We start from the raw sequence: 72089 nt of genomic DNA, 5'->3' as shown, positions 1-72089 counted from the left end.
CAGTCCGGGGGAAGAGTTTTTCCCTTCTTGGACCCTTCGGCCTCCCTTGTTGGGGAGGCCTTCCTTTTCTTCCCTCCCCCCGCTGGGGGAGAGGCTTTCTTCTTCTCCTCCTCGCCTTGGTGGGAGGAGTCGGCCTCGGATTCATCATCTGATAGCACCTAAAAACGGGAACTCTTCCGAGTCCCCGTGGCCTTCTTCTTGGCCTTCTTCTCCGGCACCACGTGGGGTGCCGGAGCCAGCAGCCCCGTTAGGTGGGCGTCCGCTGGGTCCTCTGGCAATGGGGCCGGACAGATAGTCCATTCGGCCTTCGCCAGCCAGTCCTGTCAAAGGTAAAGGGAGTTTAGATCCCGCATAGAGTCAAACTATGGAAAACAAGTGGCAAAATCACTTACCTCGTCAGCTGGACGCTGCGAGCGGAATCCGCGATCTTCGGTAGCGGATGCGGGAGCCTCGGCGCCCTTGAACAGCACCTTCCAGACATCTTCGTACGTAGTGTCGAAGAGCCCGCTGAGGGTCTGGTGCTGCGCCGGATCAAACTCCCACATGTTGAAACCCCGTCATTGGCACGGGAGAATCTGGCGGATGAGCATGACCTGGACTACGTTGACAAGCTTGAGCTTCTTGTCCACCAGCTTCTGGATACAGGCTTGGAGTCCGGTCAGCTCCTCTGAATCCCCCCAGATCCGGCCACTCTCTTTCCAGGAGGTGAGCCGTGTAGGGATGCCGGATCTGAATTCGGGGGCCGCCGCCCAATCGGCGTCACGCGGCTCGGTGATGTAGAACTACCCCGATTGCCACCCCTTGATGGTTTCCACGAAAGTGCCCTCCAGCCACGTAACGTGGGACATCCTGCCCACCATGGCGCCTCCGCACTCCGCTTGGCTGCCCTTCACAACCTTCGGCTTGACACTGAAGGTCTTGAGCCACAAGCCGAAGTGGGGCTGGATGCAGAGGAAGGCCTCGCACACGACGATAAACGCCGAAATGTTGAGGATAAAATTTGGGGCCAGATCATGGAAATCTAGACCGTAGTAGAACATGAGCCCCCGGACGAAGGGATGAAGTGGGAAGCCCAGTCCGCGGAGGAAATGGGGAAGAAATACTACCCTCTCATGGGGCCTGGGGGTGGGGATGAGCTCTCCCTCGTCGGGGAGCCGATGCGCGATGTCGCTGGACAAATATCGGCGTCGCGCAGCTTCTGGATCTGCCCCTCCGTGATGGAGGAGGCCATCCACTTGCCTCCCGCTCCGGACATAGTTGGAGAAGGTTGAGGAGAGAAGTGCGGACTTGGGCGCTGGAGCTCGAGTTCGCGGAGATGGATAAGCAAAGGAGGAAGAAGGTGCAGGTAAAAGGGTTGGATCTTTATCCCCTTATATGGGCGGACAAAAACATGTGTCCCCACCGGCCTGGTAAAACTCGCTTATCTCCCAAGCGTCACAATCAATGGCGCGGTTGGGTTACCCACGTCCGTATTGATGGGAATCCTGGAATAAGGGGAACACGATCTCTGCTTCGACAAGACGTGCCAAGGAAACCGCCTCGCTAAACGCGCTGAGGTGGAACAATAAAAACAATTCGAGTAAAGGCTTGGAAGTGGTGTGACGTCACGCCACAGAATACGTCAGCAGATTGATCTTGTGTAATATTATTCTCTCTACGGTGGTATGTGGAATTTGTTTTTGCAGAGCCGGACACTATCCTGGTGTTCACAATCTTCTATAAATTATTCGGAGGAGGAACCCGCCTTGCAATGCCGAAGACAATATGCGCCCCGGACTCGTCGTCATTGAAGCCTGGTTCAGGGGCTACTGAGGGAGTTCCGGACTAGGGGGTGTCCGGATAGCCGAACTATCATCATCGGCCAGACTCCAAGACTATGAAGATACAAGATTGAAGACTTCGTCCCGTGTACGGATGGGACTTTCCTTGGCGTGGAAGGCAAGCTTGGCGATACGGATATGTAGATCTCCTACCTTTGTAACCGACTCTGTGTAACCCTAGCCCTCTCCGGTGTCTATATAAACCGGATGGCTGTAGTCCATAGGACGAACAACAATCATACCATAGGCTAGCTTCTAGGGTTTAGCCTCCTTGATCTCGTGGTAGATCCACTCTTGTAACACACATCATCAATATTAGTCAAGCAGGACGTAGGGTTTTACCTCCATCAAGAGGGCCCGAACCTGGGTAAAACATCGTGTCCCTTGTCTCCTATTACCATCTGCCTAGACGCACAGTTCGGGACCCCCTACCCGAGATCCGCCGGTTTTGACACCGACACCGCCACTCGCCAAGATCGACTTCGCCACCTATGATGGTACTGAGGACCCCGTCAACTGGCTCAACTAGTGCGAGCAGTTCTTCCGCGAGCAACGCACACTCGTGTCGGACCACACCTGGCTCGCGTCTTATCACCTGCAAGGCACCGCACAGACGTGGTATTACGCCCTCGAGCAGGACGAGGGCGGCATGCCCCCTTGGGAGCGCTTTCGCGAGCTATGCCTCCTTTGTTTCGGGCCGCCGATCAGCGGGAACCGACTGGCGGAGCTCGGCCGCCTTCCCTTCACCTTCACGGTGCAGGACTTTGCTGAACGTTTCCAGGCCCTGACATGCCACGCGCCGGGTGTGACGGCGCAGCACTGGGTGGAGCTCTTTGTCGGCGGTCTTTCGGATCACATCCGCGTGGACGTGGAGCTGCAGGGACCCCAGGACCTCCAGACGACCATGTACTACGCTTGCGCCTTCGAGCGTCGCGCGCAGGCCTTGCAGCAGGCGACACCGGCTTGAGGTGGCCGACAGGCCGCCAAACCGCCCCCGACAGCACCTGTGCCGGGCCGGATGCCCCCAGCCGCTCCAGCAGCGACCGCTCCGGCCACGACGCGGCCCTTCCGTTGGCTCTCTCAGGCCGAGCAGCTCGAGCGACGTCGGCTCTGCTATAACTGCGATGAGCCCTACGTGTCGGGCCACGTCTGCCCGCGCCTCTTCTACTTGGAGACGGCCGACTACGTCGAGGAGGACACACCCGCCGACGGGCTCGGCGAGTTGCCGCCACCAGTTGTTGCAGAGGCCGCCCCCGCGCGTGCTCTGGCGACGGCGCTCGTGGTCTCGCTCCATGCGCTTGCCGGCATCCGCGACGAGCCGACTATGCTTTTGCCGGTGACGATTCATAGCGAGCGCCTGGTGTCCCTCCCGGATACGGGCTCCACGCATAACTTCCTGCCCGAGACTACCATGGCGCCGCTTAGCGCTTCAGCCGACGGGCGGGGAGCAACTTTGGGTCACGGTGGCTAGCCACGATCGCTTCCGGTGCCATGGGCTGGCGCGGAACATGCCCATCACCATCACGTGCGCCGACATTGACTTGGGCTGCTTCGACTTCATCCTCGGCATCGACTTCTTGCAGACTCTCGGTCCCATCTTCTGGGACTTCGACGCCCTGACGATGACCTTCTGGCATCTAGGCTGCCGCTTCCAGTGGGAGGGCGTTGGGGGCGCCTACCAGCGATGTCGCAGCTTCAGCTGGCCGCGACCGCCACCGAGCCCGAGCACCCACTGTTGGATCACCTCCTACAGCAGCACGACAACCTCTTTGACGAGCCTCAGGGCCTTCTGCCAGCCCGGGTGTGTGATCACCGTATTCATCTCCTGCCGGGCACGGCGCCGGTCGCAGTGCGGTCCTACCGCTATCCCCAGCTGCAGAAGGACGAGCTGGAGCGGCAGCGCGTGCTCATGCTCGCCTTGGGCATCATCCGGGTCTCCACGTTGCCGTTTTCGGCGCCGGTCCTCCTCGTCCGCAAGTCGGACGGAACGTGGCGCTTCTGCATCGACTACCGCGCCCTTAATGCTATGACGCTCAAGGACAAGTTTCCTATTCCGGTGGTCGACGAGCTCCTGGACGAGCTACATGGGGCGCGCTTCTTCACCAAAGCTCGACCTCCGGTCGGGCTACCACCAAGTGTGGATGCACCCGGATGATGTCTCCAAGACAGCGTTTCAGACTCATCATGGCCACTTCAAGTTCTTGATGATGCCTTTTGTCCTCTCCAACGCCCCGGCGACCTTCCAAGCTTTGATGAATGACATCATCTGCCCCTACTTGCGTCGGTTTGTGCTTGTTTTCTTTGATGATATTCTTATCTACATCACTTCATGGGCGGAGCACCTTCAGCACGTTGCCATCATCTTCAACGAGCTTCGAGTGCACCATCTTCATCTTAAGCGCTCGAAGTGCTCGTTCGGGACGCCTTCAGTCGCCTACCTCGGCCATGTCGTCTCGGCCGAGGGGGTTGCTATGGACGCCGACAAGGTGGCGGCCGTCGCGGCCTGGCCAACCCCGCACTCACCGCGGGCTCTTCGTGGCTTCCTGGGCCTCGCGCGGTACTACCAGAAATTTATCCGGGAGTTCTGCCTCATCGCGTCCCCGCTCATGCGCCTGCTACGTCGCGACACCTTTGCCTGGGATGCGGAGGCGATAGCGGCATTTGAGGCTCTTAAGGGGGCCCTCATGACGGGTACCGTTCTTCAGATGCCCGACTTCAACCGCCCGTTCATCGTGGACTGCGACGCCTCCGGTGTGGGGTTCGGTGCTGTCCTTCATCAGGGCGATGGACCTCTTGCGTTCTTCAGCAGGCCCTTCGCCGCGCGCCATCTTAAGCTCGCGGCTTATGAGCGGGAGCTCATTGGCTTGGTGCAGGCGGTGCGCCATTGGCGGCCCTCTCTTTGGGGCCGGTCATTCGGGATTCGCACGAATCACTACAGCCTCAAGTTCTTATTGGACCAGAGGCTGTTTACCGTGCCGCAGCATCAGTGGATCAGCAAGCTCTTTGGCTTCGACTTCACCGTCGAATATCGTCCGGGCCGCCTTAACACCGTGGCTGACGCCCTGTCTCATCGCGACGCCGACCACGACGCTGCCGTTGGCGACTCCGAGGGGGTGGTGCTCTGCATCTGCTCGGGGCCCTCTTTCTCCCTCTTTGCCGACATCCGTCGGGCCACCGCGGCCGCGCCGGATGCTCTACTCCTTCAGCAGCGGCTTGCTGCGGGCGACCTGGAGGAGCCGTGGCGCCTAGCAGATGGCTTGCTCCTGCATGGGCGCCGTATCTTCGTGCCGGAGCACGACGACCTCCGTCACCAGGTTCTGCTGCTGGCCCACTCGGCCAGCCACGAGGGTGTGCAGAAAACCCTCCATCGTCTCCGCGCCGACTTCTATATCCCCGGTGGCGAAGAGCTGAGTGCGAGCGTCCTTGTTGGATTGAGCACGGTCGGCCCACTGGAGGATGGAGCGCACCTCGGCAAAAGTTGGCTGAGGCCGCATCATGGGGATGAAGGAGGCCTGCTTGTCGAACTTTTCGCTGAGCCCGATGAGAAGGATGTTGATGAGCTGCCGATCTTCAACGGGATCACCAAGTTCACGGAGTTCGTCGGTGATGGACCTGAGGCGTTGGCAGTAGACACTGAGAGAGGAGTCGCCTTGCACCGTATTCCTGAGCTCGGTGTGGAGTAGATTGGTGCGAGCATCGACGTTGTCTTGGAACAACTGCTGAAGAGCCACCCAGAGACCGGCGGCGGTGGCAGCATCCTGAAAGACAAGGTTGAAGATCTCGGTGGAGACGCGCATGTAGATCCATTGGATGATGGCGAGGTCATCCTTGACCCATTGGGAATCATGGGATTGCAGCACGGCGGTGGCGTCGACATGGGAGCGAAGATTGCAGCGCCCGAGGTGAACTTCGAAGAGGTGGCGCCAATGGTAGTAGTTGTGGGAGTTGAGATCGAGGGTGATGGCGATATAAGGACTAATATCCGAGATTGTATCGGTGAGGGAGAGCACCGGGGGCATAGGTGGGGGTAGTAGAGCTAGGGTAGAGGAGGAGGAAGCTGTGGCGGCGGCGCGGGCGAGGGTAGCGGCCCGGCGCTCAAAGTAGCCGGGCGGCGGCAGCGGCGGTGGGGTGGGCGGCGGAGCCATACCCTAGGACCAGGAACTCTAAGATACCATGTAAGATTTGAATAAAACTATTGTTATTGATTTGCCGGACACATAGAGCGGTATATATAAGAGTTTACAAGCCAACCATACCTATTACAATACGACTAGGACTATTACAATACGACTAGGATTAGGTAACTTGAGAGCCAAGTAATAGTCTAACACTGCTATAGCGGCTCAGAATTTTCCGTGCGATTTGCTTCCTTCCCAGAATCGCAGGAGATCGCGCCGATTTCGCGGGAGATCGCGCCTTCCTTCCTATAATTTTACTGCCAATTCCAAAACTCCTTTGCCCGCGATTTTGATAACCTTCCTTCCTATATGATCTGAAGAGAGGAGGGGACCCCTTATCTGAAGAGAGGAAGGATCATTCTATACCAGTAAGAGCATCTACAGTCGGACGCCTCAAACCCGCCTCATACGCCCGGGAAGGCGCGCCGGTCATTGTCTGGTCACGATTTTTTGGTCACGATTTTTTACCCAGACGGCCCCCTCAAACGCCCGGGCTGACTAGCACCCCTCATATCCAGCCCAAATATGGGGGCGCCCGGGCACACCCGCCACGTCGGACCCGGCCCACGCTGGCCCACCCGACCCCACATAAATTCCTCCCCATCCGCTCCCGGACCAAACCCTAGCCACTTCACTCCCCTTCGCCACCCAAGCTCGTCTCCAGCTCCTTCCGGCCGTCTTCGGCGGGTAGCGGATCCGAGTCCTTCACCTCCAGATTCGTCGACCCCGAGCTCATCCCACGCGGCCCCGTGGAGGAGATGGCCGGCCGTCCGGCTTGCGCTTCGCGGCTCTCAAGAGGAGGCTCATGCGAGGCATCGCTCGGACTCCTTCCATCGGGAATTCATTGCGTCCGCCCAAATGACGCATGGATCAGGCGCTAGGCCAGCCGTAGCTTCCTCGCCGGAGGCCGTGTGGTTCGTCTGGCGTCCGAATGCATTGGCAGACGCACAACCCCTCCGTTGGCGTGCCGAGCATGAGACACACCATGGGCCTCGTCCAACGAGGCCATGGCACGGTGTGCCCCCGTGCAAGGCACCGGGCACGGGAGACGGCGACGGCCCTTGCGGTGGTGGACGTCGGCGAGGCGAAGTCGCATTCTCCGTCGTCTCGTATGGCGCATCAGTTCGGGTGCCACAACCGCTTCGTCGTCGACGTCCGTGGCTCGTCCCAGGAAGGATCTGTCATCGATCTGACATCCACCGGCACCGTTCTGGTTCCGGGCTCCGACGAGAAAGAGTAGGGCATGAGAGATGGCGGCGCCTTGAGTCCCATGAGCCAGCTCGTGTCCCATGCACTACCCTACCTTGCTGGCGACCGGACCAACACTCTCAAGAGCGCAGCCGGCCGCCGGACATGGCCATGGCGGAGCCGGGCGAGCGGGGAGCGGAACCGAGTGAGCACCGCTTATATTAGGTTTCACCGTTGCATGTAATAATATGGATTTTTGGTTTCTAATTTAAGGTATCCGGATATGGAATGCATTTTTTGAGGCGTGACCTGTCACTGTCCGCGGACGCGTTTGAGGGCTCAGATTTGCCAAGTCCGGCTGTAGATGCTATAACACCAGCCAACTCTTCGTAGCTGGATTGGCATTTGTCATTTTCTAACATCTCGCAAAATGACTTAGACAACAACTGCACTAACTATATTTTGGCTATCCTTTGTAATAGGCAACATCGGTACTAACCAACTATGTTTTGGATATCTTTTGCTCCCTCCGTTCCTAAATATAAGTCTTTGTAGAGATTTCACTATGTACCACATACGGAGCAAAATGAGTGAATCTACACTCTAAAATACATCTATATGCATTCGTATGTAGTCTATAGTGAAATCTTAGGAACGGAGGGAGTATAAGGAAACAAGTTTGCAGGTGTGCTACTCAGTCCCGTCCAACATTAAACATCAAGTTTGACTGTGTCTTTTAGGTCACTATAACACTAGGGTAATATTTGTATCTGTACTTTTGGATGGCTCCTTTCCAAGACAGAAGTCTAACCAGAAACTGCAATACATCAAACTATTATGACATAATAAATTTCAATACACCATACTTATGTGCGTATCAATTCAATACAAAACATTGGATTGGCTGACAAGGCAAAAAAGAAACACCATTCAGAGCTATGAATATAAAATTATATTTAGATATATTAGTGAAACTGTTCTCCCGCTCACTATAAACACACACACATTCAAAACATGCAACAAAATTTTAACAACTTTATAAAAACAAATCCCAAACAAACCAACGGGGCACGGCGTGGCCCCGCGCCCACTAGTATTTATATATGGCAAGATGATGGGTTAAATTAGATCCATATATTAAGTATCACATGTCCTTACGAAAACACCCTTTAACAAAAAAGAAAGAAAATCACTTGATAGTATTGATGGTCATTAATTAGATGCAATATTTACTGAATTTTGCCTTTTAAAGCCTAGCATTCTAGCGACGTCTCGAGCCTTGTCTCGAGCTTTATATGGTGGAGGAAGCCCACTCGAGCGACGCCTGGCATTGCTATGGTTCATTCTTCTACTTTTGGCTTTCCTCCTGTCTGCTCATTCTTCATAGAAAGATCATCACAATTTTTCAACTTTCTCATCCATTGCAGTTGCATTCATCTCATCTAGGTTCTCTCTAATTCCCTCTTTAGAAATGTTGGAAGAGTTGAACCTCTAGATCATCCTCTTCACCTCGAGCCTTTTCAGACTTCGGGCTAACCTCCTCTCCCTGCACCATCCTCAATGCCAGCAGGGAGTGAACTTGTCCTCGTGAGTCTGAAAAGGCCGGAGGTGAAGTGGAGAATCCAGAGGTTGTACTCTTCCAACGTTTTTGTAGAGGAAACTAGAGAGAACCTAGATGAGATGAATGCAACTGCAAAGGATGAGAAAGTAGAAAATTGCGATGATCTTTCTATGAAGAATGAACAGACAATAGGAAAGCCAAAAGTAGAAAGAATGAACCATAGCAATGTCAAGTCGTCCTCCATAGCTTGCATCTAACCGCCGAGGCAACCACAGGATCTGGAGAGAGGATCCCTCGCAAAGACCTTTTGGTGGACCCACAATCCGTGGCGAGATCGCCACCATAGGACTGCCATCTCATCGGAGATAGCCCTGCCCAGACTCGTCGGCCAAGGGGCCAACTGGTCGGATCTTGATCAAGGTAGACCAGTATGTGGCGTCGCAGCATACCCTCTGCATCTCCTCCATAGCTTGCATATAACCGCCGAGGCAACCACAGGATCTGGAGAGAGGAACCCTCGCAAAGACCTTTCTGTGGACCCACAATCCGCGGCGAGGCCGCCACCACAGGACTGTCATCTCATGAGAGATAGCTCTGCTCAGACCCGTCGGCCAAGGGGCCAACTGGTCGGATCTTGATCAAGGTAGACCAGTCTATGGCACCGCAACTGCCACGTGAGATCCATCTGGGGCCTCCCTGTGATGACGACGAGTGCGAGTAGCCGTCAAAGGGTCAGCACACGCCGACCGGAGAGGAGATGACGGATCCGGGACCTTAGATCTGAGGAACGAGTTGGAGGCACCAAAGGTGAGGCAGCGCACGTCCTCGCCGCCGCCTGACAACCGTCCGCCGTGGGGCTTAGACCGGTGGCCTCTGACGATGACGAGGAGGGAGGGAGTAGCAGTGGTGAAGGCTAGGAGTAGCCTCCCTATGACAGCGACAAGTGCGAGCAGCCGTCGAAGGGTCAGCACACGCCGACGAGGAGATGGCGGCTCCGGGACCTTAGATCTAAGGAACGGGTTGGAGGCATCAAGGTGAGACAACGAATGTACTCACCGCTGCCGGACGACCGTCAGCCGCGGGGCTTAGACCGGCGGTTTGCGACGACAACGGCGAGGGAGGGAGTAGCGGTGGTGAAGGTTAGGACGGGCCTCCCCATGATGGCGACGAGTGCGAGCAGCCGTCGAAGGGTCAGCACACGCCTACCGGAGAGGAGTTGCGGCTCCGGGACCTTAGATCTGAGGAACGGACCTTAAATCTGAGGAACGGGTTGGAGGCACCGAGGTGAGGCGGCGCATGTCCTCACCGTCGCCGGACGACCGTTCGCCGCGGGGCTTAGACCGACGGCCTCCTCCGACGACGGTGAGGGAGGGAGTAGCAGTGGTGAAGGCTAGGAGCGATGGCGGTGCGGCCTCCGGAGTCGGCCGTGAGCAACCCAAGAGGCAGGTTGTTGTACGCATTGTTTCGTGACTCCCCGTTGGTTTTGGTGTATATTTATGCTGGCATTTGGACTGGTCTCTTAAATGACCTTCCATTAGAGAAGATTGTTTTATAAGAAGCAAAGTTTTAGGTAGCCTTTTGATGACCATAGCTTGTTTTGTATTTTCCAGTACCAAAATGGCCATGGCTCAGGATCAGCAGTAAGTTTCTATCTTAATTTGCACAAAAGATTGCACTGGAAAAGATTGTTACTCCGTCCTATCCATATTATTTGTATCTGTATCTAGCACTAAAATACGCCTAGATACATCTGTCTGAGTGACAAGTAATTTGGATTGGAGGTAGTAAGTTGATTAAGTCCTCCTGCGCATATGCCAAGTGCCCAAGTGGGGTTGTATGCACAAAGAAACACTCATGGAGAGAAACTTTGTTTTTTTGCTCCTTCAAACATGCGCTATTCCTGGTTGTGGATATAGAGGCTTCACGGGATGTTGGTCAGGCCACTTTCTTGTCAACCATAGTACTGATTGCTTGCACTTCATCTACAGCCAGGCATTTCTAGTAAATTTGGGGGTGTCCCTGTCTTTTGTACTTCTTGAAGAGGACGATCACCCTGAACACAATTACACAAACATGACGCCCTTGGTGGGTTTGCCTCAGGGCTGGCAATGTGAAATCAGAGCAGCTAGTAGGCCTCTGTCACAAACACAAAAGTGTGGGGAGGTCTATACCCTACAGAAGCCTTTCTTTTGGTTCCATACATGATTTCTGCAGTTCTAGTAACCTCACTGTCTCAATGCAAACATGTGTAGCATTGTAAACTTATTGTGCAAAGTAATTTCAGCAAGTACATCTATATATGTAAAAGCACTGGTTCCACCTGGCGATTACATTATTGTAAAGGCTAGTTTAAATGTAGTACAAAAGAGTTCCACAGTTCATTTATTTTATTCTCCAAATCCTTCTATACTACTCCATATCTCACTAATATTGTTTCATTAGCTACCTAGCTTATGAAACCCATTTACTCAGATTAACAGAGACACCATTCTCATCAGAAAGAAGGTCGATCCTCCACGGGGTATACACATACGACTCCCGCACGCAAGCGGGAAAACGCTCATCCCTTTGGTAGCAGCAAAAGATCACCAAGGTACTCAAGCTTGGAAGTGCTCAGGTAGTAGGCATAGGCGCAAGGCTCGTACTGGTGGCCCAAGAAGACGATCTCCTTGCGAGGATGGTACCCCAAGAAATCCAACCAGCCAATGTACCTGCCTAAGGTGACGCCGCTGCCTTCTTCTTCCGTGACATTGGTGCCATCATCATCTTCCCATTCTCGGCATCCCTTCTCCGTCGACGATTTCTTCTCCTGGGATCGTCCAGGACCCAAGACTTCTCTCTGTTTTGGAGGTTTTTGCACATGAGTTGCCTGATGGAGGGCTCGAGGTCGGCATGATGCGCCATCTCCCATACAGGCGTAGTCGTCGGTGATTCTTCGGTCAGTACACATACGGACATACCTGGAGCTTTAGGCAGTCGACAATGGTGTAGTAAACCCCTATCCAAGACTAGCTCAAGTACGGCGTAGCCCACCTATGCTCGGTGACTTTGGTAACTCCCGGGGTTTTGATCACCATGTACTTTCCCCGTCAGCAGCGACAACCTGCAGAGATAATAGTTTAGCAAGCAAATTGTCAGTAGCTAGGTCGGCCCTGTGATGCTGCTATGGTGATTGGTTCATGAACCTGATGTTGAATATTTGCTAGGTCTCTTGTTTCTGCTAGCACATGATTAGCTTAAGTGTCTAAGTTAGTATAGTATCAGTGTTGATGCACACGACTGCCATTCTGTTGCACCATTCTTGTTCGATTTTCATTAGCTTGCTGTGTGGTCTTCAGTGATGAGAGATTATGATAAGCTGCAAGCAGGCCACTGCAGTACTGCACAGTTATCTCTACCGATTCTTAGGACACTGAGAGAACAATCTAGTTTCTTCAAATGCATTTTGGACTCAATATCCTCATGACCTTTGCAACTGAATAATCAGTTGAACTGATGTGACATTCACGCAGAGTTCTTATCTTAATTTGTCATGTGTACCAGGCAAGGCTTCCGCCATCAGACTTCTAGAGGAGTAATGGGCGGTGAGGCCAGAGGGACGGCGATGAAGAGTACACATCCAGGAGCTAATGCTCGAATGGTCGCCGCCGCACCCTCCGCCATGGTCGCCGCCCTTACCAGAAGGGTGCTTCAGAAAACTCCGCTCCTCCTTTGCACCTCCCGCAACCACCTTGGGCGCCGCCACCCTCCGCCATGGTCGCTGCCGGCACCTCCGCTATGGCCGCTGGGTTGGGCAGTTGGGCTGGCCCTTTTGTAGAAGCTAGAACCTCGGGAAACGCTGCCCAGCGGCCGACGCACTGAACGGCGGTGTAGAATAGTCCCACCTCGCGTAGCCAGCATGGAGAAAACCAAATTAAATAGCGTCGTCTGGCGCACCTAATCGCCGAGCTTGGTGGCGCAAGCTTGTAACCCCAGATGTTGAGGGGGGCTTGACGGGAAAGGACTACTGGGCCCGGTCGTGTCGGCCCTTGACCCAATTACATGGGGGAGTAGTTTCCTGGATTGCTGGGCCCGGTCGTGTCGGCCCTATATCCAATTACATGTGGGGGCAATCACCGTCAGCTTTTTTTAATCAAAATATTAACTGTACTATTGATACTACAGTTTTCTCAAAACCATGATATCTTGTCTTTTTCGCCGAGAGATATCCAAATGAGTTGAAATTTGGAGCGGACCTCACGCATCAAATTATCTATCACACAAAAAATTGGATTTTTTTTGAATTTTGCTAGTATTTGTTTTGAATTCTTTTCTGGCCGGGAGCAAATGAGCCTGGGCACCGATTTGGATTTTTGCTTCCGGCCTTCTTTTTTTCTTAAACCGAGAACACGAAAAAGCTAGTATTATCTTCACCTCGCTCCCAACCCGTTGTCGCCGCCTGTCGTCTTGGTTGGCGGCCATGGACAAATCAAAGAACGACAAAGGAGAGGAAAACGGTCAGTGCACTGTCCTTCATTGCATCCTTCTGCTTGCCCTCCTGCCGCTGCTTTTGATTTTCCCTACTAAAGTCACCTCCTCCTAATCTGTGTTCCCTACATAACGAGATCCTCATCTAGCGAAGGTATGTGGGGATTTCTTTTCGTTTTTGTTACGTATGCTTGACTTGCTAGGTCGAGATGGACTGATCAGGCCCTCGCTGCACCTGCTGGCATATGTGGTAGTTCAACAGCCAACTCCTTTTATCAGTTTAACATTGAGCTTGAGTATGGTGCGTTCAGAGTGGCCGTTTAGCTAGTGCATGGTCGTACTAGTTTGTGCATAGCCGTTCATCAGCTTGCAACGTCGAGCTAGCTAGCAATGAGCGTGTTTGCAACTGCTTCAAATGGCGCATACAAGCTATTGCCAAACAGGTCCACAATATTCTCAATACTTCAAAGTTCTTTCTTATGTCAAGACCGTGGTATTTTGTGCCTACATGCTAAATTACTGTAGTTCTTCAATACTTTGCTCAAACATAGTGAACTCCAGATTCCGTCCAGAAGGCTAAAGCCATGTGATCTACAATGTTTTGGTGTATATTTAAGCTGGCATTTGGACTGGTCTCTTAAATGACCGACAATTAGAGAAGACGTTTGATAAGAAGCAAAGTTTTAGATAGCCCTTGCATGATCACAGCTTGTTCTGTGTTTTCCAGTGCCAAAATGGCTATGTACTATGCTTTTCCTGCTGGCCCAGGCTCAGCAACAGCAATAGGTGTCACCGTTTGTTCTCATGATGCTATCTTGATTTGCACGAAACATTGCACTGGAAAAAGATTGTTTAAGTCGATTAAGTCCTCATGCGCATATGCTAGTAGGGGGAATCCTGAAAACTGACAAACACAAAGGAGTGGGAAGGTCTATACCCTACAGAAGCCTGCAGTTCTAGTAACCTCACTGTCTCGAGCCTATTTTCTTCTTCTTTTGGTTCCATATATTTTCTCCTTGTGTAGCACTTGCACAGTAGCAGTGTAAACTTATTGTGCAAAGCAATTTCAGCAACTACATGCATGTAAAAGCACTGGTTCCACACCTGGCAATTACAACATTGTAAATGCTGGTATAAATTTACAGAAGGGTTTCACAGTTCATTAATTTTATTCTCCAAATCTTCAATACTACTCCATATCTCACTATTATTGTTTTTTAAAACCAAAGGTAGACAAACACTAATATTGTTTCATTAGCTATCTAGCTTATGAAACCCATTTACTCAAATCAACAGAGACACCATTCTGATCATAAAGCAGGTCGATCCTGCACGGGGTATACACGTGCGACTCCTGCACGCAAGCCGGGAAAGGCTGGTCCCGTGGTGCCAACCGAAGACAACCAAGGTACTCAAGCTTGGAAGTGCTCAGGTAGTAGGCATAAGCGCGACGCTCGTACTGGTGGCCCAAGAAGACGATCTCCTTGCGAGGATGATACCCCAAGAAATCCAACCAACCAATGTACCAGCCTAGGGCGACGCCGCCTTCTTCTTCTTCTTCAGCGACATTGGTGCCATCATCATCGTCGCTATCAGAGTCCCATTCCTGGTATCCCTGCTCCGTCGACGATTCGAGTATCCTGGGATCCTCCAAGACCCAATACTTTTGTGCGTTTTGGAAGTTTTTGCGTATGAGTTGCCTGATGGAGGGCTCGAGGTCGGCGTGATGCGCCATCTCCCACACCGGCGTCGCCGTTGGTGATTCCTCGGTCAGTACCCATACCTGAAACTTTAGGCAGTCGACAATGGTGTAGTAAACCCCCATCTGAGACTTGCTCAGGTACGGTGTAACCCACCTATGCTCGGCGACTTTGGTAACTCCTGGGGTTTTGATCACCACATATTTTCCCGTCAGCAGCGAGAACCTGCAGAGCGATAATAATTTAGCAAGCAAATTATTACTGTAGTAGCTAGGTGGGCTATGTACGTGATGCTGTTATGATGATTGGTTCATGTACGTACCTGACGATGAAAACCGCCGCGGCAATGGACATATAGGGATTGCCGCCAGTAGACGGCGTGGCGACGGCGCGGCCGGCAATGACCAAATCCCATTCCGTGGCCGGGCGACAGTGGATCCGACCACATGTCGGCCACCGTCCCCGCGGCGCCGCCTTCCCGGACGAACGCCCTGTCGCTCCACCTTCCGGTCTCGGACGAGAACACTTGCGCCACGTACGGCGACGGCGGCCACTCCATAAGCCCCAAGGTGTCCTTCTCCTCGACGTGCTCGCTCTGACGGGGTCTCGCACGCTTCCGCGGTTCGTCCTCCGAGTCCCAGGACAGCCAGTCCTCCCCATCGTCCGTTTCGTCGTCGGTGTCGATCTGAGGCGGCGGCAACGACTCAGCGTCCGCGAAGAAGAGCCGCCCCACGTTGAACGGCGGCGGCGGCGGTGAGTCGGCAGGTTCGGGGGGCTGGGGCTCGCCGGGCAACTCGGGGAGCAGGAGCACCTCGTGGTGGAGAGACACGAAGGGATCGAACACGAGGTACGCGCCTGATGCGACTCCCGAAGGCTCCGAGCTCGGCGCGGGCGGCAGCACGGCTGACCTCCGCGTGGCCGGGTTGTAGACGAAGCGCGTGCCCTCATCGGCCTCGCACAGGAGGAGCCCGTTGCAGTGGTCCACGAAGGAGGTGCACCAGCTGGTCGGCGCATCGGCGAGACGGGTGTCGAAGCCGACGGCGGGCCCGCCGCGCGCGAAGAAGTAGGTGTCGCGCAAGCTTTCGGCCATGTTGATGAAGGCGCCGCGTGGCGCGCCCGGCAGGAGGTGTTGCGGGAGGACCAGCCTGCGGGCGTCGATGGTGGTGCGCCAGTTCGCACAGACGCGCCTGCATGCGGCGAGGTGGCGTGGCGGGACGCGGCGGAGGATGTCGGCGAGCACCTCTTCTGGGAGATCCATCCGCCGGCGGGTTCTCCGGATCTGCGCACGTACCCTGCGAGGCTTTTTTTGTTTGCGCCAGGGCTATTTCGCCCATACCGATTTCTTATACGTCTAGCGGCCCGGCCCAGTAACGAGGTTCCTTCGCTAGGCGCTGTAGGTTCCTGTAGTCACTCTATGCGAAAATCCTGTATGCCGCTCGTTGCGTCAAACTGCCGGCGCTTCGCACAGGCGAGCCACCGAGCAGCGACGCAACGGGCCGGCCCGTTAAACCGTTCCAGCACTCCCGGTTTTGGGAACCTTCTAGAGGTTCCCAGCTGGTTTTTTCCGGTTTTGGGAACTTCTAGAAGGTTCCTGAACCGGTTTTTATTTTCCTTTCTTTTTCTATTTCTGTTTCTGTTTCTTTTTCTTTTTTCTTTTTTGTTTTAAAAGTTTATGTTTTCTCCCTCAAAAAATGTTCGCGCTTTTACAAAAATGTTCAAAATTTGAAAAATGTTCGTGTTTTCAAATTTTGTTCATAAATTCAAAAACTGTATGCATTTATCAAAAAATGTTCGGAATTTTCGAAAAATATTTTGTGTTAACAAAATTGTTCAGAATGTTTTTGTTTAAAATTTTGACAACTTTTAAAAAAATGTTCGTGACTTCAAAAAATGTTTCCGTTAAAACAAATCCAAAAATGTTCATGAATTTCTGAACATATTCGTTTTATATTTTCTTCACGTATTCAACTTTTGTTCACGTATTCAAAAAATGTTCAACTTTCAAATTTGCTTGGAATTTTTAAAATTGTTTTCTATTTCTAACTTTGGTCTAAAAATGTTCTTGTTTCCTTTTCGGTTTCTTTTTTCGTTTCTTTTTTATTTTTCAATTTTTTTTGAAAAAACTTAATGTTGCAAAAATTGTTCGTAACCTTAAAAAATTGTTCCCACTTTCAAAAAACCTTCAGTTTTTTAAAAAATGGCCGCATTTTCCAAAATTGTTCATAAATTCAAATAATGTTCGCATTTTAAACAAAATGTTGTGGCATTTAAAAAATGTTCCCTTTTTAAAAAATGTTCATATTTTCCTTTTTTTGGTTTTCTTTTCTATTTGGAATTTTCAATAAATGTGTTCACTAATTTGAAAAGAAATCATGTTTTTGACAATTTGTTCGCAAACTCAAAATATGTTCGAGGAATTTCAAAAAAATTTCTCATTTCTAAATTTTGTTTCATAAATTTGAAAATGTTCTGTAATTTCAAAAAAAGTTCCAGCCTTTTCAATTTTGTTCACATACTCAAAAAATGTTCATGTTTTCTGAATTTTCTGAAAAATTTTGTTTTGAACAAATTATTCATAATTTCCAAAAAAAATCTTATTTAGAATTTTTTTCATGATTTCAAAAAAATGTCCCTGATTTTTCGAAAATGTCATAGTTTTTCGGAAAATTGTTCCAAATTTGGAAAGTGTTTGTGTTTGCCAGGACATTCCATTTTTTGAAAAAAGAAACTACTTTGAAATTTCTAAAGTAATTCGGATCTGCAAAGCGTGTCTAGTTCTTTATGTTTGATGCTAAGTTATGAGCACATACGAGTGTGAGGTGAGCTGGTAGGAACACATCATCTGGATCTCTCGATCCTGTGTTTGAATCCCTGGTATTGCAGTATTTTTTCAGCAATGCTCGTTCATGTTGATCGCCATCTTCATGGGCCGGCCCAGTCGGGGACGCTCCTGTGCAAAGCCGCAGCAACTTGACGTAGAGAGTGTCACATAGGAGGTGCCCACTCTATGGGCTATTTGGCATGCTCGTCGGAAGGCAATCCATGAAAATATATTTCAAAGTCCAGCGGGCACGCACCTCTTTGTTGATTGTTTCATCTCAGAGATATCAACCTCAAGGCCTACGCAACAGAATCAGGTGCGAGCTCCAACGTTGATTCAACACTGGCTTCCTCCGCCACCGGGCCACTGCAAGATCAAAGTGGATGGTGCTACAACCAAATCAGCAAGACACGGATCAATCGGTGTCATCTGTAGAGCCATTGATGGCTCGTTCATGGGAGCTTCAGCTATATGTTTTGAGGGTGTCTCCGACCCGGCGTCTCTTGAAGATCTAGCTTGCAGGGAGGCTTTGGCTTTAGCATCTGATCTAATGCAAACACAAGTGGTGGTCGCATCAGACTGCAAGGAAGTGGTCTCCAATATTTCTGAAGGCAATGGAGGAACACATGCGCATATTATCCGGGGATCAAGCAAATGGAGTCTGAATTTCAATCTTGTTCTTTTATTTTTGAACGTAGAACCACAAATAACGAGGCACATAGTCTCGCTAAATACGCGCTTAGTCTGTCTATTGGTCACCATGTTTGGCTGCTTCAACCTCCAGACTTGAGATGTATTCCATAGAACATTATTGAGTAATAAAGCGTGTGTTTTAGCCTAAAAAAGAAGCAAATATGTTCGTGCGTTGCATTGGAAAAAAAATCGCATACTCCTAGCACAATAAGCACCACTCAAGACCCCTTCGCAGGTCCAAGTTATCTATTTGAACCCCTTCGCAGATCCAAATTATTTATTTGAACATAGCGTCTCATCCATGTTGTGGTTATCCTCCTTCCCATGTCCACTGACCATGGTCACGGTATCCACCTGATCTCAATGCGTCCGAACGTGGTCAATTCCAAGGTGATGATCTAGGCCACCTCACTCACACCTGTCACTGAACCACGCTCGCAAGTGAACGTCTAATATTTTTAAAACTAATCTCTGGGCGTCACAACTGTCCTTCTTGATCTATTGCATACTCCCAGTCCATACACTATCGCTCTTGTGCCAACTCACATGAATGTTTTTTTAAACACGAACACTTTTTAAATCACATAAAAATTTTAAAGAGCATGCGTATTTTTAAAATTACGAATATATTTTAAGCACATGAACACTTTTTAGAATTACATGATTTTTTTAGAAAATGGTGATATATTTTAAATGATATAAACATTATATAAATACATGAACACTTTTCTTAATACTACACAAATATTTTAAGATGCATCAATGATTCCAAAAAATACATAATATTTTTCGAAAGGTAGAAGACTTTTTAAATGGCACAAAAAAATAAAACTTGTTGTGAGGATGCCCAATTTTTTTGCCAATACTAATTTGATTTGGATTGCAAGTGATCAGGAGAGGTATGCACGCCCATTGTATTTTCTAAGGGTGTGTTTGGTTGGGGAACCAACTGTCATGGAATGGAATGGTTCCGTTCTAGAGGAACGGGTCCATTCCATTCATGTGTTTGGTAGGAGCAAAAGAGAGTAACGGGTTGGTTCCGTTCCGGTGTTTGGTTGGAAGCACGGAGTGTAAAATGAAATGACATAAATTTATAAATTTCGGCAGCATGTCATTTATATTTTCAAGAAAGACAACATAACAATATATATTGACAAGTTCAACATATAAATGACAACACATAAAACACATATTTCAACAAGGTCAAATAGTTAAACACATTTGACAGCCATACATGTGTAGTTCATATACGAAGCTCTCCAAAAGCAAGCAAAGTGCAATAAAGCCATACATGTCCAAGTCATACTTGACAGCCAGACACGCCTAGTTCTCTCCAAAAGCAACCAAAGTGCACTAGGAAGCATACATGTCAGGTTCACATACTTGACAACCATACAACCATATCGAATTTAGAAGTTCTTCTTGATATACCTACTCACCCAAACAGACTTGTTGGTTTGGAAAAGTTTCATGAAGGCTCTTGCATTCTTTGGGTTGTCCACAAGATGCGCATAGTAGTGGGCTACGTGCTCTTCACTAAAATCTGGCAATGTGGAGACTACATCCCAAAGGTCATCTGGTATATCATCATCATCTCCACTAGACTTCACAAGCGCATCGGCCACAAGTTTGAACCCATCTTTGAGAATTCAATTAAGTGGATCTTCACGAACATGCTTTACCTTAGCCTTTTTTTGGTGGTGCCTTGGGGACAGAAGATTCACCAACATTTGGTGACGTGTTGACCTCACCGTTCTCCTCGTCTTCAAGATCAATGGAAAGAAGATCATTGCCAGATCTGCCATTCAGCCCCTTGGCCCCAATTGTCCCATAAATGGCAGCCATGGCATGATAGTGCTCAATTGGGGTATTCAGGAAGGGGCATCAGCTTTGTGGGTCTACAAACATTGTGCAAAATGATTAGCATAATGCAAACATAAAACGACATCGGATTTGTAGGGTGAGAAGCATACCATACAATGCCCTGCATAGTGCTCCTCGCTGAGCCTAATTGTGCAAGTATCTTCATCCCATAGAGCTCCACTTAAATTCTTCAAATTGACCACCTTCGTCCAAATCTTCCTCCACTTCTTGAGATGATTTTTGACTTGCTCTCCGGTGACAGAAAGCTTGAATTGCTCGTTCAAAACAATAGCACATTGTCTATGATGCACGTCCCTGAAGCCACTTGACGTTCTCTTCCCATCAGCAACAAGACCAGCCAAAAAACCAAGCATGGTTTTTGTCATGGCATTGGTCCAAACAATGATCCCAACTCTCCCGGAGTTCGCACTTGCAGCTTCAACACTCTCCATTTCTGTCCAAATAATAAGAGATACAATCTGTCCAACCATCAAATAAATTCAAATGTACTTGCATAAACATCACAAATACATGGTTCAAATTTAGTAAATGATAGAATCTGTCCAGCCATCAAATAAATTCAAATGTACTTGCATAAACATCACAAATACATGGTTCAAATTTAGTAAATGATACAATCTGCCCAGCCATCAAATAAATTCAAATGTAGTTGCATAAACATCACAAATACAAGGTTCAAATACATGGAGTGTGCCACACTCATATATTAGCATACATTAGTTGTTTATCTTCCCACATTTGGGCTCCCATTTGCATCCTACGGTCTACCACGGCCCTAACGTCACTTGCTTGTTGCCTTGATGTTCGAATTGGTTGGGTGGTCCATGCCACTTCCGGTATAATAAATTCATCAATCCCTTGTGACAGTGCATAATTATGAAGAACACAACAAGCTATAACAAGGTCAACTTGCACCCAGAAAGAGAAGAATGGTTTGGCATCATCTAAAATTTTGAAGCGCCTCTTCAGAGATCCAAAAGCCCTCTCCACCGTCACCCGTAGAGATGAGTGCCTAAGGTTGAATAGCTCCCTATCATTTTGGACTGGATTGTTGCCCCACTCGTTCAAATGGTACCTCACACCACGAAAAGGGGGCAAGAACCCAGGCTTTGCTCCATAGCCAGCATCAACTAGGTAGAACTTTCCTAAAAAATAATAATTGGTGACAATGGTTCTTGTAAGGTAATAACAAATGGACAATTTTTGTATCCTAGGCAACTTCTTACCCGGTGGTACTTGTAAGCCCCTCTCATGTGTTAATGCATCAGCTAAAACAGTTGCATCATGTGCTGACCCTTCCCAACCAGCTAACACATATGTGAAGCGTAGATCAAAATCTACCGCTGCCATCACATTTTGAGTGGTGAAGGCCTTCCTACCCTGAAAAGAATGCTCCACATCTTTGGTAACACCTGCTTGCACATGTGTACCATCGATAGCTCCAATACAATCCTATATAGTGACATGTATTAATAAATGGCATATCATATAGCCTAGATAGCTAACGAATAGTTTCTGAATTTACCTTAAAATATGGGTCAAATCGATGATTTCCTGTAATTTTTGTGGGGATCTCCAATGATGGTGGCGTTATGTAATCATTACGAAGCTCCCCTATGGCATGGAGAACCTTTCTAAAATAGATGCTGGTTGTGCCGTATGATCTACAAAAATTGGCCGAAATAACCCTATTCCGAAGGTTATGCCCAATTGTATGCAAAAACATCGCTAATTGTTGCTCCACGCTAAGATGTGGACTATCTTCTAGCAATTTGCGATCCCTGAGTATGCCACACAAGCGAAAGAACGCAACTCTTTCAAACCTTAACATGTTTTTACATAACATATCGCTTTGCCAAATTTTTTGATCTAGGTAATCATATCTGATTCGATCTCTTTCGTGCATTGGGCAATATGTAATACATGCTCTTCTCTTCCTTATTATAGCTCGAACAATGACTGCAATTGCAGCAAGTGTGACAAAAACAGCGGCTCCCCTAACCATCCTTTTTCTTTTGTTCATCTTCTTGACCATCTACAATTGATGCATGCTATCAAAATTATTACACATCACCACATATTGCAAGGATGTACTGGACAAGACCAATTTGAACAAAAGATGTACTAGACAACAACAATTTGAGCAAAAAAATGCACTGGACAGTAGCATATACAAGGGGAGAGGAGGAGGGATTTGTGCCTTCAAGAGAGATGGGTGTGCTTGACTCTGCCGCCACGCCGGAGTAGCACCTAGACCCCTGCCTTATTCCCTTGTATCCTGCAGATCGAGTGAGGGGGTGAGAAAATGGATCGAGGGGTGGCGGCGCAGAGAGGGAGAGGGCCAGCGGCACAGAGAGGGAGAGGGACGACAGCGCAGAGAGGGAGAGGGACGGCGGCGCACCTGTGCCTTCGGAGCAGAGCAGCGATAGGGTTGCGGGAGAGACGAGCGGTTCCGCGTGGTTTCGTCGATTTGGAGGTCTCGGCGAATTCCGGATATGAGGCGAATATTCACTACGCGGGGATGAGTAGGTTCTCCTTCCGTTGGGCTACCAAACGCAGGAACGAGGCCCAGGGACGGGTCCGACCCGTGACATTCTGGCCCGTGACTCGAACCAAACACACCCTAAGGGACTCACCAACATATATTTATCACCTCTTGGTATACTTGATTCTTCTTTTAATTCTTTTTTCTTCTTGAGGTAAGTTCTATTAATTCCTTTCCTTCCTGAGCCAAGGCGAAATTTATTCCTTACCTTAATTTCTTTCCTTCCAAAGGCAAGGTAAATTTTATTCCTTCTTTTAATTCTTTTCCTTATTTCTTATTGAGGCAAATCTGAATTTATTTCTTCTTTTATTTTCTTTCCTTTTTTCGTCCCCCAATTTGCATGGATTTACTTGGGCCATAGAGCGGGGGGTTAAGGCCCAAGAGGGCAACCGCAGATGGGATCTGGAGAAGGGTGGCGGCTGAAAAAAAGGATTTCCCATGAGCCCGAACAAAACATATGAAAAAATCGGGGTAAGAGTTTCAATAGTAGGTACTCCCTCCGTAAACTAATATAAGAGCGTCTAGATCACTATTTACGGGGGGAGTACAGAATAAAAGCAAGTTTTGTTTTTTGTTTTTCCACCCAGTGGGTTAGCTACCTGAGTTGGTTCATGCATGCTACGTAAAGTACGTGGGCAGGGTTTGAGTCCTCATAACGCATTTATTTCTAATTTACAGACGTAATTTTCTTCTACACAACCAAAACGTGTACAAAAGGAAACAAAGAGGACGTATGAAAACACCTGATGGACAGAAAAAAGCGGAGAAACGATCCATCCTTTAATATTAGATAGAGAAAAAAGAAAAGGGTATGGTCTTATTTGTTATTTTTTTCTATTTTTTGTTTTATTTGTTTTCTGCTGGTTTACTTTGGTTTCCTTTTTCTTTAAATTGCTTTGGTTTTCCAGTCTTCTCGAAGGTCTTTTTGGGTTTTCTTTGCTGTAGGTTCTTGTAGGTCCGGTTTATACTTGTTTTAACTTTGAAACATGAGCCTCCTCTATTTTTAGTTGCATTCTCCCATGTTTTCATGCTTGTTGTTGATCAACATAATTGATGATTTTTTTTAGAAAAAACACTGATGTGAAAAATGCCTCTGGTGTGATTTGATTGTGTATGCTGTTGTGGAAAAACAACAGTGAGTAATCTAGTGTTCCTGAATTTCTCTCAAATGTAGACCAAAAAATGCTGCAGGAAGATACAATTTAGAGTTTCTGTTATTTGATATCTTCTATATCTAATTTTCTGAAACAAGATAAAAAATTGTTGATTCCATGGAGAAATAGCAGGAAGATAAAATTTAGAGTTTCTGTTGGGGTTTGGGACACATATATCTTCTTCAAAATTCAGCCAGAAGAAAGAGGATGCAATACTGATCAAGAGCGTCTTTGGGTGTGTGCACGCTAAGAAGCCCGATAAAACGAAAACCGAGTAGCGCACAAGAGAGCATTGCAACAGAAAACAACAACTTTAGTAGGCAGCCTAGTGAAGGAATGGATGTAACAAGAAAACGCCAAAAAATAGGATGCTCCATCATGACTATAAGGTGATATGATTGTTGGGCTAAGGCAGGAGAGATGGACAATAACTTGCCTTTTTGCGGAGCATACACATCCATTGATGGAATAGTCGGAGCAGGTACTACTGCTTGCACCGCAGTATACCTGCCGAGGATTACTAACTCTTGTTGACGTTGCATGATGTGAACATATCAAATTCAGATTGCATGGGCGTATACTTGGTATGATCCATGGAGGTCACACCAGGATACTCCTGTATGTGAATAGAGATGTTTCGAACGAACGTGCAAAGCATCAGTAAGGGATAACATTTTGAGACGGGTTTGTTATAGGATTGACTATGTTACCGCTTTGCTCAGCCCCTCTTATAGCGTTGCTAGTTGCAGGTGCAACTGTAGGTTGTTCCATGTTGGGACATGGATATCATGGGATATCACAATATCTCTTATTTAATTAATGCATCTATATACTTGGTAATGGATGGAAGGCTCGGCCTTTTGCCTGGTGTTTTGTTCCACTCATACCATCTTAGTTTCCGTCATGCCGGTGTTATGTTCCTTGATAAGCGCTCCTAACATGTGTGGGGTTTTAGGGGACCCCCTAGTCATTCGCTTAGGATAAAACTCTTCCATTAAGGCCTAGCTTTGGTTTTCACTTTGCCTAATAACAACTAAAGCTTGCATAGGACTTCCCAGGCCCCCAGGAAATTAAACAACAAACCGGGTCAGTGCTACTCATGAGTGTTGGTCCAAACTAGAGCACTGTGTGGGGCCGCCCCTTGGCAACTTGGGGTATTTGGCACCTGTACGCATATCTTATCCGCTGTGTCCTAAGAACGAGATACACGGCTCCTGTCGGGATCGTCGACATGTTGGGAGGTCTTGCATGCTGGTTTAGTTTTACCTTTGACGAGTGGCTTGTCCATCGGGATTCCTTATCGTAAGCATCGTGATATCACAGTGTGAGGATGTTTCATTGGATGCGTGTGGTAATTCATAATGGACTACTTGGAGCACCCATGCAGGGTTAAATCTTTTCGGAAGCCATGCCCGCGGTTATGTGGCGACTTGGAAATTTATAATATCCGGTTGTAGTGAACTTGACACTAAATCCAATTAAAATACACCAACCACGTGCGTAACCATGATAATCTCTTTTCGAGAGAGTTCGGGATCAGAACACGGTGGGGTTATGTTTGACTCGTAAGTAGTTCAGGATCACTTAATCATTACTAGTTCACGTCCGTTATGAGTAGTTTAGTCTTCTTAGTCTTGTACTCATAAGTTAGCCACCATACTGTTGGGAAACATAGCATGCAATTTCAAAAAAAAAATCTCACGCTCACGCAAGATCTATCTAGGAAATGCATAGCAACGGAAGGGGGAGAGTGTGTCCACGTACCCTCATAGACTGAAAGCGGAAGCGTTAACTTAACGTAGTTGATGTAGTTGAACGTCTTCTCGAATCAACCGATCAAGTACCGAATGTACAATACCTCCAAGTTCTGCACACGTTTAGCTCGATGACGTCCCTCGAACTCTCGATCCAGTAGAGGCACGAAGGAGTCGATGAGTTCCGTCAGCATGACAGTGTGATGACGGTGTTGGTGATGTGATCCACGCAGGGCTTCGCCTAAGAACCGCGACAATATGACCAGAGGAGTAAAAGGTGGAGGGGGGCACCGCACACGGCTAAGACAATTGTTGTGCTTTGGGGTGCCACCTTCCCCCGTATATAAAGGAGGAGGGGAGGAGGCCGGCCACAAGGGGCACGCCAAGGAGGGGGGAGTCCTACTAGGACTCCCAGTCCTAGTAGGATTCGCCCCCCTCTTTTCCTTCTCATGGAGGGTGAGGGAGTCCTAGATTAGGGGGTACTCGGATAGCCGGACTATATACTTTGGTCGGACTATTGGACTATGAAGATACACGATTGAAGACTTCGTCCCATGTCCGGATGGGACTCTCCTTGGCGTGGAAGGCAAGCTTAGCGATTCGGATATATAGATCTCCTTCTCTGTAACCGACTCTGTGTAACCCTAGCCCCCTCCGGTGTCTATATAAACCGGAGGGTTTAGTCCATAGGACAACAACAATCATAATCATAGGCTAGCTTCTAGGGTTTAGCCTCTATGATCTCGTGGTAGATCAACTCTTGTAATACTCATATCATCAAGATCAATCAAGCAGGAAGTAGGGTATTACCTCCATCGAGAGGGCCCGAACCTAGGTAAACATCGTGTCCCCAGCCTCCTGTTACCATTAGCCTAAGACGCACAGTTCGGGACCCCCTACCCGAGATCCACCGGTTTTGACACCGACATTGGTGCTTTCATTGAGAGTTCCACTGTGTCGTCGCGATAGGGCATGATGGCTCCTCCAATCATCAGCAATGACGCGGTCCAGGGCGAGATTTTTCTCCCCGGACAGATGTTCATATTCGGCGGCTTCGCACTGCGGGCCAACTCGCTTGGCCATCCGGAGCAGATCGACAGCTACACCCCTGGCCACCAGGTCAGGTTCGGAAACTTGAACTACTTGGCCGACGTTCGCGGAGACTTGATCTTCGACGGATTCGAGCCCACGTCAGGAGTGCCGAACAGTCGACGGGCATAACTTAGATCTGCCATTGGACGATGTTCGGGATATCGCACCTGCGGCTGCCCCGGTACTTAATTCGGAGCAGATCGCGCCGACCGAGGATGGGTGGATAGACCCCGCCATGGAGGCCACACACCCATCAGCGTTGGAGCCGAACACAGACTCTACCTCCAAAGAGATCTGTGTAACCGGACCCCCGGACTCGTCTCCGGCTTCAGGGTCTGAACTGCGCACGTCTGTGCCCATCGAATCTGATTGGGCACCGATCATGGAGTTCACCTCCGCGGATATATTTCAACACTCACCCTTGGGTGACGTGCTAAATTCGTTGAAGTCTCTCTCTTTATCAGGGGACTCTTGGCCGAACTATGTCCGGCTCGAGTGGGATTTGAACGACGAAGAAATTCGCTACCCACCCACGACACTTAATAGCCACTGTCGATGACTTAACCGACACGCTTGACTTCGACTCCGAAGACATCGACGGCATGGACGTCGATGCCCGAGATGATATAGAACCACCACCCATGGGGTGCTGGACAGCCACCTCATCATATGATATATACATGGTGGACACACCCAAGGAGAACAAAAGCGACAAAAAGGATGCAACGGAGGATAATCCCCCCGAGCAGAAACCATAGCGACGGCGCAAACGCCGCTCCAAATCCAGCCACAGTAAAAATGGCGATAACAGTGCAAGAAAAAAACAACACCTCGGTCGACTCCAAAGGAAACGACGACCCCATGGACCCAGCGATGGAGCAGGATGAACCAGGACACGCCGAACATATCCCGGAGCAGATGCCCGACCACGGCAATACCGAGGATAAAACTCATCAACCTGCCTCCGGAGAGGAGGACAGTCTGGATGACGACGCATTCATCATCCCGGAAACACGTTTGGAACAAGAGAACATCCACAGAAGGCTTATGGCCACTGCAAGGATCTTGAAGAAGCAGAAGCAAAGGCTTAAGGCCGCGCAGGATACGCTCAATCGCACATGGAATAAGGTGCTAGAAACTGAATAAAAATATGGCGACGATCGCCACTCAAAGAGCTACCCAAAGCGCAAGCTGCTGCCCGAATTCTACTAGGAGGCCATAGAGCCCATTCCCCGAAAAACAATACGATTGATCAGCCGGACCGGACACCCCGTGGCCGCGACAGGGCGGCCAATGATGCCGCACACAAGCCAGCACACGATCTACGTGAGCTCCTGGACAAAAAAGCAGGTGCAAACATGTCCATCTATGGATCTAAGAAGCGCGCTCCGACGCAGGATTACATACACCAAAACGATCATATTGATCGAATACCAGCTCGGAATCAACACCAACCATAACAGCCGTCAACAACATGCCACGACATGTCCAGATACAGAGGTGCCGCACACCCACTGTGCTTCACCGAGGAAGTGCTGGATCACAAATTTCCACAGGGATTCAAACCCATGAATATAGAGGCATACGACGGAACAACAAACCCTGGGGTCTGGATTGAGGACTTTATCCTTCATATCCACATGGCTCGCGGAGATGATCTCCATGCCATTAAATACCTGCCCCTCAAGTTGAAAGGACCAGCTCGGCATTGGTTGAAAAGCCTTCCCGAAAACTCAATTGGAAGTTGGGAGGAACTTGAGCATGCTTTCAGGGCCAATTTTCAAGGGACCTATGTCCGACCTCCAGATGCAGACGATTTAAGTCACATAATCCAACAACCCGGAGAGTCAGCCCGTAAGCTTTGGAACAAATTTCTCACTAAGAAGAATCAAATCGTTGATTGTCCGGATGCCGAAGCCTTAGCGGCTTTCAATCATACTATCCGAGACGAATGGCTCGCCAGGCACCTCGGCCAAGAAAAGCCAAGGACAATGGCAGCCCTAACAAGCCTTATGGCCCGCTTTTGCGCGGGAGAGGACAGCTAGTTAGCCCGTAGAGGCACCAGCGACCCAGGCACATCCGAAATCAGGGATGGCAACGGGAAGCCGCGACGCAATAAAAACAAGCGTCGAAACAATGAAGACAGTCCAGATAACACGGTGGTCAACGCCGGATTTAGGGGCTCTCGACCCGGTCAATAGAAAAAGGCATTTGAAGGCAGCAAAGATGGGTCGTCCAGCCTGAACAAGGTTCTGGACAAATTATGTCAAATCCATGGAACCCCTGAAAAACCTGCAAATCACACCCACAGAGAATGCTGGGTCTTCAAGCAGGCCGGCAAGCTAAACGCTGAACACAAAGGAAGGGAGACACCACGTGAAGACGAGGATGAGCCTCGCCAGACAAACACTGGGGGACAGAAAAAAAATCCCACCGGAAGTCAAAACGGTGAATATGATCTACGCAACTCATATACCAAAGAGAAGGCGCAAGCGCGCACTCCGAGACATATACGCTGTAGAGCCCGTTGCCCCCAAATTGAACCCTTGGTTAGCCTTCCCGATCACTTTTGATCGCAGGGATCATACGACTAGTATCCGACACGGGGGATCGGCTGCCTTGGTGCTCGACCCAATAATTGACGGATACCATCTCACTCGAGTCCTTATGGATGGCGGCAGTAGTCTTAACCTGATATACCAAGACACTGTCTGCAAAATGCGGATAGACCCGTCAAGAATCAGCCAAAGTAATACTACCTTTAAAGGAGTAATATCAGGCGTTGAGGCCCACTACACGGGCTCTCTAGTACTAGGGGTTATATTCGGTTCTCCCGACAACTTCAGAAGTGAAGAATTAATCTTCAACATTGCTCCATTCCGAAGCGGCTATCACGCACTACTTGGAAGAGCGGCCTTCGCTCGCTTCAACGCAATCCCGCACTATGCCTACCTTAAACTCAAGACGCCCGGACCACGTGGCGTCATCACAATTAACAGAAACACAGAGCATTCCTTGCGTGCAGAAGAATATGTGGCGGCTCTCACAGCCGAACACTGAGCGGCCTCTCCAACCAGAATACACGACCGATCATTAAGACCACGGACAGGGTTAGACGAGTCCAACGCACCGCCGGCTGTAACAGCCCGGATAAACACAAGCTCGGGCCTATGGATATACCCCCACAAGCGGTGCTAGGGGCTGCCCACATGTAAAAAAGCCCACAGTTCGGCTCAATCCTATTGATATAATAATAGATTGCATTTTCACGATTCATTGAGAATAACCAACTTCTCGCACGATTACACCAGACTCTTCTACCTGGGTGTTTTTCCTTTTTTTTTATAGATGACTATCGTGCTACACTCTTCCAGGATACGGCACAACAGAGACAAAGGCGCAGACGTGCAGCAGGGCCCCGCTCAAAGGTTTCTCTTTAGATTAAGCCCATGTGTAAACCTTCTTTAATGTCTCTTGTTGCTTGACATTCCACGGGTATTTAATACACCCACGAGGGATACTAGCATTATTGGCATTTCGCCACGACAGATTAATGCACGTACCTGGAAATACGGGGTTCATTATTGAGGGTGTTACTCAGCCCAGTATATGTTATAAAGTCCGAATACCTTCGGGAGTGTTCGGCGTCGCGAGTTTGTCCTTATATGCATTAGCTCCGAATCATGTCTTTGGTCAAATGTTGGGTTTGCCCGGCTCCTGGGTTTGCTACCTTACATTCCGTTTTATCGGCTAAGGCGGCCAAAGGATAACTACTACGACTGTGCCCTGGTTATTCTGGATGAGCACCTCAGTAAAGAAAGCCGAAAACTGACTGTCATGATACAACGAGAGACTGGTCAACCACTCGATGACTTAGCGGAATCTTCGGGATTCCTCCACATTAATGAAGGACCATTTCCCGGTCATGTACATACGCGCACCATATTCGGATGAACGCGGAAGTACCAGGGGCTATATAGTAGCCCCACCATCAAACTCCTATGGCTAAGTGAAAGTGTTAAAGCTATGTAGTCCGGTTGCCTCGTTTGACGTGTGATCACCTCCTTAATGGACCAAGACGTTGGATCAAGTGTGATTACGTGCATTTTACAAACACCCCCGCATTATATGCATGGGGGCTGAAGCCAACGACTGCAAACTTTCAGGTTATATACATACATAAACGGCCGCACAGGAGGCACTATAATACTTTCAGGCAAAAGTATAAACACAGCCTTTATTATTAAAATAGCATTGTCTTTACAATCGAGATATTTGTCACTCGAACATGATACTCTTCAAGCACCGAGCCTCTATTAAACGGGCGCCTTCTAGGACTTGCTCAAAATAGTGCTCGGCCGGGTCCTGGCCTCCTGCCGAACCCCGGGTTGCAATACCAGTGGCCTCCATATCTGCCCAATATGTTTTAACACGGGAAGAGCCATCCGCGCACCCTCTATGCACGCCGACTTCTTCACAGCGTCGATATGTGACACAGCGCCAAGGAATTGTTGCACTAAACCAAAATAACTGTCCGGCCTTGGTCCCTTCGGCCAAAGATGATCCACGACAGACCTCATAGCAAGTCCGGACAACCTATGGAGCTCGGCCCAAGCGGCCATCCTTTCATTCAACGGCAACAGACACGTCAGGGCACTGAATTGCGACTAAAACAACCTTTCCACTTCATGATCTTTCTGATCCTTGAAAAACTTGGTCGCATCAACAATACTTTCCGCCAGGTCCGCATACGCGTCCGCAGCACTCCATAACTGATCCAGAGGAGCGTACTTTGGATCTCTGAACTTCATCCGCAACAAATAGGGACTCCCAGCCGCGATATCTCCGGCTTGTTGAAGCTCCTACCGTGCAGCTCTGATTTCAGAGCCCGTTTCCTTGGCTGCATCCAAGGCCTTCTTCAGGTCAGCCGCTTTCGCTTGGCTCTCCGTTCCAAGGTGCTCATATCGACCGGCAGCATCTTTCAGCTCCACAGCCATCTCGACTATTTTATCTTCACTCTGGCGATGAGCAGCCTATTCGGCTCTTAACTCTTCGGCCGCCTTTAGTGCGGCCGCATCACTTATCCTGGCATGTTCCTTGGCTAGGGCAAGTTCCGCCCTTAGGGCCTCCACGGCAGTAGCTCCATCTGCAGCCACAGCATATTATAGATATTAGCATCATGCTCCTCTTAATATTTGCTAACAATTAGAAAAAGATCACATACCCTGTGACTCGTCAAGCCGCTTGTTCACAAGTGCGATGTCGGCATCCACCACATCAAGTTGTCGCCTCTGTTCGGCGAATTCAGCAGTCTGGTCAACCGCCGGACCCTTAGCCATCTGCACATAATGCAACGCGATCATTACTTGGGAGTGTGATCCTCCGTTTGCCTAGGGCTGGCAACCAGAGTCTCAGGGGCTACTATCTATTCGGAGCACACCTAGCGTGTGCGATACAGCCGAAAGATTATGTATTTCTTTACGTACCTCAAAGCCTTTGAGCAGGCTCGTAAAAGCTTCATTCAACCCGCTTTTGGCGGATGAAATCCTCTCAAACACCGTACCCATTAAAGTACGGTGAGCCTCCGAGAGAGCCGCTTGCTCCAGAAGGCCCGTCAGTGTATCCGGCTGAGTGCCGGACAGTCCTGGACTCTTCCTATTTCCCTCCTTGGGAGCCGAACACTCCAGGCTTCGGGTGGCTGAAGCGTTAACTTCTGGCCTTGACGGATCAGGGGAAATCCTCCGTGACGACACCTCGGGGTCGCCCGCCCCGTGGGGCGGGGAGGCAGGTGGAGTTTCACTCTCCATCATCTCCGGAAGAAGATCCCCCGAAGACGAACTCTGTTGAGAAGAGCTACAAGCCGGACTGCAAGAGATAGATCTTGGTTATTATTCCCGGAGGGAAGGCATGATATATTTATTAGAATACTTTTAATAAACTTACAGCTCGATGGAGGGCTGGCCCGTTTGCGAGCGTTGTGTGGTAAGGACGCCCTCTGGGGCATGGCTCCCTGGTGAAGGTTTCCTCCCTAATTTTGACGCCTCCGCTGTTGGGAACGTAGCAGAAATTCAAAATTTTCCTACGTGTCACCAAGATCTATCTATGGAGAAACCAGCAACGAGGGGAAGGAGAGTGCATCTACATACCCTTGTAGATCGCTAAGCAGAAGCGTTCAAGAGAACAGGGTTGAAGGAGTCGTACTCGTCGTGATCCAAATCACCGGAGATTCTAGTGCCGAACGGACGGCACCTCCGCGTTCAACACACGTACAACCCGGTGACGTCTCCCACGCCTTGATCCAGCAAGGAGAGAGGGAGAGGTTGAGGAAGACACGTCCAGCAGCAGCACAACAGCATGGTGGTGGTGGAGGAGCGTGGCAATCCTGTAGGGCTTCGCCAAGCACCGCGGGAGAGGAGAAGGGAGAGAGGTAGGGCTGCGCCAAGAGGGAGAGAAACTCATGTGTTGGGCAGCCCCTAGACCTCAACTATTTATAGGGGAAGGGGAGGGGGCTGCGCCCCCTCTAGGGTTCCCTCCCCAAGGGTGGCGGCAGCCCCCAGATCCCATCTGGGTGGCGGCCAGAGGGGGAGAGAGGGGAGGCGCACCTGGGGTGGGCCTTAGGGCCCATCTGCCCTAGGGTTTGCCCCCTCCCACTCTTCCCTGCACCTTTGGGCCTTGGTGGGGGGGCGCACCAGCCCTCCTGGGGCTGGTCCCCTCTCACACTTGGCCCATGCTGTCCTCCGGGGATGGTGGCCCCACTTGGTGGACCCCCGGGACCCTCCCGGTGGTCCCGGTACGTTACCGATAAAACCCAAAACTTTTCCGGTGACCAAAACAGGACTTCCCATATATAAATCTTTACCTTCAGACCATTCCAGAACTCCTCGTGACGTCCAGGCTCTCATCCGGGACTCCGAACAACATTCGGTAACCACATACAAACTTCCTTTATAACCCTAGCGTCATCGAACCTTAAGTGTGTAGACCCTACGGGTTCGGGAATCATGCAGACATGACCGAGACGTTCTCCAGTCAATAACCAACAGCGGGATCTGGATACCCATGTTGGCTCCCACATGTTCCACGATGATCTCATCGGATGAACCACGATGTCAAGGACTCAATCGATCCCGTATACAATTCCCTTTGTCTAGCGGTATTGTACTTGCCCGAGATTCGATCGTCAGTATCCCGATACCTTGTTCAATCTCGTTACCGGCAAGTCTCTTTACTCGTTCCGTAACACATCATCATGTGATCAACCCCTTGGTCACATTGTGCACATTATGATGATGTCCTACCGAGTGGGCCGAGAGATACCTCTCCGTTTACACGGAGTGACAAATCCCAGTCTCGATTCGTGCCAACCCAACAGACACTTTCGGAGATACCTGTAGTGCACCTTTATAGCCACCCAGTTACGTTGTGACATTTGGTACACCCAAAGCATTCCTACGGTATCCGGGAGTTGCACAATCTCATGGTCCAAGGAAATGATACTTGACATTAGAAAAGCTTTAGCATATGAACTACGATCTTTGTGCTAGGCTTAGGATTGGGTCTTGTCCATCACATCATTCTCCTAATGATGTGATCCCGTTATCAACGACATCCAATGTCCATGGTCAGGAAACCGTAACCATCTATTAATCAACGAGCTAGTCAACTAGAAGCTTACTAGGGACATGGTGTTGTCTATGTGTCCACACATGTATTAGAGTTTCCTTTCAATACAATTATAGCATGGATAATAAACGATTATCATGAACAAGGAATATAATAATAATAACTAATTTATTATTGCCTCTAGGGCATATTTCCAACAGTCTCCCACTTGCACTAGAGTCAATAATCTAGTTCACATCGCTATGTGATTAACACTGATAGGTCACATCGCCGTGTGACCAACATCCAAAGAGTTTACCAATGTCACTAAACTAGTTCACATCACCATGTGATTAAGACTCAATGAGTTCTGGGGTTTGATCATGTTTTCCTTGTGAGTGAAGTTTTAGTCAACGGGTCTGCAGTATTCAGATCCGTATGTACTTCACAATTCTCTATGTCATATTGTAAATGTTGCTTCCACGCTCCACTTGAAGCTATTCCAAATGGTTGCTCCACTATACGTATCCAGTTTGCTACTCAAAGTCATTCGGATAGGTGTTAAAGCTTGCATCGACATAACCCTTTACGCCGAACTCTTTATCACCTCCATAATCGAGAAACATTTCCTTATCCCTCTAAGGATAATTTTGACCGATGTCCAATGATCCGTTCCCGGATCATTCTTGTACCCCTTGACTGACTCATGGCAAGGCACACTTCTGGTGCGGTACACAGCATAGCATACTATAGAGCCTACGTCTGAAGCATAGGGGATGGCCTTCGTCCTTTGTCTCTCTTCTGCCGTGGTCTAGCTTTAACTCTTAACTTCATACCTTACAACTCAGGCAAGAACTCCTTCTTTGACTGATCCATCTTGAACACCTTCAAGATCATGTCCAGGTATGTGCTCAATTGAAAGTATTATTAAGCATTTTGATCTATCTTATAGATCTTGATGCTTATTGTTCAAGTAGCCTAATCCAGGTTTTCCATTGAAAAACACTTTTCAAATAACCCTATATGCTTTCTAAAAATTCTACATCATTTCTGATCAACAATATGTCAACAACATATACTCATCAGAAATTCTATAATGCTCCCACTCACTTCTTTGGAAATACAAGTTTCTCATAAACTTTTGTATAAACCCAAAATCTTTGATTATCTCATCAAAGCATACATTCCAACTCCGAGATGCTTACTCCAGTCCTTAGAAGGATTGCTGGAGTTTTGCATATTTGTTAGCGTTCTTCGGGATTGTCAAAATCTTCTGGTTGTATCACATACAACCTTTCCTCAAGAAAACTGTCGAGGAAACAATGGTTATTTGACATTCTATCTGCAAGATTTCATAAATAATGCAGTAACTGCTAATCCAATTCCAACAGACTCTTAGCATCGCTACGAGTGAGAAAGCCTCACCGTAGTCAACTCCTTGAACTTGTCGGAAAACATCTTAACAACAAGTCGAGCTTTCTTAATGGTGATTCTTACCATCATTGTCTGTCTTTCTTTTAAAATCCTTCTGTACCCAATGGCCTTATGACCATCAAGTATTTCTACCAAAGTCATGGATCCTTTCTCGAATTTTATGGCCTCGAGCCATTTGTCGGAACCCGGGCCCACCATCGCTTCTCCATAGCTCGTAGGTTCATTGTTGTCTAGCAACATGACCTCTAAGACAGGATTGCGTACCACTATGAAGTAGTACGCATCCTTGTCACCCTATGAGGTACGGTAGTGACTTGATCCGAAACTTCATGATCACTATCATAAGCTTCTACTTCAATTGGTGTAGGCGCCACGGGAATAACTTCCTGTGCCCTGCTACACACTAGTTGAAGTGACGGTTCAATAACCTCATCAAGTCTCCACCATCCTCCCACTCAATTCTTTCGAGAGAAACTTTTCCTCGAGAAAGGACCCGTTTCTAGAAACAATTACTTTTGCTTCCGGATCTGAGATAGGAGGTATACCCAAGCATTTTGGGTATCCTATGAAGATGTATTTATCCGTTTTGGGTTCGAGCTTATCACGATGAAACTTTTTCACATAAGCGTCGCATCCCCAAACTTTTAAGAAACGACAACTTAGGTTTCTCCAAACCATAGTTCAAACGGTGTCATCTCAACGGAATTACGTGGTGCCCTATTAAAGTGAGTGTGGTTGTCTCTAATGCCTAACCCATGAACGATAGTGGTAATTCGATAAGAGACATCATGGTACGCACCATATCCAATAGGGTGCAACTATGATATTCGGACACACCATCACACTATGGTGTTCTAGGCGGTATTAATTGTGAAACAATTTCCACAATGTCTTAATTGTGTGCCAAAGCTCGTAACTCAGATACTCATCTCTATGATCATATCATAGACATTTTATCCTCTTGTCACAGTGACCTTCAACTTCACTCTGAAATTACTTGAACCATTCAATAATTCAGACTTCTATTTCATCAAGTAAATATACAGTATCTACTTAAATCATCTGTGAAGTAAAACATAACGATATTCACTGCATGCCTCAGCACTCATTGGACTGCACACATCAAAGTGTGTTACTTCCAACAAGTTGCTATCTTGTTCCATCTTACTGAAAACGAGGCTTTTCAGTCATCTTGCCTATGTGGTAGGATTTGCATATCTCAAGTGATTCAAAATCAAGTGAGTCCAAACGATCCATCTGCATGGAGTTTCTTCATGTGTATACACCAATAGACATGGTTTGCATGTCTCAAACTTTTCAAAAACGAGTGAGTCAAAGATCCATCAACATGGAGCTTCATCATGCGTTTTAAACCAATATGACTTACATGGCAGTGCCACAAGTAAGTGGTACTATCATTACTATCTTATATCCTTTTTGGCATGAAAATGTATATCACTACGATCGAGATTCAATAAACCATTCCTTTAGGTGCAAGACCATTGAAGGTATTATTCAAATAAATAGAGTAGCCATTATTCTCCTTAAATGAATAACCGTATTGCGATAGGCATAATCCAATCATGTCTATGCTTAACGCAAACACCAAATTTAGGTTTAACACCAATCTCGATGGTAGAGGGACCGTGCGGTGCTTGATCACATCAACCTTGGAAACACTTCCAACACATATCGTCAGCTCACCTTTAGCTAGTCTCCGTTTATTCCTTAGCTTTTATTTCGATTTACTAACACTTAGCAACCGAACCGGTATCTAATACCCTGGTGCTACTAGGAGTACTAGTAAAGTACACATTAGCATAATGTATATCCAATATACTTCTATCGACCTTGCCAGCCTTCTTATCTACTAAGTATCTAGGGCAATTCTGCTCCAGTGGTTGTTCCCCTTATTACAGAAGCACTTAGTCTCGGGTTTGGGTTCAACCTTGGGTTTCTTCACTGGAGCAGCAACTGATTTGCCGTTTCATGAAGTGTCCCTTCTTGCCCATTGCCCTTCTTGAAACTAGTGATTTCACCAACCATAAACAATTGATGCTCCTTCTTGATTTCTACTTTCGCGGTGTCAAACATCGTGAATACCTCAAAGATCATCATATCTATCCCTGATATGTTATAGTTCATCACGAAGCTCTAGAAGCTTGGTGGCAATGACTTTGGAGAAACATCACTATCTCATCTGGAAGATCAACTCCCACTCGATTCAAGTGATTGTTGCACTCAGACAATGTGAGCACAAGCTCAACGATTGAGCTTTTCTCCCTTAGTTTGCAGGCTAAGAAAATTGTCGGAGGTCTTATACCTCTTGATGTGGGCACGAGCCTGAAATCCCAATTTCAGCCCTCGAAACATCTCATATGTTTCGCGACGTTTCAAAAAATGTCTTTGGTGCCTCAACTCTAAACTGTTTAACTGAACTATCACGTAGTTATCAGAACGTGTATGTCCGATGTTTGCAACATCCACAGACGATGATTGGGGTTCAGCACACTAAGCGGTGCATTAAGGACATAATCTTTCTACTGTCCGCATAATCGCTACTGTCAACTTTCAACTATATTTTCTCTAGGAACATATCTAAACAGTGGAACTAAAGCGCGAGCTTACGACATAATTTGCAAAGATCTTTTGACTATGTTCAGGATAATTAAGTTCATCTCATGAACTCCCACTCAGATAGACATCCCTCTAGTCATCTAAGTGATTACATGATCCGAGTCAACTAGGCTGTGTCCGATCATCACGTGAGACAGACTAGTCATCATCGGTGAACATCTTCATGTTGATCGTATCTACTATACGACTCATGCTCGACCTTTCGGTCTCTTGTGCTCCAAGGCCATGTCTGTACATGCTAGGCTCGTCAAGTTAACCTAAGTGTTTCGCGTGTGTAAATCTGGCTTACACCCGTTGTATGTGAACGTAAGAATCTATCACACCCGATCATCACGTGGTGCTTCGAAACGACGAACTTTCGCAACGGTGCACAGTTAGGGGGAACACTTTCTTGAAATTTTAATGAGGGATCATCTTATTTACTACCGTCGTTCTAAGCAAATAAGATGTATAAACATGATAAACATCACATGCAATCAAATAGTGACATGATATGGCCAATATCATTTTGCTCCTTCTTGATCTCCATCTTCGGGGCTCCATGATCATCATCGTCACCGGTATGACACCATGATTTCCATCATCATGATCTCCATCATCGTGTCTTCATGAAGTTGTCTCGCCAACTATTACTTCTACTACTATGGCTACCGGTTAGCAATAAAGTAAAGTAATTACATGGCGTTGTTTGTTGACACGCAGGTCATACAATAAATTAAGACAACTCCTATGGCTCCTGCCGGTTGTCATACTCATCGACATGCAAGTCATGATTCCTATTACAAGAACATGATCAATCTCATACATCACATATCATTCATCACATTCTTCTTGGCCATATCACATCACATAGCATACCCTGCAAAAACAAGTTAGACGTCCTCTAATTGTTGTTTGCATGTTTTATGTGGCTGCTATGGGTTTCTAGCAAGAACGTTTCTTACCTACGCAAAACAACAACGTGATATGCCAATTGCTATTTACCCTTCATAAGGACCCTTTCCATCGAATCTGTTTCAACTAAAGTGGGAGAGATTGGCACCCGCTAGCCACCTTATGCACCAAGTGCATGTCAGTCGGTGGAACCTGTCTCACGTAAGTGTACGTGTAAGGTCGGTCCGGGCCGCTTCATCCCACAATACCGTCGAAACAAGATTGGACTAGTAATGGTAAGCATATTGAACAAAATCAACGCCCACAACTACTTTGTGTTCTACTCGTGCAAAGAATCTACCAATAGACCTAGCTCATGATGCCACTGTTGGGGAACGTAGCAGAAATTCAAAATTTTCCTACGTGTCACCAAGATCTATCTATGGAGAAACCAGCAATGAGGGGAAGGAGAGTGCATCTACATACCCTTGTAGATCGCTAAGCGGAAGCATTCAAGAGAACGGGGTTGAACGAGTCGTACTCGTCGTGATCCAAATCACCGGAGATCCTAGTGCCGAACGGACGGCACCTCCGCGTTCAACACACGTACAACCCGGTGACATCTCCCACGCCTTGATCCAGCAAGGAGAGAGGGAGAGGTTGAGGAAGACTCTGTCCAGCAGCAGCACAATGGCGTGGTGGTGGTGGAGGAGCGTGGCAATCCCGCAGGGCTTCGCCAAGCACCGCGGGAGAGGAGAAGGGAGAGAGGTAGGGCTGCGTCAAGAGGGAGAGAAACTCATGTGTTGGGCAGCCCCTAGACCTCAACTATTTATAGGGGAAGGGGAGGGGGCTGCACCCCCTCTAGGGTTCCCTCCCCAAGGGTGGCGGCAGCCCCCGGATCCCATCTGGGTGGCGGCCAGAGGGGGAGAGAGGGGAGGCGCACCTGGGGTGGGCCTTAGGGCCCATCTGCCCTAGGGTTTGCCCCCTCCCACTCTTCCCTGCGCCTTTGGGCCTTGGTGGGGGGGGGCGAACCAGCCCACCTGGGGCTGGTCCCCTCTCACACTTGGCCCATGCTGTCCTCCGGGGATGGTGGCCCCACTTGGTGGACCCCCGGGACCCACCGGTGGTCCCGGTACGTTACCGATAAAACCCGAAACTTTTCTGGTGACCAAAACAGGACTTCCCATATATAAATCTTTACCTCCGGACCATTCCGGAACTCCTCGTGACATCCAAGATCTCATCCGGGACTCCGAACAACATTCGGTAACCACATACAAACTTCCTTTATAACCCTAGCATCATCGAACCTTAAGTGTGTAGACCCTACGGGTTCGGGAATCATGCAGACATGACCGAGACGTTCTCCGGTCAATAACCAATAGCGGGATCTAGATACCCATGTTGGCTCCCACATGTTCCACAATGATCTCATCGGATGAACCACGATGTCAAGGACTCAATCGATCCCGTATACAATTCCCTTTGTCTATCGGTATTGTACTTGCCCGAGATTCGATCGTCGGTATCCCGATACCTTGTTCAATCTCGTTACCGGCAAGTCTCTTTACTCGTTCCGTAACACATCATCCTGTGATCAACCCCTTGGTCACATTGTGCACATTATGATGATGTCCTACCGAGTGGGCCCAGAGATACCTCTCCGTTTACACGGAGTGACAAATCCCAGTCTCGATTCCTGCCAACCCAACAGACACTTTCGGAGATACCTGTAGTGCACCTTTATAGCCACCCAGTTACGTTGTGACGTTTGGTACACCCAAAGCATTCCTACGGTATCCGGGAGTTGCACAATCTCATGGTCGAAGGAAATGATACTTGACATTAGAAAAGCTTTAGCATATGAACTACGATCTTTGTGCTAGGCTTAGGATTGGGTCTTGTCCATCACATCATTCTCCTAATGATGTGATCCCGTTATCAACGACACCCAATGTCCATGGTCAGGAAACCGTAACCATCTATTGATCAACGAGCTAGTCAACTAGAAGCTTACTAGGGACATGGTGTTGTCTATGTATCCACACATGTATCAGAGTTTCCTTTCAATACAATTATAGCATGGATAATAAACGATTATCATGAACAAGGAAATATAATAATAATAACTAATTTATTATTGCCTCTAGGGCATATTTCCAACATCCGCTTCCAAGTCTTCGGAGGCGGCCCTTTTCTTCCCGCGAGGGGAGGGAATTTTAGATTCACCTCCCCGATTATCCTCCTTTGTGGAGACATTACTTCCCCCGGTTTGGATGTGCAATGTATGAGGCTCGCTTTTAGCTTCTCCACTCCTCCCTTCATCCTTCCCGGATGGCACTTGATAGGGTGCGCGTTTAAGCATCCTGATTAGTACCGGATTCGGCGAGCCTTCGGGAAGAGGGGCCGGACACCTGATCCTCTCTGTTTCTTAGCCAATCCTGGCCGCGGATAGTTCTCAGAATAATGTTGTGATAAACATGAACTGCGTGTTCGGTTGCAGAGTTACTTACTTGGGTATCTGGACGATTGCAGTTCAAGCCCGCATCCTCGATGGTGTCCGGACACTTTATTCATGGTCCGAAGAATAACCGATACATCCCTTTGAGCGTCATGTCGAAGAAGTGCTGAATAGTTCGCGGTCCTTCTGGGTTGAACTCCCACATCCGGAGGGGTCGACGTTTGCACGATAGGACCCGTTGAACTAGCATTACCCTGAATTACTTTGATGAGGCTGACATCTCTCTCAAGAAGATCCCGAATGTGGCTCTGCAGTGTCGTTACGTCATTAGCAGGCCCCCAGTCCAGTACCTCGTTGACCCATGACGCCAGTTGAGGCGGAGGGCCCGAACAGAAGGCAGGGGCGGCCGCCCACCTTGTGCCTCGGGGAGAAGTGATATAGAACCACCTCCGCTGCCATAAGTCGGACACCTCCGGGAAGGAATATTGGGGAACGTAGTAATTTCAAAAAAAATCCTACGCACACGCAAGATCATGGTGATGCATAGCAATGAGAGGGGAGAGTGTGTCCACGTACCCTCGTAGACCAAAAGCGGAAGCGTTAGCACAACGCGGTTGATGTAGTCGTACGTCTTCACGGCCCGACCGATCAAGCACCGAAACTATGGCACCTCCGAGTTCTAGCACACGTTCAGCTCGATGACGTCCCTCGAACTCCAATCCAGCCGAGTGTCGAGGGAGAGTTCTCTCAGCACGACGGTGTGGTGACGATCTTGATGTTCTACCGTCGCAGGGCTTCGCCTAAGCACCGCTACAATATTATCGAGGAGGACTATGGTGGGGGGGCACCGCACAAGGCTAAGAGTTCAATGATCAATTGTTGTTGTCCAATAGAGGTGCCCCCCTGCCCCAGTATATAAAGGAGCAAGGGGGAGGGGGTCGGCCGGCCAGGAGGGGCGCGACAGGAGGAGTCCTCCTCCCACCGGGAGTAGGACTCCCCCCTTCCTTGTTGGAGTAGGAGAGAAGGAAAGAGGGGAGATGAAAGAGAAGGAAGGAGGGGGCGCCGCCCCTCCCCTTAGTTCAATTTGGACTAGTCATTGGGGGGCGCGCGGCCTGCCTCTCTCTCTCCCCTAAAGCCCAATAAGGCCCATATACTTCTTCCACCGTATTCCCGTAACTCCCCGGTACTCCGAAAAATACCTGAATCACTCGGAACCTTCCCGAAGTCCGGATATAGTCGTCCAATATATCGAACTTTACATTTTGACCATTTCGAGACTCCTCTTCATGTCCCCGATCTCATCCGGGACTCCAAACTCCTTCGGTACATCAAAACTCATAAACTCGTAATATAACTGTCATCGGAACCTTAAGCGTGCTGACCCTACGTGTTCGAGAACAATGTAGACATGACCAAGACACGTCTCCGGTCAATAACCAATAGCGGAACCTGGATGCTCATATTGGCTCCCACATATTCTACGAAGATCTTTATTGGTCAAACCGCATAACAACATACGTTGTTCCCTTTGTCATCGGTATGTTACTTGCCCGAGATTCGATCGTCAGTATCTCAATACCTAGTTCAATCTCGTTACCGGCAAGTCTCTTTACTCGTTATGTAATACATCATCTTGCAACTAACTCATTAGTCACATTGCTTGCAAGGCTTATAGTGATGTGTATTACCGAGAGGGCCCCAGAGATACCTCTCCGACAATCAGAGTGACAAATCCTAATCTCGAAATACGCCAACCCAACAAGTACCTTCGGAGACACCTGTAGAGCACCTTTATAATCACCCAGTTACGGTGTGACGTTTGGTAGCACACAAAGTGTTCCTCCGGTAAACGGGAGTTGCATAATCTCATAGTCACAGGAACATGTATAAGTCATGAAGAAAGCAGTAGCAACATACTAAACGATCAAGTGCTAAGCTAACGGAATGGTTCAAGTCAATCACATCATTCTCTCAATGATGTGATCCCGTTAATCAAATGACAACTCTTTTGTCCATGGCTAGGAAACATGACCATCTTTGAAAACGAGCTAGTCAAGTAGAGGCATACTAGTGACACTCAGTTTGCCTATGTATTCACACATGTATCATGTTTCCGGTTAATACAATTCTAGCATGAATAATAAACATTTTATCATGATGTAAGGAAATAAATAATAACTTTATTATTGCCTTTAGGGCATATTTCCTTCAGTCTCCCACGTATTTGGCTTATTATGGCTTATTATGGTTACGGGAGCCATGGGGCGTCGACGCTTTGGCTTATTATGGCCCATCGGTCACCTTCGGCTTTATGTTGAAGGTCTTGAGCCATAAGCCGAAGTGTGGGGTGACGTGGAGGAAGGCTTCACACACGACGATGAACGACGAGATGTGAAGGATGGAATCCGGGGCTAGATCATGAAAATCTAGCCCGTAATAGAACATGAGCCCTCTCACAAAGGGATCAAGACTAAAGCCTAAACCTCGGAGGAAGTGGGAAACAAATACAACACTCTCGTTGGGTTCCGGAGTGGGGATGACCTGCCCTTGGGCAGGTAGCCTGTGCTGGATTTTGGCGGTCAGATACCTGGCCTCCCTGAGCTTCTCAATGTCCTCCTCTGTGACAGAGGAGGCCATCCAACGACCTTGAAGGTTGGATCCGTACATGATTGAAGGTCCGAAGTGCTTAAGCCTGAGCTTTGGGTGTTGGAACTCGAGGTAGGGGAGGAAGCAAGCGTGGGAAGAAAAGGACATGCCTCGGTCCCTCTATAAAGGGGGTGAATATCAAGCGTCCTCAGCGTGACCGTTTGAGACTTGCCTAAAATCAAGGAGTCATACCAACCGGCGTAGTTGGGTTACCCACACCTGTATTGATGAGAATCCCGCGATAAGGGGTACATGATCTCTGCTTCGACAAGACGTGCCAATAAAATTGCCTTGCAATACGTGTAGTGGCAGGCTAGGAAAAATGGTTCGTAATAAACCGGGCTGCAACATGAGGACACGCTGTGAAAAGTTGTCAGCAGATTAGATTTGTAAAGTATTGTGCTCTCTACGGTGGTATGTGGAAATTATTTTGCAGAGTCGGACACGATCCTCGTGTTCAGAATCTACCATGGAGTATTCGGAGATGGAACCCGCCTTGCAATGCCGAAGACAATCTGCGTGCCGGACTCATCGTCATTGAAGCCTGGTTCAGGGGCTATTGAGGGAGTCCTGGATTAGGGGGTACTCGGACAGCCGGACTATATACTTTGGCCGGACTGTTGGACTATGAAGATACAAGATTGAAGACTTCGTCCCGTGTCCGGATGGGACTCTCCTTGGCGTGGAAGGCAAGCTTGGCGATTCGGATATATAGATCTCCTTCTCTGTAACCGACTTTGTGTAACCCTAGCCCCCTCCGGTGTCTATATAAACCGAAGGGTTTAGTCCGTAGGACAACAACAATCATAATCATAGGCTAGCTTCTAGGGTTTAGCCTCTACGATCTCGTGGTAGATCAACTCTTGTAATACTCATATCATCACGATCAATCAAGCAGGAAGTAGGGTATTACCTCCATCGAGAGGGCCCGAACCTGGGTAAACATCGTGTCCCCAGCCTCCTGTTACCATTAGCCTAAGACGCACAGTTCGGGACCCCCTACCCGAGATCCGCCGGTTTTGACACCGATAGAGGGGGAAAAAGGGGAAGGGAGATGGAGATGGAGAAGGAAAGGTGGGTGGCGCCCCCTTTCCAAGTCCAATTCGGCCTCCTCCCTTGTGGGGGGCACACCAGCCCCTTGTGGGCTGGTTAGCCTCCCTCCTATGGCCCATATCTTCCACCAGGGGGTTCCGGTAACCCCTCCGCTACTCCGGTTTGTACCCAATACACTCCGGAACTCTTCTGGTGTCCGAATACCACTTTCCAATACATCAATCTTTACCTCTCGACCATTTCGAGACTCATCGTCATGTCCGTGATCTTATCCGGGACTCTGAACAACCTTCTGTCACCAAAACACATAACTCATATAATACATATCGTCATCGAACGTTAAGCATGCGGACCCTACGAGTTCGAGAACTATGTAGACATGACTGAGACACCTCTCCGGTCAATAACCAATAGCGGAACCTGGATGCTCATATCCGTTCCCACATATTCTGCGAAGATCTTTATCGGTTGAACCGCAATGTCAACATATGTTAATCCCTTTGTCGGTATGTTACTTGTCCGAGATTCGATCGTCGGTATATCCATACGTAGTTCAATCTCGTTACTGGCAAGTCTCTTTACTCGTTCTGTAATGCATCATCCCGCAACTAATTCATTAGTCACATTGCTTGCAAGGCTTCATATGATGTGCATTACCGAGAGGGCCCAGAGATACCTCTCCGATACTCGGAGTGACAAATCCTAATCTCGATCTATGCCAACCCAACAAACACCTTCGGAGATACCTGTAGAGCATATTACAATCACCCAGTTATGTTGTGATGTTGATAGCAGACAAGGCATTCCTCCGGTGTCCGGGAGTTGCATAATCTCATAGTGAGAGGAATATGTATTTGACATGAAGAAAGCAGTAGCAATAAAACCGAACGATCATTATGCTAAGCTAGCGGATGGGTCTTGTCCATCACATCATTCTCCTAATGATGTGATCACATTCATCAAATGACAACACATGCCCATGGCTAGGAAACTTAACCATCTTTTATCAACGAGCTAGTCTAGTAGAGGCATACTAGGGACACGGTGTTTTGTCTATGTATTTACACATGTATCGAGTTTCCGGGTAATACAATTCTAGCATGAATAATAAACATTTATCATGAATAAGGAAATATAAAATAACAACTTTATTATTGCCTCTAGGGCATATATCCTTCACATACAAATGTTGAGTTCTTCTTTTTTGTATGATTTCATCCGTAGTCTGATTCCGCTCTTCTGTATGATAATTGCTATGTATTGATGTATTCATGTTGTAGCTTGTGTCGAATGTAAGTCTTTATCTGGTATTCTCATCTATTCGGTACATGGCATGTTGTAATGATATTCACCTTGTTATGCGCTCGAAATGCGATTCTGCCCCAATCATGAATTCATCACGTGATCGGGATAAAGTTGCATCTTGAGCGCTACATTGCTTGAGCAACCTCGCCGGTTTTCACTCCAGCCACGACTTCCGTGATCCATTGACCATTACCATTGGGGGGGATATACGACGTCTTACCTTCGGATTCTTCTTAAGTCCCACCGTCTAGGTCGCTATTGTTGTGACTCCGGGGAGATGTTGATTGTCGTGATTAGTTAGGAAATATGAGATAACTAGGATTTGTTCTGGTATATCCACGAGGCTCAAGCAATAAACAATCGATTCCACCAATCCCTTTCTATTCATTCTACATATGGGCATAGAATATGTAGAGTCAGAAAGGGTTCCACACAAATGCCTTCACTTCAATATTTTTTCTCTGGCCCTGACCATGTGGATTGATGATGTGTGCATATCTATGCAACACTGGGTCAATTCCATGTCCATCCAACTTGAGTTGTGATATATATCTGATGCATGCGTGCACATCAAATCTTACATTATGTTGACAAATTTAGACATATATAAGAGTATTTGCAAGCAAACCACATACCGCACATTTTCAAAATCTATTTTTTCTACATTTGTACCAGCTATGAACCAAGTTTTTTTTCTATTTGATACCAAATTTTAAAGACTGTTGATCTGATGCATACTTTGGTACCGTGATCAACTTGTTGATTTGGTGCTTGTCCATCTGCGACATACCTTAGTTTTGTGGACGGGTTGGATGAGTGCAAGCTGGATGTACCATTAACGGCGGTGATGTGCATTAATTGGGGAGAAGATTATGAGAGTACAAGGAAGAAGAAGCTATTTGATGTGCATGAGGATACTAAATGTAGTTATCTCACATGATTAATGTTGAACCAGTGGGATATTGATGCCCCCTTCCAACGCACGGACAATTGCCTATTATGTCTATCTCTATTTTATCACTTAAAGAATAAGTAGTGTTTCTTTTCCTGCTAGGTAGAACTATTTGTCAACCGGTTCCTCCTTCCCACCTATCCCTCCACTGTTTTTTTTCATCCATCTGAATTTTCCCACCACGCCGGATATAACCACACCTCACAGCACACCGCTCAATCACATTAATCTACTTATCAAACGGAATCATGTTAATGCAGGAAAGATTTGATAAACATTTATTTATACAACCATATTATCCTCTTGCAATGCACGAGCATTATCCTTTCATCGATATAAAAAGATACAAAGGGACAGATCCAACAAATCTCGCTCATCAAACCATGTCAATGCAATGACCTATATTGCTTCAATGATGAACACTTAACATGTTTAGTGTGCAGTTAATATCACGCCAGATATGAACGTCTACAATATCCATGTAATTAATGCGTGATTGTTATCCTGCCTAATAGCAACGTACAATTGTTTTTCTCAATAATATTAATGTGCATATTGCACGTATGCATTTACTTGTAAAATCAAATTAATATAGTATGAACAAAAACATCACTCCATATCATAATAAAATCACCTATGCATTTCGCATCGTAGACAGCAAAAAGATGGACAATGCCAACATTTACGAGGAGACTTTTCAACTCAAAAGATAGTCTAGATTCATCACCTTATATCACAACATGTGCCATATACATCCTCCAAAATCACAAATAATGATTCAATTCAATAGACAACATTTTTCAGCACCGTCGAATTTATCATCTCTTAACCGGTGGAAAAGAAAAGGAAACAATGGAATCCAAACCTAAACCAGCAACAACCTACGAATTAAAAATCAGCGCTGTATCCTCAAAAAAGGAAGAAAAAAAAATCCGCACTGTTTCCACGTCACGGGCAGAAAAGCTGCGTGCCCCCGATATATATCAGCCGAATTCTCGACTCAAGAACCCAGCCCACTAGACCTCTCCCTCCTCCCTCGTCTCTCCCAATTCCGGTTACTCTCGAGGTTCTTGCGGCAATGACGGGCTCCTGGCGAGCTGCAGCGCTGGCGGTGGCCATGGTTTGTTGGGCCGCGAGCAGCTGCGTGCTCGGGTTCCCGGAGGAAGATTTGGTGGGGCGCCTGCCCGGGCAGCCAATCGTGGGGTTCAGGCAGTTCGCCGGGTACGTGGACGTGGACGACAAGGCCGGGAGGAGCCTCTTCTACTACTTCGCCGAGGCGCAGGACAACGCCGCCGGCAAGCCGCTCACGCTCTGGCTCAACGGAGGTCTGTACCTAGTACCTACCCATTTCCTTGTACCTTTTCCTCCTGGCTCTACTCTACCTTTTTCTTGCACATTGTGTGTTCGTTCACCCATCAGGGGTCACATGATAACAAGTAGTGTTTCCTGAACAACTTCCTCCCATTCGTTGACCATCATCTACTCCGATCCGATCCACACCTGACAAGCAAAAAATAAACGGAAAAACTAACGCTCATACATGTGGTCGTTTGCACATCGCCCACACGCCTCCATCATCATTCATTTTGCCACGTATGAACAGATGACATCAGCCGAAATTTTTTGGGTTTTCGGCTTAAAAATGTTTTATCTCCTAATTAAAAAAGAGAATTAAAAATCTGTTTTCACCATTAAATCCATCTCGACGAGATCTTCAAAACTAGACCTCATATTGATATGTTTCGACGAAATTTTTTTTGGCCAAAAGTTGTCATGACGTTTACACCGTAGTTGCCATAGTGCTTAAACTAAAGTTTGCCATGTGGTAATTTTAGTTTGTAGATCATGACAATTTTAATTTTTCGATGATGGCAATTCCAGTACTTTGACCATAAAAATATTTTTTTATGAACCATGACAATTTTAAGTGCATGTATCATGGCAATTTTAATTTATGGTGCATCGCAAGTCTAATTTTTTAATTCCTTGTTTTATAATATGTCAAAATTTACTTTTAAATGTAGAAGAAAATAGCTGAAACATATCGTGGCAACTTCAGTGTAAACATCATGGCAATTCATGTGCAACAGACACGACAACTTTTAACCCAAAAAAAAATTCGTCGAAATATATTGATATGAGATCTAGTTTCAAAGATCTCGCCACGAGGGGTTTAATGGTGAAAACGGATCTTCAATCGGATTTTTCATTTAAGAAATAAAACATTTTAGAAATAGAAAATTCAAAAAGATTTCCACATGCATGCATGCGGTGACATGGCGTAGTCTGTGTGTTATAGGACGTGTGGGCGGGTTTGGCTCCCATCACACGTGTGGGCGTTAGCGTTATCCAAAATAAATATATTTTGTGAGTATCTTTGAGGTCACCATCTTCACTACTCCCTCCGTTTCTTTTTACTCCCTCCGTTCGGAAAACTCCCTCCGTTCCATAATATAAGAGCATTTTTTATACTATAATAAAAAAGGCTCTTATATTATGGGACGGAGGAAGTACTTGTCATCAAAATGGATAAAAGAGGATGTATCTAGATGTATTTTAGTTCGAGATACATCACCTTTTATCCATTTTGATAACAAGTATTTTCGGACGGAGGGAGTATAAGTCTTTATAGAGATTTCACTATGGGCTACATACAAAGCAAAATGAGTGAATCCACACTCTAAAATGCATCTATATACATCTGTATGTGGTTTATGGTGGAATCTCTACAAAGACTTATATTTAGGAACGAAGGGAGTACTTTGCATATAAAAGTTGGTCAAAGTCAAACTAAACAAAGTTTGACCAAATTTGGTCAAAGTCAAAATAAACAGAGTTTGACCAAATTTATAAAAAAAATGAACATCTACAATCCAAAGTCATATGGTATATGAAAGTTAATTTTGTGGTGCATCTAATAATATTGATTTCATATTGTAAATATATTGGTATATTTCTATAAAGTTAGTCAAACATTTTAAAGTTTGGCTTTGACCAAATTTTATATGCAAACTAAAAAGAAATGGAGGGCGTACCTTGGAGCCTTGCCTCATTGGGCTTTGTGTGTTGTGGTCCTTGAGAATTTTAAAAAGAAGCGAGGCACCATTTTCCTTTCATTCCATGCATGCGCGCGCACACACACACAAAAGATTGTGCTTCTTTTCTTTGATGTAATGTAACACAGTACCTTGCTACACTATGATGTGCATAAAGATCTCAGTACATACCTACGTATGGAAATGTGATTGCTAACTGTATGTTGCTGCAAAATTGCACTGATGTTCAGGTCCTGGTTGTTCTTCGGTTGGAGGCGGCGCGTTTACGGAGCTCAGCCCATTTTATCCCAGAGGAGATGGTAGAGGCCTTCGGTTAAACAAGAAATCATGGAATAAAGGTTGAGCTTTTGACAACCATCTCTCTGATCACATCTTACAGGTGAAAGAAAGTGTAGATCTTACTAACTCTTAGTTGCTTTATCTTTCTTAATTTGCAGTGTCCAATCTTCTATTTGTTGAATCACCAGCTGGAGTTGGATGGTCCTACTCCAACACTTCGTCAGACTACAATACAGGAGATACACAGACTGGTAAACTGATGTGATATTGTGCACATCACAGGATACCGGTTGTTATCCTGAACATGTCGATCTAACTGTATGTTTCTTTAATTATATGCAGCTAATGATATGTACAAATTTCTGTTGGGTTGGTATAAGAAGTTCCCAGAGTACAAATCAAGAAGCTTATTTCTTTCTGGAGAGAGCTACGCGGGTTAGGAAGAATTTCAAGTTCTACTTTACGAATCTGCGTTTCAGTTAGTATCTCTGTTCTATGGTGCGTGATTTTGCGTTAATAATAATGCAGGGCATTATATACCACAGCTAACCGATGTTCTTCTCACGCACAATGAGAAATCAAAGGGTTTTAAGTTCAATATAAAGGGGGTAGCTGTAAGTACTAAGTAGTCAAACAAAGCCTGGTTCTCTCTTGAATCAACTATTATGGGACGGAGGGAGTAGTTACTAGTACTATTTTGTTAACTCTGAGATTACCTTGAGTAGATCGGGAATCCGTTACTCGAGCTTGACAGGTATATCCGCGTGACATATGAGTACTTCTGGTCTCATGGTATGATCTCCGATGAAATATTTCTGGCCATAAAGAAGGATTGTGATTTTGAGGATTACACATCCGGTGACCCCCACAATGAGAGCAAGTCATGCAATGATGCCATTGACGAGGCAAAAGCTATGGTTGGAGAATATGTTGACAACTATGATGTCATTCTTGACGTCTGTTACCCATCAATTGTGACGCAGGAGCTAAGATTGCGCAAATATGTATGCTTGCTTCCTCATGGTGCATGATATTTTACACCAGAACCTTTTGATTGCTCTTATGTGACTAGTTTTTTTGTGCAACCTAGGTGACCAAGATCAGTTTAGGAGTGGATGTTTGCATGTCATATGAAAGTTCCTTCTACTTCAATCTTCCAGAAGTGCGCATGCTCTTCATGCTAATAGAACACATCTAACTTATGGCTGGAGCATGTGCAGTGAGTAAGTGCTTCTATTGCTACTTCTGTCAAATATTCCCTCTGTTTCTAAATATAAGTGTAGAGATTTCATTATAGACTACATACGGAGCAAAATGAATGAATTTACACCCTAAAATGCATCTACGTACATCCGTATGTGGTTCATAGTGAAATATCTACAAAGACTTATATTTAGGAACGGATGGAGTACATCCGTTCGTACTTTCAGTAAATATGTAAAGAGAGGGGAGTCATAGTAAACAAACTGCTCATATTCGCAACTGAAACTCACATGGACCATTTAAAATCATGTGCCAGTGTGCTGAATCTCACCGGAAAGGATGTTTACATCAACATCTTGCCTTTACTTCAGAGAATAGTGGAACAGAAGATACCAGTTTGGATATTCAGGTATGTTAACAACTTACCTTTTGGTACTCCCCATATACGAGTATACTTTTTCAGATACGTAATTTCCTTCGTTCCATGTGCACTTTGTTATGACAATATGGATTAACGTTACAGCGGCGATCAAGACTCTGTCGTGCCCCTCTTGGGCACCCGAACCCTTATGCGAGAGCTAGCTCATGCAATGGGCTTGCCTGTCACAGCGCCGTACCGTGCTTGGTTCCGCAAAGGCCAGGTATACTTATATGCCATGAACACAAGTTGAACTGCAGATGTCCAATTTGATGATATAGAACATGAATGTAACGTCTGTTGCTCTTTGGTTTTCAAGGTTGGAGGCTGGGCAACAGAGTACGGTAATATGCTCACCTTTGCAACAGTGCGGGGCGCATCTCACATGGTGCCATTTTCACAACCAGACCGAGCTCTCGGCCTATTTCGCTCGTTTGTGCTTGGACAGAGGCTCCCAAACACAACCCATCCACCCATTGACTAAGTGTACCTACAAAAGCAGCTGGATATAGAAAGAAAAAGTAGCATAGGATTTTTCAGTCTGGCTACAGAAGTTTTTCTGAGAACGACTGGCTACAAAATTTAAGTTCTCAATGATGTATAAGATGATCAATAAGTTCTTGATTCTTTGGAAAGAGTGGAAAAGTAATGCATGCTAGCAAGGAGTATGATCTTTATCAGATTGCATCCCTGAAAGTCTGGAATACAGATTCCAGAGTAATTTCTACAAGCAATTATGTGGGTGTAGTTAATTTGAGGGGCACGTGCACATGTAACTCTGTCTAAATCATTTCAGCGGTCCGCACCAAATGAATGTTAAAATGGTTCGTCAAGAGATAATGTTGCCAGTTAGGTGACATTTACTTTCTTGTTGATAATAATGGAATGCTGGTATGATTTGCTGACTTGTTGAGAAAGGCTAAACTTATTCAACACCTTATCCAGGAACCCCTTTTTAACAAACTTCTGTCCAGAGAGTACTAAAGTTACCTGCTCCCACGCTGTGGTGAGCTCAACTACCGGCAGTGCCAGTCGGCAGGGGCAGTTCCTTACCTTAATCAGGGTTATTTTCTGAACAAATTCAGCTCTAGCAGTGTGCAAGGACACAAGGTCTAGAAAGTAGAACTGCATCAAGAGTAAAAAATTCAAGCTAATCTGCATCGAAGGACACAAAGAATACATTGCAATGATAGTTTAAGACCTGGAAAACAACACAGAGAAAGCTGCCCAGTTGGAGACTGGATGTCTCTTTGCTGTTTGCTCCCCAACCCCAGGCTTAGCAGTAGGTGTCACGTTTGTTCTCATGATGCTATCTTAATTTGCACGAAACATTGCAGTGGAAAATATTGTTAAGTCGATTAACTCCTCCTGCGCATAGTTGGGATTGTATGCACAAAGAAACACCTCATGAAGAGGATGTTGGTCAGGGCACTTTCTTGCCATGTGCTGATTGCTTGCACTTCATCTACGGCCAGTCATTTGAAGTAAAGTTGGAGGTGTCCCTGCCTTATCTACCCTCAGAAGCCTTTCTTTTGGTTCCATATATGATTTCTGCAGTTCTAGTGACCTCACTGTCCATATATGAAAATTGCGGGCAAGCTCCCTCCCTGGCAGGGAAGACATGTGGCCTCTGCTGGCCGTGTGGTTCTTGTTAAGGCCATCCTAACTGCCATTGCTATCTACCATCTCACGCCGCTCGACATCCCGCTGGAGGTCCGCAAGAAAATCGATAGTATTCGCCGTGCATATCTTTGGGCGGGCTCAGACAAGGTGTCTGGAGGAAAATGCAAGGTAAATTGGGAGCTCGTCTGTAAGCCCAAGGACAAGGGTGGGCTCGGAGTGCTTAACCTGGATAAGTTCGCCAAGGCTCTGCGACTTCGATGGCTATGGTTTGAATGGACTGACAAGAGCAAGCCATGGATAGGCATGGGGACGCCATGCACGGAGGATGATCGACACTTCTTTGCGGCTGCCACTACGGTCCTTGTTGGCAACGGACAAACGGCGCAATTCTGGAACTCGTCGTGGCTCAATGGCTTGCGCCCCCGTGACATCGCGCCGGCCCTCTTTCACCTTTCTCGCAAGAAGAACTCATCGGTCCAACAAGCCATGACCAACAACCTGTGGATCACTAATATTGATGGCACCAATGGTTTGTCCATCGCGCATATCAAGCAGTTTGTTGACCTTTGGGAAAAATTATCAACGGTGGCTCTTGAGGAAGATGTGGAAGACTCTATTACTTGGAAGTTCACTAAGGATGGGATTTATACTGCTGCATCGGCATACAAGGCACAATTCAAAGGTCTCATATCCTCTGATCTTGTCAAGTCTGTGTGGAGGGCCTGGGCTCCACCGAGGTGCAAATTCTTTGCTTGGCTCGTTCTTCAAAACAGAATATGGACATCAGACCGCTTGATCCGTCGTGGCTGGCCCAACTGTGGCTTGTGTCCCCTTTGTAAGCAAGCACAGGAGTCCGCTGCTCACCTACTCTTCCAGTGCCGCTTCACATTGCGCATTTGGAACGACATTCTTCCGTGGCTTGGAATGCACCACATCTCTATTACTACATGGACGGCGAGCGCTTCGGTCAAAGAATGGTGGGATAGCAACCTTCAGACTCGTCTCGGCTCTCCCAAAGCCCTAGCCTCATTGATGATGCTCATCTCTTGGGAGGTTTGGTCTGAGAGGAATGCTAGAGTCTTTCGCAACGTGGCGGTTCCATCGATGGTCATCATCAACAAGATCAAGCACGAGGCGTCGCTTTGGGCTTTGGCGGGTGCCAAGCGCTTGAGTATTGTAATGCCGCAAGAGTAATGTTCCTTTGTCCGCCGCTTGCGGCTTCTGTCTAAAACCTTCTCCCTTATTTAATGAAATGGCAAGTCTTTTGCCTCGTTTCAAAAAAAAACTGTCCAGATGAAAACGTGTGTAGCAGTGTAAACTTAGTGTGCAAAGTAATTTCAGCAAGCAAATGTACATGTAAAAAGCATTGAGTTCCACCTGGCAATTACAGCATTGTAAAGGCTAGTCTAATTTACAGCATTTTATTCTCCAAATCCTTCTTACTACTCCATATCTCACTAATATTGTTTCATTAGCTATCTAGCTTATGAAACCCATTTACTCAAATCAACAGAGACACCATTCTCATCAGAAAGCATGTCGATCCTGCACGGAGTATACACGTACGACTCCTGCACGCAAGCGGGATAATGCTCATCCCATGGCACCGGACAAAGATCACCAAGGTACTCAAGCTTGGAAGTGCTCAGGTAGTAGGCATAAGCGCAACGCTCGTACTGGTGGCCCAACAACACAATCTCCTTGAGAGGATGATACCCCAAGAAATCCAACCAACCAATGTACCCGCCTTCTTCTTCTCCGATGACATCGGCGCCATCATCGTCGTCGTTATCCGAGTCCCATTCGCGGCATCTCTGCTCCGTCCATGATTTCGGTCTCCTGGGATCGTCCAGGGTCCAAGACTTCTCTGAGTTTTGAAGGTTTTGGCGCATTAGTTGCCTGATGGAGGGCTCGAGGTCGGCATGATGTGCCATCTCCCACACCGGCATCGCCATCGGTGATTCTTCGGTCAGTACCCATACCTGGAGCTTTAGCATGTCGATGATGGTGCAGTAAACCCCCTTCCGAGACTTGCTCAGGCGCGGCATAGCCCACGGACGCTCGGCAACGTTGGTGACTCCTGGGGTTTTGATCACCACATACTTTCCTGTCAGCAGCGACAACCTGCAGAGATATGATAATTTAGCAAGCAAATTATCAGTAGCTAGTTATGTGATGCTGTTATGATGATTGGTTCATGTACCTCATGATGAAACCACCACGGCAATGGACGTAGAGCGATTGCCGCCAGTAGACGGCGCAGCGGCGGCGCGGCCCGCAGTCAGGTAGATAAAATGCCATTCCGTGGCTGGGTGACAGTGGATCCGACCACATGTCGGCCACTGTCCCTGGAGCTCTGCCTTCCCGGACGAACGCCCTCTCGCCCCACCGGCCGGTCTCGGACGAGAACACCTGCACCACGTACGGCGACGGCGGCCATTCCATAAGCCCCAACGTGTCCTTCGCCTCGACGTGCTCGCGCTGACGGGGCCTGGCACGCTTCCGCGGTTCATCCTCCGACGCCGAGTCCGAGGACAACCAGTCCTCCTCGTAGTCCGTTTCGTCGTCGGTGTCGATCTGAGGCGGCCCCGACGACTCGGCGTCCGCGAAGAAGAGCCGCGCAACGTTGAACGGCGGTGGCGGCGGCGGGTCGGTGGGTTCGGGGGGCTGGGGCTCGCCGGGCAGCTCGGGGAGCAGGAGAACCTCGTGGTGGAGAGACACGAAGGGATCGAACACGAGGTACGCGGCCGAAGCGACGCTCCAGGGCTCCGCGCGCGGCGCGGGCGGCAGGACCGCCGACCTCCGCGTGGCCGGGTTGTAGACGAAGCGCGTGCCCTCGCTGGCCTCGCACAGGAGGAGCCCGTTGCGGTGGTCCACGAAGGCTGTGCACCACCTGGTAGGCGCATCGACGAGACGGGTGTCCACGCCGCCGGTGGGCCCCCCGCGCGCGAAGAAGTAGGTGTCGCGCAAGCCCTCGGCCATGTTGATGAAGACGCCGCGCGGCGCGCCCGGCAGGAGGTGCGGAAGGAGCAGCCTGCGGGCGTCGATGGTGGCGCGCCAGTACGCACAGACGCGCCTGCACGCGGCGAGGTGGCGCGCCGGGACGCGGCGCAGGATGTCGGCAAGCATCTCTTCGGGGAGATCCATCGCCGGCGGGCTCTCCGGATCTGCGCACGACCGCACGTCCAGAGCGGCGGATGCGATGCGTGGAGTTGTAGAACTTTTTTTTCTTTGACAATTCGTGGAGTTATTTTTTTCAAAGCCCAACCCAACATATAAGTATAACTTTTGCTCGGCAGTAAACCCTCTATTATAGATTCTCAAAAAAAGTAAATCCTCTATTATAACGAAATGAAATGATGCACTTGGGCTACTGGTTTTCGACCTTTCATGTGGTTTTCAGAAGGTTCCGACCGATTTCCTTCTTTTTCTTATGTTTTCTTTATTTTTTTCAGTTTTATATTTTATTTTCTCCATTTTTCCTTTTTAAATACAAGTCAACTTTTTAATACACATGTTGAACATTTATTGTATAAAAGTTGGATATTTTCCATATGCACATTGAACATTTTTCAAAGATATAATGAATGTTTATACGAATATATTGTACATTTTTTAATACATAATTAAGATTTTTTAACACACATTCAACTTTTTAAATATCATAGTTAAGTCTTTATGAATGGAACAAACTTTTGTTTGCTTAATTTGTAAAAAATATGCATATCATTAAACAATTTTTCATAATATTTTAAAAAAAAATCATGGCATTTAAAACATCAAGAAATAGAAAAAATTGCTCGTACAAGTTTAAAAAATGTTCATAATGTATAAAAAATATTATTTTTGCCATTATAAAATATTAATAAATACTTAAAATGTTTGCACATTAAAAATGTTCATTTTGCATTTTAAAAGAATCTTCAACGTGCATTTTAAAATGTTCATTGTGTACCGACAATAAATGAGCTTTGCGCTACTCTATACAATAAGTGAGTCTTTCCACTATTCTATGGATGTCCTATTTGTTGTTCTGTGCGACCAAATGTCGGTCCCTCCCAAAGAATGAGTCTTTGCACTATTATATCAAGGTCATATTGGTCGCTCTGTGCGATTAAATGTTGATTTCTCCCAAAAGAGTGACTCACCGACTGGGCCAACCCAGATTACCAGCGTGGAAGCCAGATTTTTTCGGTTCTACTAGTTATCAAGTTGTCTTTCCCTTAAAAATAACCTTTATTTTATTTCAAAAAGGTAAAAATAAACTTCGGGATTTCTTTATGAATGTAAACATTTTAGTAAAAAATAACACATTTTAAAACTTGTGAATAGTTTTTTGAATTTTTTTAACATCTTGAGAAAAATATGAATTTATTTACAGTTGGATATTTTGTAAATATTGAACCATCTTTTAAAAATCAGAGTTTTTTTAACATTTTTAATAAAACATAAATATTCTTAACCATGGGATTTTCTAAAATGTTTTAAAAAAAATTGAAAAGTGTAAATAAGATTTAAAAAAATAAAAGGCTAAAAAAATAGACTGGAACCTTTTCCTGAAACCGCATCTTGTAGCTAGCTAAACGAGATAAACTAGCCGGGCCATCTTATGTTCCATTCAATGACTCATTGTGCGATGGAGCCCTATTCTCAAGTAATGATTCTCGATGAGATCATGGGCACTGACAGTTAATGGGCCAGAAATCCATGGTACGTGCCTCCACACACGTAGTTCACTCTTTCACTCATACAGATCTAAATAGGAGAGACCCCTTGGCACCGACCAACCATTGATCACGCATCAGTGATAAGCCTTATCACTGACCGGCCTCTCCTAAGGTTTCAATGATATCGACTTTTAAACTCGGTAAGATGGTTATCACACACCGGTCTAAAACTGACCAGTCAGTGATAGCTTGCCTCGATGATAGAAAAAAGGATGAAAAATCACTAACGGGCTACTGTATTCAACCTGTCGGTGTAGTGTATTCAAATAAGACCCTTTTCTCATCGGTAACTATTGTTTTCTTCAGGCATTGTATAATCAATTATCCGCTGCCCCTCCAGAATGAAAACCTCACAGCCCATCCCCGACACCACTCTCTCCCTTCACCGCTCTCGGCATCACTCTCTCCCACCCATCATGTTTTGGCCACTTGTATTCATTCCTATTTTACCTCCCATCTACACCGACGAGCGTCGCACGGAGAGAGTCTGGCGCCACTATCGACATCGTGCAACGCAAAGACGTAGAAAGATCATCACCCAACACGGCTGCGCCTTCACACCCTTTGTGGACACTGCCATTTATGTTTCTGCACAACACATATCAAACTTGTAGTTTTAATTTTAATATCTGAGAGGCTACTCTTGGCACTTTATTTAAAGAAAAGATACAAAACATGATTACTAGAGTGGCATGATCATGTAGACAAAAACATATTAAAGATAAATATTGGGTTACCTCCCAACAAGCATTCTTTAATACCTTTTAGCTAGGCATGATAATTTTATCACATTTTCTCATCACTTAATGATAAAAGCATATGTAGCTCTCATAATAAATTCATAAGGTAATTTATTTTTCTTCCTAGGGAAGTGGTCCATCCCCCTTTTTAATGCAAACTAAAACATTACGTTGCCCTCTTTTATATCGATAATTGCACCAATAGTTCTCAAGAAAGGTCTACCAAGTATTGTAAGGCATAAGGGATTGCATTCTATATCCATAATAATGAAATCGACAGGAACATAATTCATATTTGCTATAATTTGAACAACATATATTCTTCCCAAAAGTTTCTTAATAGTTGGATCTGCACGATGTCAAATTAAAGTGCATTTGAACATAGAATTCAAACCAAGCACATCATATAAAGCTCTTAGTATGGTGGCAACACTAGCACACAAATCACATAAAGAATTGCATTTATAACTCTTGATTTTAATCTTGATAGTAGGTTCCCAACCATCCTCTAATTTTCTCGGAATTTTAAGCCTCTTATTCTATTTTTTCTCCACTAGCTTTGGTAAGTGTGTCAACAATATGTTTAGTAAAAGTTTTGTTTTGTTAGGGATACAGTTGTAATTAGCCACCTCTGCTCCAAATAAAGCTTAGGGTTCCTCTGCCTCCCGTTGGCGACGCCGCATGTCCGTCTCGTCTCCGGTGGCCATAGTGATATCGGAGCGCGGTGGAACTCGTTGCCAGCGGGAGGGCTCCGTTTTTACTTGTTTCTTCAAATTTCTTTATGGTTCGTGTCCTACTTAGGAAGACGGCACGTTGGTGGCTCCTTGAAGATGGAATAAGATTCACCCCATCCAGCTCCCACCCTGATGTGCGTCTAGCATTGTTGGTAGGTGTGTGGAGGTGTGTCTCCGGCTCATCTATCTTTGGTGGATTTTCTTGGATATGTTTGTTGTTCATCCATGTTTGTGTGTCTTCAGGGTGGATCCTTCCGATCTATGCTACTCCTCATTGGCGGGCAGTTGTTGTTCTGCTGCGCTGGTCCTATGGGGCCTTAGCACGACGACTTCCCGACTGTCTACTACAACTTGCCCGGCTTCGGCGAGGGAGGGGTGATGATGGTGGTGTGCCTTCGACTCGCTTCAGTGCTTGTAGTCGGAGGTAGGTGATCTACAGATCTATATGTAATTTTTTATTATTTCTAGTGTACCTTGTACTGCCATGATTGAAGATACATAAATTGGAAGTTTCCAACAATTTTTTTTGTTCATAAGCATTAGGAGAGTTCATCATGGTTTCAATAGTGTAATACATTCAGTAACACAACAATTATCATAATTAAAATCCTTATAATGCAAAATGAGAGTAATGCCACCTGAAGTTTTAACCTCTCCAGTCTCACTTTTGACATTTTTATGACAAGATTGGTCTTCATCTTTAACATAATTAAGACCTCTAGGCAAACGGTCTATAGTTGGTTCACCACTAGTACTCAAAATTTCAATATCCTCATCGTTAGAAGTAGAATGAATTCCAGCTTTCCTAGCCTCTCTTTCTCTTTGAGCTCTTAGCATAGCAATCATCTTAGCATTGTAATCTATGGAAATTTGGATAGCTTTCGAGATTCTGGTATATCATCTTTAGAAGATGGTAATATTTTTATCTTAAGCAAATCAACTTTATGGACTAGGCTATCAACCGTACAAGCAACAGAATCAAGATTTTACAGAATTTTCACTTACGTTAATGTTGACAGCCTTTTGTTGAACAATAAAATGCTTTATAACCCCCTCAAGTTCACTAGGTATTCAATCATTATTGTTGTAAGAATTCCCATAGGAATTTGAAGGATTAGGAGGATACGACCAAGTATTTTTCCCAAAATTACTCCTATAAGCATTGTTACTAAAGTTATTCCTAAAATAAAATTAACATCAACTTGATCCTTATTTTTTTCAATCAAAGAAGCTAAAGGAACATCATTAGGATTAGAAGGAACTTTTTAAAATTAGAAGTAAGCATAGGAATGATCATATCAAGTTTTTCATGAAGAAATCTCTGATGACCAACAAGTATAGGGGATCAATCGTAGTCCTTTTGATAAGTAAGAGTGTCGAACCCAACGAGGAGCAGAAGGAATTGATAAGCGGTTTCAACAAGGTATTCTCTACAAGTGGTGTAAAGTAGTAGTAACAGATAGTTTGATAGCAAGAAAATTAGGAGCAAGTAACGAATAACCAAAGTAACAAGGTGCAGCAAGGTGGCTCAATCCTTATATTGCAAAGGACAAGCCCAGACTATTTCTTATAATGATCAAAGCATTCTCGAGGACACATGGGAATTTCTTCTAGTCACGTTCATCATGTTTAGTTGATTCACGTTCACTACTTTGATAAATTGTTATGTTGGTGGCCCAATGCTATGGTGTTGTTCTTACTTAAACGGACACCTTGTTGAAAAAGGCTAAGCTTATTCAACACCTTATCCAGGAACCCTTTTTTTTACTCGAGGCAAATGTAAAAAACTTCTATCAAGGGAGTACTAAAGTTACCTGCTCCCATGTTGTGGTGAGCTCAACTACCGGCATGGGCAGTTCCTTACCTTGATCAGGGTTATTTTCTGAAAAAATTCAGCTCCACCAATGTGCAAGGACACAAGGTCCAGAAATTAGAATTGCATCAAGATTAAGGAGTAAAATATTCAAGCTAATCTGCAATGAAGGACACAAAGAATACATTTCAATGGTAGTTTAAGACCTTGAAAACAACACAGAGATCAGCACCATAGCTGCCGAGATGGGTAGCCCAGTGTTGGGGTGGCCATGTAGATACCTTGGCCTGCCACTCGGACTAAGGAAGATCAGAGCGAGTCAACTACAATTCATGGTGGACAAGATGGCGGACAGACTACCAGCTTGGCAAGCGAGACTGTTGTACCGTACCGGGTGATTGGAGCTAGTGAAGACCACCCTGGCATTGATGCCAATACACGCCATGATGGCGATGGACCTGCTCGTCAAAACGATAGAAGCTGCCAACAAAATTTGCAGAGGTTTTTTGTGGAAGGGACGCCGGGACGTGCACAGAGGGCATTGTTTGGTTGCCTGGGACAAAGTTTGCTCGCCGAAGGAGTTTGGGGGTTTGGGAGTGCCCTGTTGGAAATATGCCCTAGAGGCAATAATAAAAGCATTATTATTATATTTCCTTGTTCATGATAATTATCTTTTATTCATGCTATAATTGTATTATCCGGAAATCGTAATACACGTGTGAATACATAGACCATAACATGTCCCTAGTGAGCCTCTAGTTGACTAGCTCGTTGGTCAACAGATAGTCATGGTTTCCTGACTATGGACATTAGATGTCATTGACAACGGGATCACATCATTAGGAGAATGATGTGATGGACAAGACCCAATCCTAAGCATAGCACAAGATCGTGTAGTTCGTTTTGCTAAAGCTTTTTCAATGTTAAGTATCTCTTCCTTAGACCATGAGATCGTGTAACTGCCGGATATCGTATGAGTGCTTTGGGTGTACCAAACGTCACAACGTAACTGGGTGACTATAAAGGTGCACTACAGGTATCTCTGAAAGTGTCTGTTGGGTTGACACGAATCGAGACTGGGATTTGTCACTCCGTATGACAGAGAGGTATCTCTGGGCCCACTCGGTAATGCATCATCATAATGAGCTCAAAGTGACCAACGATCGAGTCTCGGGCATGTAACGTACCGATTGACAAAGGGAATAGTATACGGGGTTGCTTGAATCCTCGACATCGTGGTTCATCCGATGACATCATCGAGGAGCATGTGGGAGCCAACATGGGTATCCAGATCCCGCTGTTGGTTATTGACCTAAGAGCCGTCTCGGTCATGTCTGCATGTCTCCCGAACCCGTAGGGTCTACACACTTAAGGTTCGGTGACGCTAGGGTTATTAGGAAGACTTGTATGTGAATACCGAATGTTGTTCGGATTCCCGGATGAGATCCCGGACGTCACGAGGAGTTCCGGAATGGTCCGGAGGTAAAGATTTATATATGGAAGCTGTCATATGGACACCGGAAGGTTTCGGGGGCATATCGGTATTGTACCGGGGCCACCGGAAGGGTTCCGGGGGTCCACCGAGAGGGGACACCCCTCCCTGGGGGCCACATGGGCTGAGTGGGGCAGGAGCCAGCCCCTGGAGGGCTGGGCGCCCCCCCCCCCTTGGGCCCATGCGCCTAGGGTTGGGGGGAACCCTAGAGGGGGCGCCCCCCTTGCTTGGGGGGCAAGTCCCCCTCCCTGGCCGCCGCCCCCCCTCTAGATCCCATCTAGAGGGGCCGGCCCCCCTTGCCTCTTCCCCTATAAATAGAGGGGTGATGGGAGGGCTGCATACACAAGCCAAGGCGCAGCCCCTCCCCTCCCCAACACCTCTCCTCCTCCGTACGTGCTTGGCGAAGCCCTGTCAGAGTGCTGCTTCTCCACCAACACCACGCCGTCGTGCTGCCGGTGGAGCTGTCTTCCTCAACCTCTCCTTCCTCCTTGCTGGATCAAGATGGAGGAGACGTCGTCCGTACCGTACGTGTGTTGAACGCGGAGGTGATGTCCGTACAGCACTTGGTCATCGGTGATCTGAATCACGGCGAGTACGACTCCATCATCACCATCCCCTTGAACGCTTCCGCACTCGATCTACAAGTGGTATGTAGATGCAAACTCACTCCCTTGACTCGTTGCTTAGATGAAATCATAGATGGATCTTGGTGAAACCGTAGGAAAAATTTTAATTTTCTGCAACGTTCCCCAACAATGGCATCATGAGCTAGGTCTATGCGTAGTTCCCTATTGCACGAGTAGAACACAATTTTGTTGTGGGCGTAGATCTTGTCAACTTGCTTGCCGCTACTAGTCTTATCTTGCTTCAGCGGTATTGTGGGATAAAGCGGCCCGGACCAACCTTACACGTACGCTTACGTGAGAACGGTTCCACCGACTAACATGCACTAGTTGCATATGGTGGCTGGCGGGTGTCTGTCTCTCCCACTTTAGTTGGAGCGGATTCGATGAAAAGGGTCCTTATGAAGGGTAAATAAAAGTTGACAAAATCACGTTGTGGTTATTCGTAGGTAAGAAAACGTTCTTGCTAGAACCCAATTGCAGCCACGTAAAAGATGCAGCAACAATTAGAGGACGTCTAACTTGTTTTTGCAGCAATTGTCTTGTGATGTGATATGGCCAGAAGTTGTGATGAATGATGAATGATATATTGTGATGTATGAGATCATGTTCTTGTAATAGGAATCACGACTTGCATGTCGATGAGTATGACAACCGGCAGGAGCCATAGGAGTTGTCTTTATTTTTGTATGACCTGCGTGTCATTGAAGAATGCCATGTAAATTACTTTACTTTGTTGCTAAACGCGTTAGCCATAGAAGTAGAAGTAGTCGTTGACGTGACAACTTCATGAAGACACGATGATGGAGATCATGATGATGGAGATCATGGTGTCATGCCGGTGACAAGATGATCATGGAGCCCCGAAGATGAAGATCAAAGGAGCTATATGATATTGGCCATATCATGTCACTACTTTATATAATTGCATGTGATGTTTATTATGTTTTATGCATCTTGTTTACTTAAAACGACGGTAGTAAATAAGATGATCCCTTACAAAAATTTCAAGAAGTGTTCTCCCCTAACTGTGCACCGTTGCTAAAGTTCGTCGTTTCGAAGCACCACGTGATGATCGGGTGTGATAGATCCTTACGTTCACATACAATGGGTGTAAGACAGTTTTACACATGCAAAACACTTAGGGTTAACTTGACGAGCCTAGCATGTACAGACATGGCCTCGGAACACGGAGACTGAAAGGTCGAACACGAGTCGTATGGAAGATACGATCAACATGAGAATGTTCACCGACGATGACTAGTCCGTCTCACGTGATGATCGGACACGGCCTAGTCGACTCGGATCGTGTAACACTTAGATGACTAGAGGGATGTCTAATCTGAATGGGAGTTCATTAAAATAATTTGATTAGATGAACTTAATTATCATGAACTTAGTCTAAAACTTTTTGCATAATATGTCTTGTAGATCAAATGGCCAACGCTCATGTCAACATGAACTTCAACGCGTCCTAGAGAAAACCAAGCTGAAAAATGATGACAGCAACTATACGGACTGGGTCCGGAACCTGAGGATCATCCTCATAGCTGCCAGGAAACAATATGTCCTAGAAGGACCGCTAGGTGACGCTCCCGTCCCAGAGAACCAAGACATTATGAATGCTTGGCAGTCTCGTGCTGATGATTACTCCCTCGTTCAGTGCGGCATGCTTTACAGCTTAGAACCGGGGCTTCAAAAGCGTTTTGAGCAACACGGAGCATATGAGATGTTCGAGGAGCTGAAACTAGTTTTCCAAGCTCATGCCCGTGTCGAGAGATATGAAGTCTCCGACAAGTTCTATAGTTGTAAGATGGAGGAAAATAGTTCTGTCAGTGAGCACATACTCAAAATGTCTGGGTTGCACAACCGCCTGTCCCAGCTGGACATTAACCTCCCGGATGAGGCGGTCATTGACAGAATCCTTCAGTCGCTCCCACCAAGCTACAAGAGCTTTGTGATGAACTACAATATGCAGGGAATGGTGAAGACCATTCCTGAAGTATTCTCGATGCTGAAATCAGCAGAGGTTGAAATCAAGAAAGAACATCAAGTGTTGATGGTCAATAAGACCACTAAATTCAAGAAGGGCAAGGGTAAGAAGAACTTCAAGAAGGACGGCAAAGATGTTGCCGCGTCCGGTAAGCCAGTTGCCGGGAAGAAGTCAAAGAATGGACCCAAGCCTGAAACTGAGTGCTTTTATTGCAAGGGGAAGGGTCACTGGAAGCGGAACTGCCCCAAATACTTAGCGGATAAAAAGGCCGGCAACACTAAAGGTATATTTGATATACATGTAATTGATGTGTACCTTACCAGTACTCGTAGTAACTCCTGGGTATTTGATACCGGTGCCGCTACTCATATTTGTAACTCACAGCAGGAGCTGCGGAATAAGCGGAGACAGGCGAAGGACGAGGTGACGATGCGCGTCGGGAATGGTTCCAGAGTCGATGTGATCGCCGTCGGCACGCTACCTCTACATTTACCTACGGGATTAGTTTTGAACCTTAATAATTGTTATTTGGTGCCAAGTTTGAGCATGAACATTGTATATGGATCTCGTTTGATACGAGATGGCTACTCATTTAAATCCGAGAATAATGGTTGTTCTATTTATATGAGAGATATGTTTTATGGTCATGCTCCGATGGTCAATGGTTTATTCTTAATGAATCTCGAACGTAATGTTACACATATTCATAGCGTGAATACCAAAAGATGTAAAGTTGATAACGATAGTCCCACATACTTGTGGCACTGCCGCCTTGGTCACATTGGTGTCAAGCGCATGAAGAAGCTCCATGCTGATGGACTTTTAGAATCTCTCGATTATGAATCATTTGACACATGCGAACCATGCCTCATGGGCAAAATGACCAAGACTCCGTTCTCCGGAACAATGGAGCGAGCAACCAACTTGTTGGAAATCATACATACCGATGTGTGCGGTCCAATGAGTGTTGAGGCTCGCGGAGGATATCGTTATGTTCTCACTCTCACAGATGACTTGAGTAGATATGGGTATGTCTACTTGATGAAACACAAGTCTGAGACCTTTGAAAAGTTCAAGGAATTTCAGAATGAAGTAGAGAATCAACGTGACCAACAGATAAAATTCTTACGATCGAATCGTGGAGGAGAATATTTAAGTCACGAATTTGGTACACACTTAAGAAAATGTGGAATCGTTTCACAACTCACGCCGCCTGGAACACCTCAGCGAAACGATGTGTCCGAACGCCGTAATCGCACTCTATTGGATATGGTGCGATCTATGATGTCTCTTACCGATTTACCGCTATCATTTGGGGATACGCTCTAGAGACAGCTACATTCACTTTAAATAGGGCACCGTCTAAATCCGTTGAGACGACACCGTATGAATTATGGTTTGGGAAGAAACCTAAGCTGTCGTTTCTAAAAGTTTGGGGATGCGATGCTTATGTCAAGAAACTTCAACCTGAAAAGCTCGAACCCAAGTCGAAAAAATGTGTCTTCATAGGATACCCTAAAGAAACCATTGGGTATACCTTCTACTTAAGATCCGAGGGCAAGATCTTTGTTGCCAAGAACGGATCCTTTCTGGAAAAAGAGTTTCTCTCGAAAGAAGTAAGTGGGAGGAAAGTAGAACTCGATGAAGTACTACCTCTTGAACGAGAAAGTAGTGCAGCTCAAGAAAATGTTCCTGTGATGCCTACACCAACTGAAGAGGAAAATAATGATGATGATCAAGGTACTTCGGATCAAGTTGCTACTGAACTTCGTAGGTCCACAAGGACACGTTCCGCACCAGAGTGGTACGGCAACCCTGTCCTGGAAATCATGTTGTTAGACAACGGTGAACCTTCGAACTATGAAGAAGCGATGGCGGGCCCAGATTCCAACAAATGGCTAGAAGCCATGAAATCCGAGATAGAATCCATGTATGAAAACAAAGTATGGACTTTGACTGACTTGCCCGATGATCGGCGAGCGATAGAAAACAAATGGATCTTTAAAAAGAAGACGGGCGCTGATGGTAATGTCACCATCTATAAAGCTCGACTTGTAGCTAAGGGTTATCGGCAAGTTCAAGGGATTGACTACGATGAGACTTTCTCTCCCGTAGCGAAGCTTAAGTCCGTCCGAATCATGTTAGCAATTGTCGCATACTATGATTATGAGATATGGCAGATGGACGTCAAAACGGCATTCCTTAACGGGCATCTTAAGGAAGAACTGTATATGATGCAGCCGGAGGGTTTTGTCGATCCTAAGAATGCTAACAAAGTATGCAAGCTCCAGCGATCCATTTATGGGCTGGTGCAAGCATCTCGGAGTTGGAACATTCGCTTTGATGAAATGATCAAAGCGTTTGGGTTTATGCAGACTTATGGAGAAGCCTGCGTTTACAAGAAAGTGAGCGGGAGCTCTGTAGCATTTCTCATATTATATGTAGATGACATACTTTTGATGGGAAATGATATAGAATTCTTGGACAGTATTAAGGCCTACTTGAATAAGTGTTTTTCAATGAAGGACCTTGGAGAAGCTGCTTATATATTAGGCATCAAGATCTATAGAGATAGATCGAGACGCCTCATAGGTCTTTCACAGAGCACATACCTTGATAAGATTTTGAAGAAGTTCAAAATGGATCAGTCCAAGAAGGGATTCTTGCCTATATTGCAAGGTGTGAGATTGAGCTCGGTTCAATGCCCGACCACGGCAAAAGATAAAGAAGAGATGAGCGTCATCCCCTATGCCTCAGCCATAGGATCTATTATGTATGACATGCTGTGTACCAGGCCTGATGTAAACCTTGCCGTAAGTTTGGTAGAAAGGTACCAAAGTAATCCCGGCAAGGAACACTGGACAGCGGTCAAGAATATCCTAAAGTACCTGAAAAGGACGAAGGACATGTTTCTCATTTATGGAGGTGACGAAGAGCTCGTCGTAAAGGGTTACGTCGACGCTAGCTTCGACACAGATCTGAATGACTCTAAGTCACAAACCGGATACGTGTATATGTTGAATGGTGGAGCAGTAAGCTGGTGCAGCTGCAAGCAAAGCGTCGTGGCAGGATCTACATGTGAAGCGGAGTACATGGCAGCCTCGGAGGCAGCGCATGAAGCTATTTGGGTGAAGGAGTTCATCACCGACCTAGGAGTCATACCCAATGCGTCGGGGCCGATCAAACTCTTCTGTGACAACACTGGAGCTATTGCCCTTGCCAAGGAGCCCAGGTTTCACAAGAAGACCAGGCACATCAAGCATCGTTTCAACTCCATCCGTGAAAATGTTCAAGATGAAGACATAGATATTTGCAAAGTACATACGGATCTGAATGTCGCAGATCCGTTGACTAAACCTCTCTCGCGAGCAAAACATGATCAACACCAGAACTCTATGGGTGTTCGATTCATCACAATGTAACTAGATTATTGACTCTAGTGCAAGTGGGAGACTGTTGGAAATATGCCCTAGAGGCAATAATAAAAGCATTATTATTATATTTCCTTGTTCATGATAACTGTCTTTTATTCATGCTATAATTGTATTATCCGGAAATCGTAATACACGTGTGAACACATAGACCATAACATGTCCCTAGTGAGCCTCTAGTTGACTAGCTCGTTGGTCAACAGATAGTCATGGTTTCCTGACTATGGACATTAGATGTCATTGACAACGAGATCACATCATTAGAAGAATGATGTGATGGACAAGACCCAATCCTAAGCATAGCACAAGATCGTGTAGTTCGTTTTGCTAAACCTTTTTCAATGTTAAGTATCTCTTCCTTAGACCATGAGATCGTGTAACTCCCGGATACCGTTGAGTGCTTTGGGTGTACCAAACGTCACAACGTAACTGGGTGACTATAAAGGTGCACTACAGGTATCTCCGAAAGTGTCTGTTGGGTTGACACGGATCGAGACTGGGATTTGTCACTCCGTATGACAGAGAGGTATCTCTGGGCCCACTCGGTAATGCATCATCATAATGAGCTCAAAGTGACCAAGTGTTTGGTCACGGGATCATGCATTACGATATGAGTAAAGTGACTTGCCGGTAACGAGACTGAACGAGGTATTGGGATACCGACGATCGAGTCTCGGGCATGTAACGTACCGATTGACAAAGGGAATAGTATACGGGGTTGCTTGAATCCTCGACATCGTGGTTCATCCGATGACATCATCGAGGAGCATGTGGGAGCCAACATGGGTATCCAGATCCCGCTGTTGGTTATTGACCTAAGAGCCGTCTCGGTCATGTCTGCATGTCTCCCGAACCCGTAGGGTCTACACACTTAAGGTTCGGTGACGCTAGGGTTATTAGGAAGACTTGTATGTGAATACCGAATGTTGTTCGGATTCCCGGATGAGATCCCGGACGTCACGAGGAGTTCCGGAATGGTCCGGAGGTAAAGATTTATATATGGAAGCTGTCATATGGACACCGGAAGGTTTCGGGGGCATATCGGTATTGTACCGGGGCCACCGGAAGGGTTCCGGGGGTCCACCGAGAGGGGACACCCCTCCCTGGGGGCCACATGGGCTGAGTGGGGCAGGAGCCAGCCCCTGGAGGGCTGGGCGCCCCCCCCCCCTTGGGCCCATGCGCCTAGGGTTGGGGGGAACCCTAGAGGGGGCGCCCCCCTTGCTTGGGGGGCAAGTCCCCCTCCCTGGCCGCCGCCCCCCCTCTAGATCCCATCTAGAGGGGCCGGCCCCCCTTGCCTCTTCCCCTATAAATAGAGGGGTGATGGGAGGGCTGCATACACAAGCCAAGGCGCAGCCCCTCCCCTCCCCAACACCTCTCCTCCTCCGTACGTGCTTGGCGAAGCCCTGTCAGAGTGCTGCTTCTCCACCAACACCACGCCGTCGTGCTGCCGGTGGAGCTGTCTTCCTCAACCTCTCCTTCCTCCTTGCTGGATCAAGATGGAGGAGACGTCGTCCGTACCGTACGTGTGTTGAACGCGGAGGTGCTGTCCGTACAGCACTTGGTCATCGGTGATCTGAATCACGGCGAGTACGACTCCATCATCACCATCCCCTTGAACGCTTCCGCACTCGATCTACAAGTGGTATGTAGATGCAAACTCACTCCCTTGACTCGTTGGTTAGATGAACTCATAGATGGATCTTAGTGAAACCGTAGGAAAAAATTTAATTTTCTGCAACGTTCCCCAACAATGGCATCATGAGCTAGGTCTATGCGTAGTTCCCTATTGCACGAGTAGAACACAATTTTGTTGTGGGCGTAGATCTTGTCAACTTGCTTGCCGCTAGTAGTCTTATCTTGCTTCAGCGGTATTGTGGGATAAAGCGGCCCGGACCAACCTTACACGTACGCTTACGTGAGAACGGTTCCACCGACTAACATGCACTAGTTGCATAAGGTGGCTGGCGGGTGTCTGTCTCTCCCACTTTAGTTGGAGCGGATTCGATGAAAAGGGTCCTTATGAAGGGTAAATAAAAGTTGACAAAATCACGTTGTGGTTATTCGTAGGTAAGAAAACGTTCTTGCTAGAACCCAATTGCAGCCACGTAAAAGATGCAGCAACAATTAGAGGACGTCT

General features: G+C 46.8%; 2 protein-coding genes, 1 long non-coding RNA gene and 1 pseudogene across 4 annotated transcripts; 1 reads left to right on the top strand and 3 right to left on the bottom strand.

Annotated features, from left to right (window-relative positions):
- Positions 1–20132: 20132 nt before the first annotated feature.
- On the bottom strand, positions 20133–20766 carry LOC119293857. The gene is made up of 2 exons (XM_037572200.1): positions 20402–20766; positions 20133–20326 (listed from the first exon to the last, which is right to left on the bottom strand). Exons 1-2 carry the CDS (start codon positions 20741–20743, stop codon positions 20300–20302), a joined length of 369 nt encoding a protein of 122 aa, XP_037428097.1. The 5' UTR covers positions 20744–20766; the 3' UTR covers positions 20133–20299.
- Positions 20767–21262: 496 nt separating this feature from the next.
- On the bottom strand, positions 21263–21993 carry LOC119293856. The gene is made up of 3 exons (XR_005143237.1): positions 21838–21993; positions 21539–21764; positions 21263–21457 (listed from the first exon to the last, which is right to left on the bottom strand). It is a non-coding gene; the product is annotated as an uncharacterized LOC119293856 (long non-coding RNA).
- A 26850-nt stretch (positions 21994–48843) lies between these two features.
- LOC119293855 lies at positions 48844–53486 on the top strand (annotated as a pseudogene).
- A 2257-nt stretch (positions 53487–55743) lies between these two features.
- Positions 55744–63101, bottom strand: LOC119291383. 2 transcript variants are annotated; one of them, XM_037570138.1, is made up of 4 exons: positions 62415–63101; positions 56603–59714; positions 56382–56523; positions 55932–56266 (listed from the first exon to the last, which is right to left on the bottom strand). In XM_037570138.1, exons 2-4 carry the CDS (start codon positions 57544–57546, stop codon positions 56045–56047), a joined length of 1308 nt encoding a protein of 435 aa, XP_037426035.1. In that variant the 5' UTR covers positions 57547–59714; positions 62415–63101; the 3' UTR covers positions 55932–56044. The 2 variants fall into 2 exon arrangements, with proteins under 2 accessions (XP_037426034.1, XP_037426035.1); XM_037570137.1 differs by having other exon boundaries at positions 55744–56523.
- Between the last annotated feature and the right edge of the window lie 8988 nt (positions 63102–72089).

The sequence above is a fragment of the Triticum dicoccoides genome, chromosome 4B (genome assembly GCF_002162155.2).
Source record: "Triticum dicoccoides isolate Atlit2015 ecotype Zavitan chromosome 4B, WEW_v2.0, whole genome shotgun sequence".
Classification (NCBI taxonomy): domain Eukaryota; kingdom Viridiplantae; phylum Streptophyta; class Magnoliopsida; order Poales; family Poaceae; genus Triticum; species Triticum dicoccoides.
This window is presented reverse-complemented; position numbering and strand designations above follow the sequence as displayed.

Bases quoted from the DNA above. Each gene is read 5' to 3' on its own strand.
- LOC119293857 (XM_037572200.1), bottom strand. From the start codon at position 20,743: ATGGAGAGTGTTGAAGCTGCAAGTGCGAACTCCGGGAGAGTTGGGATC. The intron at 20,327-20,401 runs GTATGCTTCTCA...CAATGTTTGTAG, and splicing joins ACTATGCAGGGCATTGTATG to ACCCACAAAGCTGATGCCCC.
- LOC119291383 (XM_037570137.1), bottom strand. From the start codon at position 57,546: ATGGATCTCCCCGAAGAGATGCTTGCCGACATCCTGCGCCGCGTCCCG. The intron at 56,524-56,602 runs GTACATGAACCA...ATATCTCTGCAG, and splicing joins CGTGGTGGTTTCATCATGAG to GTTGTCGCTGCTGACAGGAA.